The sequence below is a fragment of the Chlorocebus sabaeus genome, chromosome 20 (assembly GCF_047675955.1).
Source record: "Chlorocebus sabaeus isolate Y175 chromosome 20, mChlSab1.0.hap1, whole genome shotgun sequence".
Lineage (NCBI taxonomy): Eukaryota > Metazoa > Chordata > Mammalia > Primates > Cercopithecidae > Chlorocebus > Chlorocebus sabaeus.
Genome location: NC_132923.1, coordinates 17,175,106 through 17,244,284, shown reverse-complemented (window position 1 = coordinate 17,244,284; position 69,179 = coordinate 17,175,106). Strand labels below are relative to the sequence as shown.

Below are 69,179 nucleotides of genomic sequence, written 5' to 3'. Positions count from 1 at the left end.
GTTCAATTAATACATTAGATCTCATATGTAGAGCTTCTTATGTGCAAGGAGATATCCCATATGACCTCTTGGTCTGATATTAACTAATTATTCCTTAAAATAAATGTCTGGAGTGGAGGGAAAATGGCTAATAGGAGGTAGGACTAAATTGCTCCTCCCACTTGGACGGACAGAACAGCATGTGGAAACTTGCATCATGAACTTCTGCTCCAGAACTACTGCAGGAGTATACCAGGAAAGCTGAGAGAACCCACAGACTCTCTGAAGGAAGCAGATTGCTCCTGCGGAACTCAGGAGAGAGCCCAAACACTCTGAATGCCCAAGGTGTGAAAGTGAGAAAAGGGTAATCATACACTCCCAAACACATACCCTCAGTAGGGAACCTGAAGATCTAGATCATGGGAGAAGGGTTTGATCTTACCTGGAGCTGAGTCAATTTAGAGAGTTGAGCAAAATACAGGGGTAGAGAAAGCAGTGGGAAAAGCCCTGTGGACTCTCTGGGTCCCCAGGGAAGCCATTTCTGACTTGTCTCACAAAGGTCCTTGGGAAGGGCTGCCAGAGGAACTGGGAAAAGACCACAGGGAGAAGAAAACCTTCAGCTGACTTTTGTAACAATTCCAAACAAAGAAACTCAGAGGAGGGTGTGAATCTGATATGCAGACTCAACAGGCGGGAAGGTATGAAAGCTCGGCTTACTTTCTCATGGGAGGCTGGTAGCCTGGTGCAGGGTGTCAGCCCTGCTGACACACTGCCTAGAAACAAACTCGGTGATGTTGGGGTGGGGGCATTCTGGGAGTGAGACCAGCATTTTGGGTTGTGTGGGAGCTGGGTAAGGCCTATGACTGCTAGATTTCCTCCATTTCTCTGACAACCTGCATGACACAGCACAGGCAGCCATAATTCTCCTGGGAACGTAACTCTATTGACCTGGGAACCATAGCCCTATAGCCCAGCAGCTGCAACAAGTCTGCCCAAGGAGAGTCCGAGCTCAGACATGCCTAACCCTGCCCCCACCTGATGGTCCTTCCCTACCGACCCTGGTAGTTGAAGACGAAGGGCATATTTTCTTGAGAGTTCTAGGGCCCTGCCCACTGCCTGATTCTCCCTATACTACCACAGCTGGTGCTCTCTTGAAAGTGCTACCTCTTGGCAAGAGGCCAACCAGCACAAAAACAGTGCATTAAATAACTAAAACTAAGAACCCTCACAAAGTCCATTTCACTTCCCTGCCACCTCCACCAGAGCAGGTGCTGGTATCCACAGCTGAGAGATCTGAAGATGGTTCACATCACAGGACTCTGTGCAAACAACCCCCAGTACTAGCCCAGAGCTTAGATCCAGAAGAGAAATAACAGTCACTATAGTTCAGCTTTCAGGAAACCACATCCCTAGGAAAAGGGGGAGAATATACATCAAGGGAACACTCTGTGGGATAGAGAATCTGAACAGCAACCTTGAGCCCCAGATCTTCCTTCTGACATAGCCTACCCAAATGAGAAGGAACCAGAATAACAATCCTGGTAATATGACAAAACAAGGTTTTTAAACAACCTGCCACCACCCCCTCCCCCCAAAAAAATCATACCAGCTCATCAGCAATGGATCCTAACCAAGAAGAAATCCCTGATTTACCTGAAAAAGAATTCAGAAGGTTGATTATTAAGCTAATCAAGGAGGCACTAGAGAAAGATGAAGTCCAATTTAAGGAAATTTTTTAAAAAAGATATAAGATATGAGGGGAAAAGTCTTCAGTGAAATATATAGAATAAATAAAAAACAATCACAACTTCAGGAAATGAAGGGCACACTTAGAGAAATGCAAACTGTACTGGAAAGTCTCAGCAATAGAACTGAACAAGCAGAAGAAAGAATTTCAGAGCTCAAAGACAAGGTTTTAGAATTAACCCCATCCAATAAAGACAAAGAAAAAAGAATTTAGAAAATGAACAAAGCCTCCAAAAAGTTGGTGATTACATTAAATGACCAAACCTAAGAATAATTGGCATTCCTGGAAAAGAAGAGAAATCTAAAAGTTTGGAAAACTTATTTGGGAGAATAATCGAGGAAAACTTTCCTAGTCTTGCTAGAGACCTAGACATTCAAACACAAGAAACTCAAATAACCCCAAGGTATACAGGCAACAAATAGCATGATGAATGGAATAGCACCTCAAATATCAATGCTAATGTTGAATATAAATGGCCTAAATGCTTCACTTAAAAGATACAGAATTGGCCGGGCGCGGTGGCGCAAGCCTGTAATCCCAGCACTTCGGGAGGCCGAGACGGGCGGATCACGAGGTCAGGAGATCAAGACCATCCTGGCTAACACGGTGAAACCCCGTCTCTACTAAAAAATACAAAAAAAGAAAAACTAGCTGGGCGAGGTGGTGGGCGCCTGTAGTCCCAGCTACTTGGGAGGCTGAGGCAGGAGAATGGCGTGAACCCGGGAGGTGGAGCTTGCAGTGAGCTGAGATCCAGCCACTGCACTCCAGCCGGGGCGACAGAGCAAGACTCCGTTTCAAAAAAAAAAAAAAAGATACAGAATTGCAGAATGGATAAGAATTCACCAACCAAGTATCTGCTGTCTTCAAGATACTCACCTAACACATAAGGACTCACATAAACTTAGGATAAAGGGGTGGAAAAAGACATTCCATGTAAATGGACACCAAAAGTGAGCAAAAGTAGCTATTTGTATGTCAGACAAAACAAACTTTAAAGCAACAGCAGTTAAAAAAAGACAAAGAGGGACATTATATAATGATAAAAGGCCTTGTCCAACAGATAAACACCACAATCTAAAATGTACATGCACCTAACACTGGAGCTCCCAAATTTATAAAACAATTACTACTAGACCTAAGAAGTGAGATAGACAGTAACACAATAATAGTAGGGGACTTCAATACTCCACTGACAGAACTAGACAGGTCATCAAAACAAAAGTCAACAAAGAAACAATAGATTTAACTATACCCTGGAACAAATGGACTTAACATATATTTACAGAGCATTCTATCCAACAACTTCAGACTATACATTCTATTCATCAGTGCATGGAACTTTCTCCAAGACAGTTGGCCACAAAACAGATCTCAATAAATTTAAGAAAATTCAGATTATATCAAGTACACTCTCAGACCACAGTGGACTAAAATTGGAAATAAACTTCAAAAGGAACCTTTAAAATCAAGCAACTACATGGAAATTAAATAACCTGCTCCTGAGTGATCATTGGGGCAACAATGAAATCAAGATAAAAATAAAAAATTCTTCAAACTGAATGATAATAGTGGCATAACATATCAAAACTTCTGGGGATACAGCAAAGGTAGTGCTAAAAAAGAAAGTTCACAGCCTTAAATGCCTACATCAAAAATCTGAAAGACCACAAATAGATAATCTAAGGTCATACCTAAGGAACCAGAGAAACAAGAACAAACCAAACCCAAACCCAGCAGAAGAAAGAAAAAAAACAAGATCAGAGTAGAACTAAATGAAATTGAAACAAAAAATAGAAATGATAAATAAAACAAAAAGGTGGATATTTAAAAAGATAAATAAAATTGATAGACCATTAGCAACAATAACCAGGAAAAGAAGAGAGCCAAATAATTTCAATTAGAAACAAAATGGGAGATATTACAACCAACACCACAGAAATACAAAAGATTATTCAAGGCTACTACAAACACTTTCATGTGCATAAACTAAAAAAAGCTAGAGGAGATGGATAAATTCCTGGAAAAATACAACCATTCTAGCTTAAATCAGGAAGAATTCGAAACCCTGAACAGACCAATAATAAGCAGTGAGGATGAAAAGGTAACCGAGAGAGGTGGATCATGAGGTCAGGAGATCGAGACCATCCTGGCTAACATGGTGAAACCCTGTCTCTACTAAAAAATACAAAAATACTAGCCAGGCAAGGTGGCAGGTGCCTTAGTCCTGGCTACACGGGAGGCTGAGGCAGGAGAACGGCGTAAACCCGGGAGACAGAACTTGCAGTGAACTGAGATCAGGCCACTGCACTCCAGCCTGGGTGACAGAGTAAAAAAAATATTATCAACAACAACAAAAAAAAGTCCAGGACCAGACGGATTCACAATGGAATTCTACCAGACATTCAAAGAAGAATTGATACCAATCCTATTGACATTGTTCCGCAAGATCGAGAAAGAGCTAATCCTCCCTAAACCATTCTATGAAGCTAGTATCACGCTAATGCCAAAACCAAAAAAGAATATGACAAAAAAGAGAAAACTACAGAGCAATATCCCTGATGAACATAGAAGCAAAAATCCTTCACAACATATTAGCTAACTGAATCTAAGAGCATATCAAAAAGATAATCTGCCACGGTCAAGTGCATTTCATACCATGGATGCAGGGATGGTTTAACATATGCAAGTCAATAAATGTGATACACCAGATAAACAGAATTAAAAACAAAAAAATCACATGATCATTTCAACAAATGCAAAAAAAGCATTTGACAAACTTCAACATCCCTTTATGACTAAAACCCTCAGCAAAATTGGCATACAAGAAACATACCTCACTGTAATAAAAGCCATCTATGACAGATTCACAGCCAACAAAATACTGAATGGGGAAGAATTGAAAGCATTCCCTCTGAGAGCTGGGACAAGAATGCCCACTCTTACTACTTCTATTCAACATAGTACTGGAAGTCCTAGCAAGAGCAATCAGACAAGAGAAAGAAATAAAGGGCATTCAAATTGGTAATGAGGAAGTCAAACTGTTGCTGTTTGCTGACAATACGATTGTATATCTACAAAACCCTAAAGACTCCTCCAGAAAGCTCCTAGAACTGACAAATCTCAAATAAATTTAAGAAAATTATAAAAGGCCTTGTCCTTTTATCATTTGCTGAATTCAGCAAAATTTCAGGATACAAAATTAATGTACACAAATCAGTAGCTCGGTTATATATTAACAGCTACCAAACTGAGAATCAAATCAAGAACTCAACCCCTTTTACAATAGCTACAAAATAACAATAATAATAATAATAATAATAATAAAATACTTAGGAATATACCTAACCAAGTAGGCGGAAGACCTCTACAAGGAAAACTACAAAACACTGCTGAAAGAAATCATAGACAATACAAACAAATGAAACACATTCCATGCTCATGAATGGGTAGAATCAACATTGTGAAAAAATTGTAAACTGCCAAAAGCAATCTACAAATTCAATGCAATTCTCATTAAGATACCACCATTATTGTTCACAGAACTAGAGAAAACAATCCTAAAATTCATATGAAATCAAATAAGAGCCTGCATAGCCAAAGCAAGACTAAGCAAAAAGAACAAATTAAAGGTATGAATACCAGGAGGTAGAGATCAATGGTGCCACCTTGGAGGCTGGCTATCATACCATTATTGTCAGCCTCGGGAGCAGCTGGTTGAATGCCATCTATGTGACCTCCCCCACCAAGATAATTGGCAGATAGTATAGTAAGTAGCAAATGGAAATGAGATTTTACTAAACCCTTCTCCTTCCTCATTTCGAAGGCCTTCTGGGAAAGACAGCAAAGTTGAGCTCATATAAACCAAAAGCTCTGGCCCCAGCTCTACCTGTATGGTGCGGGGAATGGCCCATTCTTCCTTACTTCTGACAACTGGCTCTTCCAATACACTTCAAATATATGAGAACGTATTCATATCCATCCTCTGAATGGGAAGAAAATTGCTTCTCCTTGGCAAACAGCTTTGGCCTGGGCAATGGTCCCAGTCTGTCATTAGTATGATAAACTTTCCAGTATTTTCATTTTTGTGTTCACTGTTCTCTTCTATTTCCTTTTATGTATTAGTTCATAAGCACTATGTTTCAAAAGCACTAAGACATTCTAGAGTCCTTGATTGTTCACTAATCTTTCCATTCATTTATTAAATAAACATTTATTAAGTTCCTATTACATGTCAGATGTTGTGAAAATTCTCATAGTAATAAGATGTATGAGACATAGACATTTTATTTAGTCAAACACTCAACAATGTTTGAACATCTACTCTGTACACGGTACTAAGGATCAATAAAGGAGTAGTCCAGTTTTAAGACAACACAACAAAAATGAACTCTCAACTCCACTGGCCATAACACCTTTCTATTGAGATCGTCATGGCACAACTTCTTGATGAACAGGTACTTTTTTTAATGGTCACTCTCTTCACTTTTCCCTTCTACTCCTCAACGCGCAGATGAATTGTGTGTTGTACTTTCCAGTTGAACTTTCAACCCAAATATTCGAGGAAATTGCTCTTACCAAATCGCTTAGCAAGTTGCCAAAACCAATGGTCAATTCTCTTCCTATTGTATTTGATGCATTAGCAGTATCCATCATAGTGGACCACGCTCCTCTTGAAACGCTTTCTCCAGTTGACTTTTACAATGCCATCCCCTCCTAATTTTCCTCCTGCCACCCACCTCTACTCAGTGTCTTTTGCTGGCCCCTCCTCCTCTTTTCAACCTCTAAATGTTGATATGTCTATTCCAGGATTCAGTCCAGAAACTTTTCCTTTTATCCATGAATGTTATTACCCTAGCTTATTTCATCTAGTTCTGTGCTTTTAAAAATTATTCTATGCTTCTCACGTACAGATTGACCTCTCTAGGACTAGCACAAGGGGTGTAATTATCCTAAAGTAACACAGAATTTTAATAAGCTGGCCAAGAAGAGGGATTTTCCTTTTCCCAGCATGAGGGACTGTGCCTAATATAGCTCCCTGTAGAATGGGTGGCTTCCTCCCCTAAGAAAAGGGAAACTCTTTGCATGAGTCCCAAGGACTCTAGGTGCTGGGCAGTTGATTTTCCCAGACAATCTTGTGAATAGCTGGCACATAAATCCAGACTGTTTCACGCCAACAGCCTGTGTTCCTCCCTTGATAAAACTGTGTCCTTGTTCTTACATCATAAAAAGTTATAATAAGGGAGACTAGTGTTCCTACACTGAATGAAGACTCACATTGTTAGCCCAGCAATTTCCTAACAATTTATGCATCAGCATAAGATAAGAGGATGGGGAAATCATGCTGCCTCTTCTTTTGCTAATCAGTAATCTCTGTGAGTTTCCCTAATACAGAATATTATTTAACCCATGATTTTCATATTGAGAAATTCTTTACAAATTCTGGTGCCAGTAGGTGGTAACTCAGATGAGCATCACTTTACACAGCATGCTGACCTTCTCTGAGCATGCAGACAATTTCGTTGTCTCAGGATCGCATGTATAAAAGACTGTCTTTTTTTTTCCATTGAATTTACTTTTGTCAAAATCAATTGGTCATACGAATTTAGGCCATTAACTCACACATAAGCAAAAATTCCCTCAACATGGATTATAGGCCTAAATGTAAGGGCTAAACTATACACTTCTTGAAGAAAACAGAAATTAATATATTCATGACATTGGATTAGGCAAAAACCCAAATTTTCCTGGTAGAAGGAAAAAAGTTGAAAAATGAGACATGATCAAAACTAAAAATGTTTGCATGTTAAAAGATATCAATTAGAAAGTGAAAAGATAAGCCACTTTTGACTGGAGGAAAAAAATTTAAATCATATATTTGATAAAGGACTTATATCCAGAATGTAAAATGTACTCGCAGCTAAACGACAAAAAGATAAATAACCCAATTTTAAAATGAGCAAGATATTTGAATAACCATTTCACCAAAAAGGTGTAGGAATGGCCAATAAGGTACATGAAAAGATGGTCAGCATCATCAGTCAGCAGAGAAATGTAAATTAAAACTACAATGTACACCACTTCTTACCCACTAGAATGCTATAATAATAATAACAATAATAAAAGACAATAACAGTTAGAGGAAGTGAAAGCACAACGATGTGGGAAAATTAAAATATTCATGCATTGTTGATGGGACAGGCCACCATGTTCGAAAACATTTTGGCAGTTCCTTAAAACATTAAAGATGCACTTACCATATGACCTAGCAGTTTTACTCCTGAATACCCCAAAGAAATAAAAATGTATTTCTACATAACACATGACTGTGAATATTTATAGCAGCTTTATCCATAATGCACTTTGGGAGGCCGAGGCGGGCGGTTCATGAGGTCAAGAGATTGAGACCATCCTGGTGGACATGGTGAGACCCTGTCTTTCCTAAAAATACAAAAATTAGCTGGGCATGTGGCATGCACCTGTAGTCCCAGCTACTCAGCAGGCTGAGGCAGGAGAATTGCTTGAACCTAGGAGGCAGAGGTTGCAGTGAGCCGAGATTGTGCTACTGCACTCCAGCCTGGTGACAAAGCGACACTCCATCTCAAGAAAAAAAAAAAAAAAAAAAAGGTGGAAACACATAAATATCTATCAGTCAATTAACTGATGGCAGCCATCCATACAATTTAATAGAATTTGCCACCTAAAAGGAATGAAATATTGATATGTGCTACAACATAAAGGAACCACATGAGTATGCTAAGCTAAGTGAAAGAAGGCAGATGCAAAAGACCACATATTGCATGATTCCAGTTATATGGTGTCCAGAAAATCAAATCTGTGGAGTCAGGAAGTCATAGGGGCTACCTAGAGCTGGGGGGTTGGGAATAAGGGGTGGTGACTGATGAGCATGATGGATTTCTTAGGAAAGATAGAAATGTTCCAAAACAGGATCATGGTAATGGTCACACAAGTCTAAAATTTTCCTGAAAAAAATTGAACTGTATACTTAAAACAGCAGAATGTTATAATATGTCAATTATACCAGAGTAAAGCTGTTTATAAACAGAAAGTTGGTAGAGTGGCCCCCATCAGCCTTGCTCTTTGTCTTACTGCTCACTTTCCAAAAGAAAGCAAAATATTTATGGGTTTAAAGAAAGCTTACAGTTATTGCTTTTATTCAGAGACTCCAAGAGACACTGGCTGAAATCTAAGAGCCTCCAGAACTCTCAACAGCTGAAGGAACATTCGTTCCCACCCTGAAGGTGATGGGGGTCTGTAAGGTGCACTTCAGCTTCTGATACAGCAGGCAAGGTGTGTGATGCACCTGGATGGTTTCAGATAGCACTCCACAAGTCTCAGCAAGACCCAGGGCCTGTGTCTATTTCTGAGAGCTTCAGAGGACAAGCTGCTACATCTTGCATCACAGGGCCAACCTTTCCTAAGCAAGTATGTTTGAAGCATTGGGAGCCAGGTTCCAAGAAGAAGGTGAATGTCTACAACACCGGAGAAAGACAAGACACAGAGTGCGGTGTCAAGCTAAATCATTTGTAGAGTATTACTTCCAACAATTTCAGAAAGCATTCTTTTCAAGTGCTTATGGCATTTTCACCAACATAGACCATATGCTGGACCATAAAACAAATATCAGTATATATCCAAGAATCAAAATCATACAGAGTATATGCTCCAGCCACAATAGTAATTAATTAGAAATCCATAACAATAAGATATCTAGAAAATCAATTTTAGAAAACATGCAACATGCTTCTCAGTAACACTTGGGTCAAAGAAGACATCACAAGAAAAAAATCCAAAACAGCAGTGACTGAGTAATCAAAATGTTGGATACAGCTAACATAGTGTATAGAGAGAATTTTACAACTTTAAATGCCTATAGTGGAAATGAGCAAAGGAGTAAAGTCAATTATCTATACTTTTATCATAAGAACCCTGAAAAAGAAGAGTAAAATAAACCCAAAGTTAATAAATATAAGCCAATAATAAAAATAATGAAAACATGAAATAGAAAAATGAACAAACAATAGAGACAATCAGTGGTCAATTTTTCTGTGCTCCATGCACAAAAATTCAGTTCAGAATGATTTTATATTTAAATGTATATCCAGAGCCACAGAGATCTTAGAACAAAAATTAGGAAAATATAGGAATAAAATGGGAACTCTGTGGGAATAAAAATCGGAAAGTAATTGCCCACCAGGTACATTGTGGGGAGGGCAGGGAATTGACTAAGAACAGGCAGAAAAAAACTTCCTGGAGTGAAGGAAATGGCTTATATCTTCTTTTTGGTGGTACTTACATGGACATATATAACTGTCAAGGTTCATTTACACTGAACACTTAAGTGTGTACACTGAATGCTTAAGATCTGGGCCTTGTAATGCATGTAAACTACATGTCTATTTTTTTAAGTAGAGAAAGGTGTCTTGGGGGGTTTGTGGCAGTGGTGTTTGGGCAGACTGGGGCATAGGTTTCAGAAGCATTCACAGCATCTTCAGTTCAACAATTTGCTAAGAATGGTTTTGCAGCCAAAAATATAAGTGCAAATATCTATGATTAGAGTCATTGGGCATGCCATATAATTAATTCGTTATCACTAGATACCTTTCCTTCAATGAGGTTCTTCCATAAGGAACTCAGAGCTCTCCAGAGAAAAATTGCAATTGAGGTTTGGATATATTGGGTGGAAAAGAAAGTCACCTCACATAAAACTTAGTGATTGGAGCTGTCACCATTGTAAATTTCTAAACTTTGCAAGACAGCAGCAACATTTCAAATGACATTCTGAGAGAGGCGATAATGGGCTAACATAGATTTCCCTCCAGGTGGAATTACTGCACAAGGACAATTACATTGCCCTTGGAGACTTCTCCCAGTTTGGTTTAAGTTCACAGATTGCGGATCCCAGACAGCTGGTATCAACTGACCAGTGTTCTGTTAAGGCTAAACCCAAGACTCTTTATCACACTGCGGCCTTAAGATTGGATTTCTCTTCCTGTTCCTGGGAAGAATTAGAGATATAACCTAAAGGTCACTATTATTCTGAGAAAAGGGATCCTGGAGGAGGAGGGAGCAATGAGTATGTGGCAGGAGTTCAAGGTGACAAGGGCTGAGCCAGAAGCCACAGAGCATAAAGCTCCAGTCCTTCCTCCAGGGATGAGGCAACGAGGACTCCGACTCCTCTGTCCAGTTTTTAACAATCTAACTTACGGTTAGAGCTTTTTCCTTTTCTTTCAACTACTCCTGGCAGTAGTGGGGTCATGGAATTTTTGCAAAAAATGGGGTGGAGGAAAATAAGGCATCTGCATGAGTGTATAACCATTTTTACCTCTGTTTTTAGCCCTCTTCTGGGTCACACTAGAATCAGATCTGCTCCCCAGCATCTTCTGTTTCCTGGTGAGTGATTCCTGCTACTTTGGATTGGCCATGACGTGCTGGAGTTGCCTTGTGACAGGAGCAGGAGGGTTTCTGGGTCAGAGGATCGTCCGCCTCTTGGTGGAGGAGAAGGAGCTGAAGGAGATCAGGGTCTTGGACAAGGCCTTCAGACCAGAGCTGAGGGAGGAATTTTCCAGTAAGTAAACTTGAGTCATGGGTCTGTGGCTCCATCTTAAACTCCGCACGGGTGTGGGGAGGTTGACCTTGTCTAACAAGTTAAGGAAAGTTGTAGCCAAATGAAAGCCAATCGCACATCTAAAGTCATCAGAAAGGAAACAGTATAAAATGGTATAGTGTGAAAGATACTGGATGGGGTGTCCAGAGACTGGATTCTGGCCCTGACCTAGAACTTGAGAGGCAGCCATGTCAGGCTCAAGGCCCCTTTTCTTCTCTTCCAGGAAATCACACATGAGTTCTCTTTCTTGTCTACAACTCTTATGTTCTGAAGCTTTTTGTCTTGGCGATTGCTGTGCAACATTCACAAAGGACACCATTTACCTGGAGACCTCACTAGTGGGTCCCTGCCTCTCTAGACTGCCCCAGGCTTTGTTTCATTTTATAACTTCTTTAGCATCTTTAGTGAAGGCAAAATAAAAGGAAGTGAAGGTACAGATGTGTGTGTAAGTGTATGTGTGTGTCAAAGAGAGAAAGAAAATGAAGGGGAAAGCAAGTCAGAGACAGAGAATGAGAAAGAGAATGAATGAGGAAGGTAGTGTGAGAGAGAGAGCATCAGCAAGAGAGAGAGAGCGAGAGTGAGAGAGATCATCAGTGAGAGAGAGAAAGAGAGAAAGAGAGCGTGCACAGGTGCACAACACAGAGCAGAGACAGAGTAAGGCAGTATGAGGCCAGCATGCCTCATTTATATTTCTCATACATAGCCTTTTTTTTTAAACCATTTGTCTCTGTTGCTCAATACCCCAAAGAAATTGACTGCAGATTTTGCTGTAGTAACTCTTTGTGCAAATAAACCTGTGAGGAAGGTAGAAAAGGGGTCACCTCCAACTGGACAATGAACCCATCAAGTTCTGGAAACATAAAGTAACTTGCCAAAAACAGCTGATTAATGTGCAGCAGAGCTCAGACCAGAGCTTCATTCCAGAGGCTTCATCACTTGACCCTGGGGCTAATCCTTGGCAAAGTAGGTTTTCAGTCTCTCCCTTTGCCTCTCTGTGTGCCCCAAACCAATTCCCTGTCCTCCTTCCAGATGTTTGCTCTTTCCCAATAAACTGCTACACATTCTGATTTCTGTGCTTTTGTTTACTTGTTCCTTTTATGGAATGTACACCCTCCACTCTAACACCCCCGCTCTAACCGTCTATCCAGGAGACTGGGTGAACTATGTGTCTTCATGCAGGTTCTGGCTGCCTAGAAGGTCCTTCCCTGTTCACACAGAAGCTGCCCTTGACACTCTATTCTTCTTTCACTCTTCTCTGACCTCTTCAAATGTCCAATTTCCACCACTCTCTGTTCTAATGGTGTCTTTGAAAAACAAATATTAACAAATGACGAATATTAAATGTTTGTATTCCTTATGTCTCAGCAATATTTGCAATCTAACATCTGATACCAGGAAAAAGCAATGCTCAGCCTAGAGGAACAGTTTTCCTATGGTGAAAATGCAGGGGATATAATGGATGGGCAGAGGTCTGTATGAAGATAAAAACAGAGAATCCTTTCAGTGTTCTTTCTGTGCCCAGGCACTGTGCTAAACGTTTTGTATGTGCAGACTCATTACTCCTCATCACAACCCTGTGAGATCGGTAATATTATTATCCTCCTTTTTTATAGGTGAGGAGACAGGCACAGAGAGATTAACCAACTTGTCCAAGGTCCTACAGTTAGATTATGGTGAAGCTGGATTTGAACCCAGGCAGTCTAGTGCAGCGTCGGTGCCCTTAAGCAGTAGTTTGTCTAGCAGCTTCTCTGAGCCTCCCTCCAGCCCAACACACACCACAAAAGCAATTGCATTTAGTCTACATGAAACACTTGCCAAGTCCACAGTGCCTTGGAGAAGGAGGGAGCTACGGCTCCATCAAAAAAGTTCCCTTTTCTGGTCTCTCTAGATCCCTGGGGACTCACTGGGGAAGAGTCATTTTCTATCAGCTTTGGACTTCTTCCGCTTTGAGATGGTAATTCCTTTGAGCCAGTCTGTCTAAAGTCGGCAGTAAAGGAGAAGCAGAGAAAGGGAGTAGAAAAGGTAGAGGTGGAAATACAACCAGAGAAAATTCCACTCTCGGGCTCACATCCACCTCCTTCCCAGCAGCCTCTTCCCTGACTCCACCATTGCAGGGCCTTCTTGGAGTTGCCTGACAGTGGGAAGGGGCTGGCAGTAGACAAAACAAGGCAGAAGCATCAGGAGAGCAAATGGTCCCGCCTGTACCCCAGGAAGTAATTTCTCCAGCCTTGAATTTTTCATTCCGAATTTTGTTCTCACTGTTCTTTGGCCTTTGTTGGCAATTTCAGTTAAACTGGCTTATTCTTACTCTCTCAGAAAAGTTTACTCTAAACAGTTATTCCTGCACCTGGTGTACAGGGTCCAAAAATGGCAGGTGGGATGGGCAGATTTGAGCCTTCACTAGAAAATTGACTTTAGATCTGTCCCTTAACCTCTCTGGGCCTCTTTCCTCACCAATAAAGTAGGACTCAGAATAGCTACCTCACGAGATAGCTGTAAAAGGAAAGAAGCAAGCTGTGGGCTGTATGCAGATTATAAAGCACAAATGAGAGTAGAGTATTTATCTGAGCTCCATGTAGCATGGTGTTCATTTTGGGGTTAATTCCGGGTGACAACTTTACTGGCAGTGTCACTACCTGTGGATTTCAGAGAAGCCTGAAGATATGGGTGTTATATCTGCTGCCCTTGGCTAGACACTAGACAGCTGAGATGTTAGTTCATCAGTGGCTAACTCATTTTCCGCATTGCTATCTGCTTTTTATGATATCTGATAAAAATTTCTCAATGAAATTCATCATTTAACCCATCTGCAATTCCTGAGTCATGGCTCCACTCTCCTCCCAATTGCCCAAGCAGGAAACCATAGGGGTGATTTTGTCTCCTTTTCCTCTCAGCCCAGATCCAGTAGGTACCAGGACCTTCAAGGTAAGGTCTGAAATTCAAACCTGGTGTATCTCTCCCCTCCTCTGTTTCCACTGCTGGACCCTGCTTCCAGCCCTCATCTAAACTTTGGCACAGACATTCTGATTAATCTCTTGATCACCTGGATTTCTCATATACCCTATACCAGTCCGTTTTATATCCTCAAGCCAAGGTAAACTTCCTATGCCACTACTCTGCATCTGTTTCTCTTGTATTATTATTATTATTATTATTAATATTTTGAGACAGGGTCTTTCTGTGCCACCGAGGCTGGTGTGCAGTGGCATGATCTCAATTCAGGGCAACCTCTGCCTCCCGGACTCCATCCATCCTCCCTCTTAAGGTTTGTGATTAGCTGAGACTATAGGCATGTGCCATCATGCCGGGCTAATTTTTGTAATTTTAGTAAAGACAGAGTTTTGCCATGTTTTGCAGCCTGACCTCCACCTCCAGAAATCAAGTGATTCACCACCTCAGAGTCCCAAAGAGCTGGAATTACAGGCATGAGCCACTGCACCCAGCCTGTTTCTCTACCGATTCCAACATAAATAAGGGTTTTTCTTTGACATGGTGCTGGAGACCCAAAATCTTAATTCTATACATGATTCCTCATTACCTACAGAATTAAATTCAAACTTTCCCTCTTATACCCAACTCTCCACAATCACTCTATTCTCCATAAAAATTTGGTGAGTCTCCCATGACTCTAGCAATGCTTATATTCCAGGGACGTGTGACAGTTCACTTCTCACATTATTTTTCTGGAATAAGATGGGGTAGAAACAGATGTTTGCTCTTTTCCAATAAACTGCTACACATGCTGATTTCTGTGCTTTTGTTTGCTTGTTCCTTTTATGGAATGTACACCCTCCACTCTAATACCCCGCTCTAACCATCCTTGAACACCTGTGTAACATCACCTTTATCAGAAAACTTCCCAACCAGATCCAGAAAGCTTTCCAATGACCTGACCTGTGTTCACACAGAGCTCCAGAACAAGACCAAGCTGACCGTACTGGAAGGAGACATTCTGGATGAGCCATTCCTGAAGAGAGCCTGCCAGGACGTCTCGGTTGTCATCCACACCGCCTGTATCATTGATGTCTTTGGTGTCACTCACAGAGAGTCCATCATGAATGTCAATGTGAAAGGTATGGTAGCCTGGGGAGGAGATAAAGCAGGTTGGTTAAATGAGGTTCAGAAAGAAGGACAAGAGAGGGAAGAGAAGTCACTCCATTGAACACCTGCTGAGCTCTGGGCCAAGTGCCTTTGCTGATCACTACTGACTGGGGAGTTCAAGGCTGGTATCCTCAGTTTTTTAGATGAGAAAACTAGGGCTGAGAGACAGCAAGTAACTTTTCCAAGGCCCCACAGTTAAGTAAGTAAGTAGGAGCATTAGACTTTAAACTCACTCTTGTGTGACTCCAAAGGCTGTGGAAGCTCTTTCTACTGTGGCCCCAATCAAAAGTCAACTAAACTCCAACTTCAAACTCATGATATCCAGCTACTCCTTGGCTCCCCGGGCCAGAATCAGACCTTCCAGGTGCCACTGTAGTCACCATTTTGAACCTTGTGTGCAGGCTGATGAGAACATTCAGAGCCCTCCTGCCCACCTCAAAGAAGAAGTCCTCTCAAGAGAACTAGCGAAGTTGGTTCACAGACGTCTGTCAGGACAGAATTATCCAGCACATGCCTTCCCACAATATTTTCTTAACAATAAGAGTTTCCCAGTATCAAGAATACAATCTCTTCAGCTCACCACAGGGCCTACTATTACAGAGTCATTTCCAGCCAGGTGCCCAAAGTGCACCCTCATTTGATCCACATTTTTTTAAGGAATCCTGCCATGCAGTCTCACCCTCTGACTCCCAGAGCTCAATTCTCTTCAAACCACAGCACCCCACCGCTGGCCTGGCCCTCCACATTCAGTCTACTCAAATTCTTATAAAGCAACTAATTGCTTTTGAGTCTCCAGCACTACCTTAAAAAAAAAAAAAAAAAAAAAAAAAAACCCTTACCAGTTTCTACATAGCCATACCCCTAAGTACCACTACAGTTCAAGGAGTGTGCTAAGAGTAAACAGTTTTTTGTTTTAATGTTGACTTTCCACAGCTCCCACAAACAGGGGATAAGAAATGACAGGGGGAGTGTTAGAGGCATCTGTTTCTTAAAACCATTATCACTCCCAGGCTTAGAAAATGCTTCACAATGATGGCCATTTCATGAGGCTGTCTCTCTCCAGAAACTCAAATTGCACAGAGACTTTAAAAATGGCTAAGAATACAAAAATAAGTAAATAAAAAATGATCATTTGCCTAGGAAATCCCTTCCTTCTTCAAGGGAAGGCACTCCAGATACCTCCATGAGCTTTGCTTCCACACAGCTCAGGGCATGCTGACAGGTCCTCCCAGTGCAGGTGTTACCAGCAGAGGGCACACTCCTCTCCCCAGTTCTCCACCAGGCTCCACAGCAAACACCAGGGCAGGGTTTAAAGGAAGGTTTATCACCCCCACTTTACATAACTGGGTAAACAGAGTCGTCACCAGAATTGGAAGCTGCTTTCCCAGGGAACGCACAATCAGGAAAAAGAGTGTGGGTTTCCAGCATCTCCCCACAACCCACTCTTTGCTCAATGACTCCAGAGATGGTCTTTGTAACAAAGTTTTATTAATCCATTGCAAAATGAGAAAAATACCAGCAATTCTATGTATATCTAAGAATGTATATTGCCTATATTCAACTGTGAATTTGTGTGTGTAATGCAAATTCTTTCACTGTCCTTTCTTGCCTAAGGACTGACTGGGACTGTTCATATTCTCAGAGTGTAGTCTCCTGATTTTTAGACTTTAAATGATCTGTCTTTAATTGTATTGATGACAAATCATACTTTTTCAATATTCTTACATGGCAAAATATAAAGTGATTACCCTAGGTCCTTTTCCAAAATTAAAGTATATATATATGTATATATATATATATACACACACACACACACCACACAAACATAGGTCCATGAAACCCAAAAGTTTAGAAATTCTTGCTTTCTAGAACCCAAATGTCAGTTTCTTTTTATTTTTGTGTTTTTCCTATGGCTGTATCATGACCCAATCTCAGTCAGAGCCACAGAAGAATGCACCCTGAGTCTGTTATAACCACTGCACTTGGGAGTGGGGAGTGGGGCACATGGATCTGTGCACGTGGTTGCAGCTTCTTTGGGATATTTCCTGACACTGGCATCATGCTCTTCCTGGGCAGGTACCCAGCTCCTGTTGGAGGCTTGTGTCCAAGCCAGTGTGCCAGTCTTCATCTACACCAGTACCCTAGAGGTAGCCGGGCCCAACTCCTACAAGGAAATCATCCAGAACGGCCACGAAGAAGAGCCTCTGGAAAACACATGGCCCGCTCCATACCCATACAGCAAAAAACTTGCTGAGAAGGCTGTGCTGGCAGCCAATGGGTGGACTCTGAAAAATGGTGGCACCTTGTACACTTGTGCCTTAAGACCCATGTATATCTATGGGGAAGGAGGCCCATTCCTTTCTGCCAGTATAAATGAGGCCCTGAACAACAATGGGATCCTGTCAAGTGTTGGCAAGTTCTCCACTGTCAACCCAGTCTATGTTGGCAACGTGGCCTGGGCTCACATTCTGGCCTTGAGGGCCCTGCGGGACCCCAAGAAGGCCCCAAGTGTCCAAGGACAGTTCTATTACATCTCAGATGACACACCTCACCAAAGCTATGATAACCTTAATTACATCCTGAGCAAAGAGTTTGGCCTCTGCCTTGATTCCAGATGGAGCCTTCCTTTATCCCTGATGTACTGGATTGGCTTCCTGCTGGAAGTAGTGAGCTTCCTACTCAGCCCAGTTTACTCCTATCAACCGCCCTTCAACCGCCACACGGTGACTTTGTCAAATAGCGTGTTCACCTTCTCTTACAAGAAGGCTCAGCAAGATCTGGCATATAAGCCGCTCTACAGCTGGGAGGAAGCCAAGCAGAAAACCGTGGAGTGGGTTGGTTCCCTTGTGGACCGGCACAAGAAGACCCTGAAGTCCAAGACTCACTGATTTAAGGATGACAGAGATGTGCATGTGGGTATTGTTAGGAGATGTCATCGAGCTCCACCCTCCTGGCTTCATACGGAAGGTGACAAGGGCATAAGCCCAGGTCCTGCTGCCTCCCTTTCACACAATGCCCAACTTATTGTCTTCTTCGTGTCATCAAAATCTGCACAGTCACTGGCCCAATCAGAAGCTTTCTATCCTAATCATACGCCAGAGGACAGACAATATGATTTGCTGTTACCCAATCTCAGTGGCTGATTCTGAACGACTGTGGTCACTTTTAACTTGAGGTTCTCTTTTGACTAATAGAGCTCCATTTCCCCCTCTTAAATGAGAAAGCATTTCTTTTCTTTTTCATCTCCTATTACTTCACACAGTTCAATGTAAAGAGCAATAAATGTTTTAATGCTTAACCTGGAGAGAGGCATGGTTTCTGTTAATACATACTTTCATCCTTTTCCTTTCATTTGCAACTATCACCGTCTCCAACTTAGAAGAGCAGCATGAAACCGGGGTTGCGGAGTGGGCAGAGTAGTGGGAGGTACAGAAAGGGCAGATGAATACTGAATAAGCTCTGCTATGTTTTAGGCATGTATGAAATGACCTACATATGACTTACATTATCTCATTTAATACTCATCAGAAACCTGTCAGTTGAGGAAAATGACAAGTCTCAATCATTTTAGGAGATTTATTTGAAGATGTGCCCAGGAGACAGGCCTATTCCTTTCTCCAAAGATGATTTTGAGGGCTCCAATTCAAAGGGGGAAAAGAGAGGGATATTGAGAAGCACACAGTTTTTATGTAAGGGGATAGTAGGAAAAAAATAGGCATTCATGCCTTCGGCTCAGTGAATCTGCATTGTTTACATAAGATGACATAAACAGTAGGGGCAGAGGGAAAATGCAGGGAATCTGCATTGTACATAAAATAACACAGGCAAAATGGGGTAGGGGAACAATCAGATAGGCATTCGTGTCTGGGGTGACTGCACCTGTAATGATAAGCTATCAATTTACATTGCTGTGGTGAAGTTTTAACAGCTCACTAGGAAATTCCTTGTGGGCAAAATATGGGGTAGGCGTGTAGCTTTTTATCTTGTAGCCATCTTATTTAGGCACCAAAAGGGGGAGGCAGGTTTGCATTACCCAGTTCCCAGCTTGATTTTTCCCTTTGGTTAAATGAGTTTGGGGTCCCATAATTTAATTTTTTTTTTTCACATTTTCCCTCTTTTTTTCTCTAAACTCTTTCAAAGTATTGCATTTTGAAAGACACATGCGTTCCTGGCCTCTGGTTACTTTTTTTTTTTTTTCCTGGTTTCTCGTGGCTAGGATGGTTTATTCCTAGAACTTCAGGTCCCACGTCACTAGGAAGGCTTGTTCCTGGGAGGTTATGTCTCATCTTGCTAGGAAGGCTTATTCCTGTGAAGTCTTGTCCCATGAAGATTAAAAAAAAAAAAAAAAGGAGGTGTGGGGTGGAAGAAGGGAACATGAGAGGAAACCAGAAAGAGAGAGAGGAAAAAGAAAATATATAGGAACATAGGCCAGATTTATAGCAGCAAAAGGAAAGCAAATGTGGAAGCTGGGTCGGGGTATATTACTGCCTCCTCAATTAGAGCAATTCTCTAGGCCTTTTAATTGCATGCTGACTTATATGTAAGCACATACCAGAACAACATTGTAAGCAAAAACAGGATGGAACATAAATTATTACTATTATTCCTATTATAAACAATAGTTTCTACCACCATACTCCCCAGGATCCAAGCCAACCGCTCAACCCATCGATTAGTGAGGGTTTTGGATCTGACAGGTTGGTTATCTGGGTTTTCATATCGGTCATATGTTGCATTATGTTCTTTGATTCATTTGGAATATACACACAACATTTAGTTTTTATGATGACACAGGTCCCCTCTTGTGCTGTCGTGAGTATCTAAAGTCATATGATTTTGCAGCACAGCTTTCCTCATAAGCATAACCTCATTGTTTAGCAAGGGGATACACATGTGGCTATCATTCAAGGCCTTTTGGGTGTAATTCATAAAGGCCTCTCTATGCCATATAACATCTTCAATACCTATCTGTGGTATAAAGATTGAAGCTAAATGATCATGCCATTGGAATACTGAACACATCCAATGAGAGTGTAAACGAAAAAGGTTTGCTGGTTTTGGCAGGGTCTGAATTACTTGTCCTTGTGCCCAAGCATAACCTCAGGAACATCATCCCAACCACCTTGGAGGTAACTATGGCCATAAGTTAGTGCCACATAGCCAATATGTCCCATTTGGAGCTAGCCAATAAATACCTGGTTACTGCACCCAATTGTTGGCATGCCAGTCAGTGTCTTATAATATGATAATGTGGTCTCAATGTTCTCCAGGTATCCGCCCCATATCTCTCGTACTGTTTTGCTAAGTTGGCCAAAGAATGGGTGAACCATATAAATCCATCCCAAATTTGTATTATTCCATTCTGAAAATGGGTTATTGTTTGGGGCATGGTTACCACTTTCTCTTTTAGTTGGGGAGATGCTAAAGTGAGAGCAAATGAGCTGGTCTTTTCCACTGAAAAACTTTTCCTATGTTCCTCGCTCTTAAGAGTGTTTTTAATGGGCCAACTATATATATATTGTATTTTGTTATGGCAGCACTAAGAATACCAGACTGTTTCTGTGATGCAATACATTTTTGGTATTGTATCTAGTCCTGACCTTAGAAGGGGGATACTCACCATGGCAGGCCAGAGCCACTGGAGAGAGGCATGAGCCCACATATCCAGCAGGTGTCCTTCTGTAATCTGTCTGCATAATCCTGAGCCTATTGTAGAAATAGGTTTGTTTCATGGGCATCAGTAGCAAGAAGATGTAAGGATATATAATTAATAATAGCAAGGTTGTGAAATTCATTTTAGTTACTAACAGATGTTAGTTAAATTAGACAAAAGCAAGTGCCCTGTTCTGTATAAGACAGTAGTTGCTAGTATATCTAGGACAATCATTGTAATGGTTATTGTACAATGAACATAGACATTTCTTTGTATACAGACCTGGTCCTGTATCTTGGGTTTAAGCAGTCCACAATAGCTGTCATCTGCTTCTAATTTTGGGTTGAAGGTCAATGTTTAGTGAACTGGAGGTGAAGGTCTTTGGTGGAAGTTACAGTCCGCTCAGGAGATTGTGCCTTTTTAAAATGAGTGATGTGAATCCAAGAGTCTATACCCTCTAATTTTGTGGCACATGGATTAGTCAATAGTACCTGGCATGGGCCCTTCCATCAGGGTTGAAGGGAATTCTTTATTAGATGTCTTTTCCAATAGACAAAATTTCTGAGTTGCAGATTGTGACCAGGCATCTTATCTTCAGGGAGCACACAATGAAAGGAATTCCTTACCAAATCTTGGCATTTTTTAAGGTGGATAAAAAAAAAGTCCCTCACAATATTGCAATATATCTCCCTTGAGAAAAGTTGGATTCGTTATGTTTGTTTCCGTACACATGGGCCTTCCCACTATAATATCTTAAGGGGACAATTGATGTTTTCCAAAAGGGGTTGATCAGAGTGTAAGCAGCACTCGGGGGAGTGCTTTGGACCAGGGAAGGAAAAATGCCTCTGTGAACTTAGCCGATTGGGTTTTAATTATTCCATTGGTCCTTTCCACCAGGCCTGAGGATTGGGGATGGTAGGCACAATGGAAATGTTGAGATATGGGCCAAATTTTACAAGTACTTTGAATAACCTGGCCAGTAAAGTGAGTTCCCCTGTCATTGTGAAGTTCACCAGGGACTCCCCACAGTGGTATACTTTTTTCTAGTAGGATTTTTCCAACTGCCATGGCTGCTGCTTGCCTGCAGGGAAAAGATTCAACCCAATGGGAAAACATGCAGACTATTACTAAAACATACCTGTAACCTTGAGATGATGGCAGCTGGATAAAATCAAGGTGCCATACGTCAAGAGGTCCAGTGAGAAAGGAAAATGACCTTGGGCCCCATGGAGGGGCTTTTGTGGGTTATATTTGGGACAAATAACATAAAGAGTAAACTTTTTGTGCCACTGTGAAGGATGGTTTCCAGTAATATTGTTTACATCAGGGTATTATTTTATCTGGATTCCAATGGCTTAGATTATGAACACATTCCATAAGGGGCACCTGACATCCAATTAGAATAGTGGATTTATTATTAGGTCCACATAATATTTCAGTTTTAGGAGACAAGTATTCCCCTGCCTGTTTCCAAGTAGATTTCTCTTTTGTAGGAGCTATGCTCTGGGTTTCTTTCAACAAGTTTCTAAATGTTTTGGGGTTTTATGGCCATTTCTCATACTGGGGCTTGTGGCTTGGATGCTGCTCTTTTAGCTGTAGTGTCAGCCAATTGGTTACCTGACTTTCTGTGGTGTCTAATTTTGAGTGACCTGGGATTTTTATAATTGCCAAACGTTTAGGTTTTAAAATAGCTTCTAACAGCTCTCATAATTGGTGTCCATTATTTTATGGGTTTTCCTGAGTAGATTCAATATCCTCTTTCTTTCCATAGCATCCCAAAGTCATGAGCAACCCCAAAAGTATAGTGGCTGTCACTGTAAATGTTTGCAGCCTTGTCTTTTGCCAGTTGACAAGCTTGGATCAGGGAAATCAATTCGGCCACTTGAGCTGATCTGGCTTGGGGAAGAAGACTGGCTTCAATTACCTCTGCTACGGAAACCACAGCATACCCTCCTCTAAAATTTCCTTCCTCTCTTCTTACATAACACCCATGTGTATATGATTCTATCTCAGTATTATCCAGTGGGGTCTCTTATAGGTATATCCTGGGGGTGAGAAGTTGGTCAATCATCAGAACATAGTCATTAGGGGTTTTTTTGGAAGGGCCTGTCAAGGGAGTGACTGCATTCGGATTATTACAGCAGGAAATACTAATATTGGGAAATGATAAAAGCAAAATTTCATAAGAAGCTAACCAGTTGAGAGATGTTGAGTATGATGAGAGTTGAGAAGGGTCTTAAGAGAATATGGCACAAAAATGCTAATGGGGGAACCCATAATTATTTCTTCAACAGAGTTGTACAGAAGGGCCATGGCTGCTATTGCTCTCACACAGGAGGCAGCCCTTAAGCCACAGGGTCCAGCTGTTGGCTATAATAGCCTATAGGTCTCTGATGATCACCATGTTTCTGGGATCAGTATCCTGCATGCAGTACCTCCAGTTTCGTGTACGAAAAGGGAGAAAGGCAATAGTTTGGGTATCCTAACGCTGGGACATTAGTTAGAATTTCCTTTATTTGTTGTACAGCTGATTGTCCCTCTAAAGTCCACATGACGGGATCAGGTTGTTCATTTTTTAGGTATGCATACAGAGGTTGAGCCATAAGGGATAAATTTGGTATCCAGTTTCTACAACAGGTTGGCAGGCCCCAAAATCCTCTAAGTTGCTTCATAGTGATGGGCATTGGAAAAGCTAAAATTCCTCTCACTCTGTCAGGGTTAATACTCAGTCCTTTGACTGAGATAATATGCCCCAAATACTTAATGTGTGGTAAGCATAGCTGAAATTTGTCTTTGGACACTTTGTGTCCTTTGGTGGCTGTTTGAGTAAATACAGACTATCTTCCTGGGAGGAAGATAGTATGCCTGAACAAAGGAGAAGGTCCTCCATGTACTGGGTGAAGGTTGAGCCCTGGGGAAAAATTAAATCCTCTTAATCAACTTTTAATATTTGGGAAAAGTAAGTGGGACTTTCTGTATACGCTTGGGGCATTGTAGTCCACATATATTGCCATTTTTTCCAAGTAAAGGCAAACAAATGCTGGCTGTCTGGATCTGCAGGAATACTAAAAAAAAAAAAAGGCACCACAGAAATCCACAGCTGAGAAATACTGGCTGGTAGTGGCTACTGCTGATAGAACGGTATGTGGTTTGGGGACTACTGAGTGCCTGGGTATTACGATATTGTTAATTGCCCTCAAGTCATGCACAAATCTTTATCCTCTCCTGCTTGGATGTTTTACAGGAAAACATCCAATGGCTGTTGCAGGGGCTTATGTAGGAAATAATGAGCCTTTTTTTTTTTTTTTTTTTTTCCAGATAATCTTGTATGATAGGGGCAATTCCGTCTATGGCTTCCTGTCATGGAGGATATTGTTTAAAGTTGGGTAGGGGTTTCTTTGGGTTTATCTCTACCTTTATTGAAGTGGTTGAGGGTATTTTTCCCATACCTGTATTTGACTGAGGCCATAAGTGGGAGGGGACATCTTGAACAAGTACTACACTTCTGGTGCTAGCAGGAAGATTGGGGAAGCTAAAAGGAGTTTTATTGCTTCCTGCTCTTTATTCCGATGTTTACTCTTCTCCCTTAATATTTCTTCCCCTGCCTCCATTTTATTTTCCCAGTCACAAGCTGGCATTTTAACATTACTAATGCTAAATTGTGGTACATTGTCAGGACGTTTTTTAATTCGGTATTTTTGCTCACCTGGCTCCAATTCTAAAAAGAGTTCACCTTTTGATTAAAAAAAAAATAAAAAGGGATATGAGCATTATAGATGTTGAGGAGATCATGGCCCAGATGATTGACAGGGGCCCAAGGGCATATAAGAAACATATGGGTCGTACTGAGCGTGTCGTGCTTAGAGCCTGTGGCGGGGGAGCTGAAGACGACGAAACGGTAAGGTGTAGGTCTGAACTTAAAACATGGGATTGTTTTATCAGACACACCCACCATGTTAAATTTTTTATTCCTTTAAGGAATGGGGTTTCTAAATAAGGTGGGATTTATCAAAGGAATAGTCATGCCTTTGTCAAAACAGTTTTAAGCTCATATATTTTTTTTTTTTTAATTTTTTTATTGGGAGGCCGAGACGGGCGGATCACGCGGTCAGGAGATGGAGACCATCCTGGCTAACACGGTGAAACCCCGTCTCTACTAAAAAATACAAAAAACTAGCCGGGCGAGGTGGCGGGCGCCTGTAGTCCCAGCTACTGGGGAGGCTGAGGCAGGAGAACAGGCATAAACCCGGGAGGCGGAGCTTGCAGTGAGCTGAGATCCGGCCACTGCACTCCAGCCTGGGCGACAGAGCGAGACTCCGTCTCAAAAAAAAATAAAATAAAATAAAATAAAATAAAATAAAATAAAATAAAATAAAATGGTTTATTGCTATATTAATCTCTCCCAGTTTGTTTGTCAGGGTAGAGTATTTAAAGAGGTGAAACCCCTGTATTTCCTCAGAGCATCCCTAGTCTTCCTAAGTTGCATTCTCTGGCCTTTTCTTTCGCTTCAGCCTAAGACAATCCCTCTTGAGGCATCCCAGTCTTTTACAGTAGTAACAAACTTGGAGGAAAGAGTTCTCAGACTGAGGGAGCTTAAAGTCTTTCTGGGACTGAGAGGTTTGGGAAGTTAATTGCTTTAGCTGTAAATGCATAACTCAGGCAATCTTCTTTTTCCTTCTTTATCATAATGCGAGATAACTGGTCCGATAAGTTAACTAGTTCATTAGTTCTGGCTGTGGCCCAATTTGTCAAGTGGTGTTTTACAAGGCTGGCTAAATCATCATCCAGTCTGTTTAAGAAATTTTCATTTGGTAATATATCATTTTTAGTGTTTTCAAACAATCAGCTGACATCCCATAATATTGTCTTAAAGTTTTATCAGAACATGTGAAATAATCTAAAACTGATTCATTTGGGTTCTGGCAGCATTGTTGGATTTTATTCCAATCCACAACCCTTTGGAACACTGAAGGACTAATATTTAACAGAGTGGTCGATTGTTCCCATGCATCTTTACACCCGTCTTCTGGATTTGTGGAGCCTGATTATTGTGGCTCTATTGGGCCTTCAGGGGTCAAATCTGCTATAGGGTCTGACCATTGTGCTTTCTCCAGCCACTCCTTAGCTTTAGCTTCTGAGACCGAAATGTGGACTAGCTGATAATGGTCTGAATGACCTTCGTCATAGGTTCTGATAATAAACTCAACTTCTCAGGCAAACCCAGTTGGATCTTTATGGGGTCAGGAAATTCTTTATGCCTTGTAATTCAGCCTTTGACTAGGGTTGGTAGACAATTGCTGGGATTCCTCTACCTGTTACTGGTTGTTTCCAAAATGAGGAATCATGAGAGAAGTCCCTGCGGGGTCCTGCTTTCCCACATCTTCCAGATGAGACTCTGCCACTGGGGATGTCAGGGAATCATCAGCGGGTGGGGTCCACGGAGTCAGATTCCTGACTTTGTCTTCTGTTGAGCAAGCGTTAAACATGCTGGGGAAGGTGAGGACAGATCTGGCCTGGGAAGCTCAGAGAGGTCAGGGTAGAGTGGGAGTATAGGTGGAGGTGGGGAAGGTGCCAAAGGGGAATTAGTGGATCCCGAGGATTTCTTTAAGAGAGATAAAATATTAGAGAGTTCTTTATTAGCATTCCCAAGTTGTTTGTTCACCTCCTGTAGGGAGATGAGGTGGTCTTCCCCGCTTTTGTTACTTTCTAGATACCACTGAAAATAGTTCTCCCATTCTGGTTGTTTGCTAGTTGTGTCTGCATTTCCATAGTGGTTCACAGGTACACTGATTTGGGCATCTCAAAAGATTCCCATTTAGGCCACTGTAACTTAGAATCTGCTTTAGTTACAGTGGTCCACTCGGTTAAATATTTGTGTGATGATTTGCCATAAGTATTTTGCATATACCTAGCTAGAGTTCCTAAAGGGGGAACTTTATGTTTCGCAGCTGCTGGGATCTTAGAGGTCTCGTTCACCATAATTTAGAGTTCATCTTTAAATTTGACCAAGCTGGGACATGTGTCGGGCACAAAATGTGCTGCATGCAGACCTAGCTTTTCAGAGCCATTACCCCCTGACCCAGTTTGGTCCACCTGTGTCATGGCTACCTGGCACAATGTGTCAGGGGCTCAAGGTGCAGGAGGGATCACTTCCTTATATGCACCTGCCGGCTGAGATTAGACCCTAAGTATGTTCTTCTGAGAGGGAAACCTATTTAGAGCCACTGCACATCTTAGGGAGCATTTCTTTCAAGACACCCTCACATGATTCTCAGTCACCTGAGAATGCCTGGAAAGGCTGAGGGGAGCAAGGTGCTCTATTTCTTCATAGTGGAAGATTCCACACTCATGAGCCAGAGGGTTCAGAGTTGGTCAAATCCGACAGGAGAAAGGACTGAAATACACACACACACACACAACAAAACAGTTAAGCAAAACTAACAGTGATCACACTGAGCGCTCAAAGTGTGAGCAGGAAATTAACACCAGCTGGTTGTTAATGTTAATTTTAGTCATTTAAAAGAAATGATAAGACACAATCCCAAACCAGTTTCATACCTAGTGATGGAGTCCAAGCTGGAGACCACGCTCCACTGATGCAGACGCAGATGAGCTCACCTTCCTTGATGGAAGCAAGTAGAAAAACGACCACAAAAAAAGGGGAGTTGTTTTAACAGCAAATAAACCTCTGACCCCCTAACTGAAAAATATTGGAAGGGATCCCAGCAGGAAAGAGTTCCCTGACTTTGGTAAATCATCCTGTCAGTTTGGGATATAAAGTGCCCAAGCAGGTACCAAGCACCGGGAGGCAAATTTCCACAGGTCAGGTCACTTTCACTCAGGATCCCTCCATGGTTACCAGATGTCAATTGAGGAAAATGATGAGACAAGTCTGAATCGTTTTAGCAGGTTCATTTGTCAAAGTTAAGGACAGACCCAGGAGACAGGTCTATGCCTTTCTCTGTAGACGATTTTGAGTGCTCCAAATTCAAAGGGGGAAAGAGTGGGATATTGAGAAGCACACAGTTTTTATGTAAGGGTAGGGTAGGGAAAAATAGCCATCATGCCCTTGTCTGGCTCAGTGAATCTGCATTTTTTATATAAGATGACATAAAAGAGGCAGAGGGAGGCCGAGGCGGGCGGATCACGAGGTCAGGAGATCGAGACCATCCTGGCTAACACAGTGAAACCCCGTCTCTACTAAAAATACAAAAAAAAACCTAGCCGGGCGTGTGGTGGGCACCTGTAATCCCAGCTGCTCGGGAGGCTGAGGCGGGAGAACGGCATGAACCTGGGAGGCGGAGCTTGCAGTGAGCCGAGATCACGCCACTGCACTCCAGCCTGGGCGACAGAGCGAGACTCCGTCTCAGGAAAAAAAAAAAAAAAAAAAAAGAGGCAGAGGGAAAATGCAGGGAATCTGCATTGTACATAAGGTAAGATGGAAAACACTGGGTAGGGGAACAACCAGATATGCATTTGTGTCTGGCAGCCCCGGTGACTGCCCCTGTAAAGATAAGTTACCAATTTGCATTGCCATGATGAAGTTTTAACAGCTAACCAGAAATTTTCTTGTGGGCAAAATATGGGATGGGGAAGGGGGGCGGGGATGTGGGGATGTGGCTTTTCATCTTGTAGCCATCTTATTTAGGCACCAAAAGGGAGAGGCAGGTTTGCATGACCCAGTTCCCAGCTTGACTTTTCCCTTTGGCTAAATGAGTGTGGGATCCCAAAATTTAATTTTCTTTCACAAACCTATGAGGTGAGGGTGACTATTCTCATTTTATCAGTGAGGAAACTTGTTCACAGTCACACTGATTAGTGACTAAGCCTTCTACCAGGGAGTCGGCCTTGAAAGTCCTTATCTTTCCACTGAATCACACAGCCTGAACTGGTCTTGTCAGTGGTACCGCAGAGCACTGGAGCAGGGAGTGCTGATTCTTGGGAGAGCCCCAGCTCACTTGGTTTACCTCTTTTTGCTCAGTCCCATGCGGGGGACTCTCTAGAACCCAGAAGATTCCCTGAGGGGCATCTGGAAGGATTTACATGCCTTACCAAATGGGCCTGAGCAGGGGAGAGAGAAGCAAAAATGCATCCACCCTCCACCAATTTCAGGGCTAATTTCCTTGAAGGTCTCTACAACACACCTGGCTATACGTGTGTTGGCCATTCGGGTCATTTATAACCCTGCATTTTACCCTTTAAAATTACACAATGAAGCCACACCATGGGTTCCTGGGCAAGTAAAGGGAACAAGCATGAACTTCCCCGAAAATGTACCTTCTATTCAGCCCAAGAAGTGGAAGTCTATTACCCCACATCCCCAGATTTAACTGCCTCTCTCTCATTTCTCCTTGTCTTCTGTAAATCACATCCTTTCTTCCTTTATTCTTCCATTTCTTTAGCCTCTTTCCTTACCTCTATCTCCCTTTAATCACTGGCCCTCTCATTCTTCTCAATTTTCATGAGAAGAAGAGACCAATCAAGAGAAATGTGGGGACTTCAATGATGATGTAGTCATTAACCAACCAAAGAAGCAATAGTTTAAAAACACACACACACACACACACACACACAGTCAGGGGCATCAGGGACAGAAGTGAACTGAAGCAGGTGAGGAAGTTGCTGTGGGTCCAGAGTGTGGGGAGGGAAAGCTGTCTCCCTCTGTACCTGGCAATGAAGAGAGTCACACCCAACATCAAAACGGCTTCTTTCTTACACAGAAAATTTACAGATCATTAATCAGCTGAATTTGATTACTGCAAAGGAGATAGTTTCAGTGTTCGTTCTGCAGGGAAAAAGGAAAAACATTCTGGCCCAGATGAACAAGTTTCCACCACTTTCAAAACCCCAAAGAACAGAAGATCAGCACCAGCATCAGGACGGAGTGACCCCAGGCAGTGGGGAAAGGTGAAAAATGGAAGGAACACTCATTTTTCCCCGGCCACTGCACAAAATAGAAGAGCAGCATCTGTCCAGCTCTTGTAAGCTATTCACACCATCCGTATATTAATGACAAACAGCATGAGAAGGATAGGAGGGTGGTGGAATCTGGGGCAAGAGCCCTTTCCCCTTGTATTTTAGCCTAGTGAAACCCTACACCTATAAAACCACCAGAGCAATTTTCACAGGGAAGGGAAGGAAAAGGACATATCTCCAACGGGCAGCAAGGGGTGTTCGAAGAAAGAGACGAGGGAATTGGATGGGTCAGCAGTCTCAACTGAACAAGCAAAAAGGCCTTGGAGTGTTGTAGCCAACAAAATGTGCCATCCCTTCTTATACCTGAGGGTGCCAGGTGGGCAGAGCTCCTGCACCAAGCTCTGCTGCACCTCATGCAATGCACCACACGGGGACATCAAAGGCTCAGAGGGAAGAACAAGGAAATCTGACCTGGTGGGGACTTTTGGGTCTTTTTCTCCACCTAGGTGGCTCTGCAGGGTACCTGGCAAGGGAATGAATGAACCCTCAGGCAAGTACTCAGCCACTGGCCTAAGGACGAGGTGTATATGAGTACAGAGAATGGAGCTAAGCTGAAGTCACTGGGAAAAGCCACAGGAGCCCATGGGGCTTGAATGAGGACTTGGATTTCTGGATCCAGGCAGGGAGCACAGCCTGGGCAGTGGTGCAGAGGATGATGAGGGGCATGAGGAGCTCCCTGCCCCCACCTTCTAGGAAGCGTGTACAGAGGCCAGATGAGGGAGCTCAGGTGCAAGAGTCAGTCACAGACCCAATAGTCAGGGTCCAAGGACTGGGGTGGGGCGTGGAGCCCACGACGGCCTGGTGAGAACTGGCAGGAAAGTGACCAGAGGCCAACTCTTATGTGAAATCTCTTGATTTCTAAATATTAATGACTAACTGTAAATTGGAAAAAGCAGTGTGAAGACCTGCTGCGGGAGGGGGGATGCGTGGGGTAGTGTTCAAACTGTATGTGTAATATTTTATACCTTAAAAAGTGGGTGGACAGGTGTCAGCAGCAAATCTGTTTGTTCTTAGTGATATGTCCCAAATACACATTATTATACCATATTCTCATATTTTCTGTGTGTGTGTCATAGGTTATAATTTTTTTAATAAATTAAACTTTGTGGGGAGAAAAGCATGCAAACTAACAAAACAAGTCTGCAGGCTGGACCCAGGCCTAATACTTCTGATTTTCCATTTCTGCTCCCAGTTTAGTGGTCCAGCGGGGGAGATAAAATATGAGACATGTTAGGTGCTGTGCACAGTAAATGTGCAGAGTACCATAAGAAAGGAAAGTGCTTCCAGAAGATTTATTTCCATAGGGGATTCATAGGATCCTTGCATTTAGGCAAGGATGACCTCACCCACAGCCTTGGCAGCACCAGTAGAGGCAGGGGTGATGTTCTGGAGAGACTGGTGACCGTCATGCCACAGCTTCCCAGAGGGACCATCCAAAGTCTTCTGACTGGCAGTGATGGCGTATTCTGTGGTCACGAGTCCTTCCACGATACCAAAATTGTCATGGATGACCTTGGACAGGGGTGCTCAGCAGTTGGTCGGACAGGAGTCATTGCTGACGATCTTGAACCTGTTGTCATACTTCTCATGGTTCACATCCATCAGAAACCTGGGGACGTTAGCACTGGGGGCAGAGATGATGGCCCTTTTGACTCACCTCTGGAAGTGAGCCCCAACTTCTCCGTGGTAGTGAAGACACTGATGGACTCCACAAGGTACTCAGTGACAGCACTGCCATATTTGATTTTGGTAGGATCTAGCTTTCCATTGATGACAAGCTTCCCATTCTCAGCCCTGACGGTGCCATGGAATTTGCCACGGGTGGAATCACACTGGAACATGTAGGCCATGTAGTTGAGCTAAATTAAGGGGTCATTGATGGCGACAATATCCACTTTACCAGAGTTAAAAGTAGCCCTGGTGACCAGACACCCAATACAGCCAAATCCGTTTATTCAGGCCCTCAGCTTCACCATGTTGTCTCAGGGATGTGGCTGGAGCAAAACAGGACAATGTGGCTGCCTGTGGAACAGGAAGAGAGAACTAGCTACAGCATATTACTTAACACATGGTTATCATATCAAGAAAGTCTTCAAAAACTCTGATGCCAATAGGGTATGGCTCAGATGGGCCTCACTTTACACAGCACGCTGAAATTCCCTGAGCATGTAGACAATTCAGTTGTCTCAGTATCACTTGTTTAAAAGACTATCCTTTTCCTTCATTGAATTTACTTTTGTTAAAATCAAGTGACAATAAGAATTTAGGCCATTAACTTACACATAAGCAAAAATTCCCTCAAAATGGATTATAGGTCTAAATGTAAGGGCTAAATTATGCACATCTTAGAAGAAAGCACAGATTAACATATTCATGATCTTGAATTAGGCAAAACCCCAACTTTTCCTGGTAAAAGGGAAAAAGTTTAAAAATGAGACATGATCAAAACTAAAAATGTTTGCATTTTGAAAGACATCAATAAGAAAAATGAAAAGACAAGCTACGGACTAAGAACAATTTCAAATCACGTATTTGATAAAGACTTGTATCCAGAATATAAAATACACTTACAATTAAACAGCAAAAAGATAAATAACCCAGCTTTAAAATGGGGAAGATATTTGAATAGCATTTCATCGAAAAGGTATAGGAATGGCCAATAAAGCACATGAAAAGATGGCCAGCATCATCAGTCAGCAGGGAAATGCAAATCAAAACCACAATGTGATACCATTTCTTACCCACTAGAAGGCTAAAATAAAAAAGAAAGACAGTGACAATGGGAGGAAGTGAAAAAACAATGATGTGAAAAATTGAAACACTCAGGCATTGTTGATGGGACAGACAGCCACACCGGAAAACAATTTGGCAGTTTCTTAAAACATTAAAGATACATTTACCATATGACTTAGCAGTGTCACTCCTACCTGTCTACCGCAAAGAAATAAAAATGTATGTCAACACGACATGTGAATGTGAATATTTATATCAGTTTTATTCATAATAGTCCAAAAAGTAGAAGCACCTTGAATATCTATCAACTGATAAGTGAATAAACTAATGGGAGCCATCCATACAATTTAATGGGATTTGGCACCTAAAAGGAACAAAATATTGATACGTGCTACAACATAGATGAACCATAAAAGTATATTAAGCTAAGTGAAGGAAGATGGATACAAAGGACCACATATTATATGATTCCATTTATATGGTGTCCAGAAAATCAAATCTGTGGAGTCAGAAAATCAGTTATGGGCTTCCTAGAGCTGGGGGGTTTGGAATAAGGGGTGGCAACTGATGAGCAGGACGGATTCCTTAGGAATGATAGAAATGTTCCAAACAGGACTGTGATGATGGTCACACAATTCTAAAATGTTACTAAAAATAATTGAACTGTGCCTTAAAACAGGTGAATGTTATGATATATCAATTATGCCTCAGTAAAGTTGTTTAAAAATAAAAGAAAGTTGGTAGTTTGGCTCACATCAGTCTTGTCCTTTGTTTTATTTCTCATGTTCCTAAAGAAAGCGAGATATTTATTGGTTTAAAGAAAGCTTATATTTATTGGTTCCACTCAGAGACTCCAAAAGAGACACTGGTTGAAATCTATCAGCCTCCAGAACTCTCAACAGCTGAGGGAATGGGCGATACTGTCCTGAAGGAGATGAGGGCTACCTCAGGTGTACTCCAGCATCTGCTACAGCAGGCAAAGGCATGTGATGCACCTGGTTGGCCTCAGATAGTGCTCCACAAGTCTCAGCAAGACCCAGGGCCTGTAGCTAGTTCTGCCAGCTTCAGAGAACAAGCTGCTACATCTTGCAGCACAGAGTCAACCTTTCTAGGCAAGTGGGTTTGAAGCACTGGTAGTTAGGTTCCAAGTATTAGATGAATGTCTACAATGTGGGAGGAGGGCAAGACCCAGGGTGGAGTTTCAAACCAAATCATTTGTAGAGTATTACTTCCAACAACTTCAGAAAGCATTATTTTCAAGTGCTTATGGCATTTCACCAACATAGACCATATACTGGACCATAAAACAAGTCTCAAAATATATCCAAGGATCAAAATCATACAGAGTATATGCTCTGGCCACAATAGGATTTAATTAGAAATCCATAACAATAAGATATCTAGAAGACTCCCAATCCTAGAAAACAAGCAGCATATGTTGAATAACACTTTGATCATAGACGAATTCACAAGAAAAAGTTCATTAACTGAGTGATGATGACCCAGTGCCTCAAAATGTCGGACGCAGCTGACATAGTGCTTAGAGAGAAATTGACAACTTTCAATGCCTGTAGTGGAAATGAGCGAAGGAGTAAAGTCAACTACCTATGCTTTCATCAAAAGAATACTGAAAAAGAAGAGTAAAGTAAACCCAAAGTTAATAAATGTAAGCCAATTATGAAAATAATGAAAATCATGAAATAAAAAATGAACAAACAATAGAGAAAAAAATCAATAGTTAATTTTTCTTTACACCATGCACAAAACTAAATTTTAAAATTATTTTATATTTAAACATATATCCAGAACCACAGAGATCTTAGAAGAATAAATTATGAAAATATAGGAAGTTGAAATAGAAAATGGGAATTCTGTGGGAATAAAAATCAGAAAGTAGTTGCCTCTGAGATTGATTGTGCAAAGGGCAGGAAAATAACAGGGGACAGTTCGAAAACACCTTTATGGAGGGAAGGAAATGGTCTGTATCTTCGTTGAGTGGTACTTACATGGGCATATATAATTGTCAAAGTTCATTGGCACTGAACACTTAAGATCTGGGCATTTTAATGCATATAAATTACACTTTGATTTTTTAAAATAGAGGAAAGTGTTTTGGGGAGCTTATGGTAGTGATATTGGGCAGTTGTCAGGCATAGACTACAGAAGCATTCACAGCATATTCAGTTAAGGAATTTGCTGAGAATGGTTTTGCAGCCAAAAATACAGGATAAGTTCAAACATCTATGGTAAGAGTCATTGGGTCATACAACCAGAAATCCCCACTCTTGTGGTACAGGCCATATAATTAAGTGGTTATCACTAGATAGCTTCCCTCCAATGATGTTCTTTGTCTAGGAATCCAAAGCTCTCCCGGGGTAAACTGCAATTGAGGTTTTGGATATATTGGGTAGGAGAGTAAGTCACCTCACATAAAACTTAGTGATTGGAGCTGTCAACATTTCTAAACCTTGCAAGACAGGAGCAACATCTCAAATGATAGTCTGAGAGAGGAGATAATGGGCTAATGTGGATTTCCTCCCAAATGTATTTACTGCACAAAGTCAGAGTTCACATTGCACTTGAAGAGTTCTCCAAGTCTACTTTAACTTCACAGTTTGCAGATCCCAGAGAGCTGGTATCAACTGACCAGTGTCCTGTTAAGTCTAAACCCAAGACTCTTCATCACACTGCAGCTTTGAATTTCTCTTTCTGTTCCTGGGAGATTAAACTTCTCATTCTGTTCCTGGGAGATAAAACTTAAAGGTCACTGTTCTTCTGAGTAAAGGGATCCTGAAGGAGCAGAGAGCAATGAGTTTGTGGCAGGAGTTCATGGTGATAATGACTGAGCCAGAAGCCACAGTGCACAAAGCTCCAGGCTTGCCTCAAAGGATGAGGCGACCAGCACCCTGACTACTCTCTTCAGCTATTAATAATCTAACTAATGGTTAGAGCTTTTTCATTTTCTTGCAGCTACTTCTGGCAATGGTGGGATATGGAATTTTTGCAAAAAAAAAATTGGGTGGAAGTAAAAAGGCATCTGTGTGAGTGTATAAATATCTGATCTCCCTTTTTAGCCCTCTCTAGGGTCACCATAGAGTAATATCTTCTCCCCAGCATCTTCTGTTTCCTGGTGAGTGTTTCCTGCTACCTTGGATTGGCCATGACAGGCTGGAGCTGCCTTGTGACAGGAGCAGGAGGGTTTCTGGGTCAGAGGATCATCTGCCTGTTGGTGGAGGAGAAGGAGCTGAAGGAGATCAGGGCCTTGGACAAGGCCTTCAGACCAGGACTGAGGGAGGAATTTTCTAGTAAGTAAACTTGAGTCATAGTTGTGTGGCTCCAGCTTAAACCCTGTTGTGTGGGGAGGTGGACCTTGTCTAGCAAGTTATGGAAAGTTGTAGGCAAATCTAAGCCAATCCCACATCCAAAGTCATTAAAAAGGAAACATTAAAGAGTATAAAATGTCATAGTGTGAAATATACTGAATGGGGTGTCCAGAGACTGGATTCTGGCCCTGACCCAGAACTTGAGAGGCAGCCACCTCAGCCTCCAGGCCTCTTTTCTTCTATTAAGAAAATCCCACATCTGTTCTCTTTCTTGTCTATAACTCTTTTATGTCTGAAGCTTTTTGTCTTGGCGATTGCTTTGCAACATTCACAAAGGACACCATTACCTAAAGACCTCACCAGTGGGTCCTGCCTCTCTAGACTGCGCTGGACTTTGTTTAGTTTGGAAGCCTCCTTAGGATTTTTAGTGAGGGGAAAATAAAAGGGAACGAAGGTAAAGATGAGTGTGTAAGTGTTTGTGTGTGGGGTGTGTGTGTGTGTCAGAAAGAGAGAGAAAAAAATGAGGAGGAGAGAGAATGAGAAAGTCAGTGAATGAATGAGAAAGAGAGAGAATAGGAGAGAGAGAGGGCATCAGTGAGAGAGAGAGAGTGTGCTCAAGTGCACAGTACAAAGCAGAGACAGAGTAAGAGGCAGTATGAGGTCGGACATGCCTCATTTAGATTTCTTAAAAATGGCTTTAAAAACAACAACAACAACAACAACAACAAAAAACATTTCTCTCTGTTGCTCAATACCCCAAAGAAATTGATGGCAGAATTTGCTGTAGCAACTCCTTGTGCAAAAAAACCCCATGAGGAAGGTACAAAATGGATCACATCTAACTGGACAATGAACCCATCAAGGTCTAGAAACATAAAGTTACTCACCAATGCCATCTGATCAATGTATAGCAGCGCTCAGGCCAGAGCTTCCTTCCATAGGCTCCATCACTTGGCCATTGGGTTGATGCTTGGCAAAGTGGGTCTTCAGTCTCTCTCTTTGCCTCTCTGTGTGCCCCAAACCAATTCCTTGTCCACCTCCCCAACCCAAGGGATTGGGGGGACTGTGTGTCTACATGTGGGCTTTGGCTGCCCAGAGGGTCCTCCCCTGCCCACAGAAAAGCTCCCACTTGACAGCACTCAGAGACCACACCCAACAATCTCTTCTTTCACTCTCCCAGAGAAGAGTGGCCTCTTCAAAAGTCCCATTTCCTCCACCTTCTGTTTTAATGGTGTCTTTGATAAACAAATATTAACATACGACCAATATTAAATGTTTGTAATCTTTATATCTCACCAGTATTCGCGCTCTAACACCTGATACCGGAAAAAAAAATAATGCTCAGCCTAAGGGAATCGTTCACCTATGGTGAAAATTCAGAAGGTATAATGAATGAGTGGGGGCCTGCATGAAGATAAAAACAGAGAATCTATTCAGTGTTCTTTCTGTGTCAGGCACTGTGCTAAACAATTTTGCATGTGTCGACTCATTTGCTCCTCATAACCACCCTATGAGATCGGTTTTTTATCATCTTCCTTTCTTACAGATGAGGAGACAGTCAGAGAGAGGTTAATTAACTTGTTCAAGGTTCCACAGTTAGAATATGGTAAATCTGGATTTGAACACACGCAGTCTAGTGCAGCATTTGTGTGCTTAAGCAGTAGTTAGTCTAGCATCTTCTAGAAGGAGGAAGCTGTAGCTCCATCAACAAAGTCCCCTTTCCTGGTGCCTCTTTATCCCTGCAAACTTGTTTTTCTCAGTGCTTTTCTCGCCACTTTGGACTTCTTCCGCTTTGAAATAGCAATTTCTTTGAGCCAGTCTGTCTAAAGTCGGCAACAAAGGAGAAGCAGAGAAGGGAGAAGAGGGGGAAATACAAACAGAAAATTCCACTCTCAGGCTGTTACCACGTCTTCCCAGCAGCCTCTTCCCTGGCTCCTCCCACTGCAGGCCCTTCTTGGAGGTGCCTGACTATGGGAAGGGGCTGGGAGTAGACAAAACATGGCACAGGCATTAGGAGAGTAAATGGTCCCGCCTGTACCCCAGGAAGGAATTTCTCCAGCCCTGAGTTTTTCACCTGAATTTCACTCTTACAATTATTTGGCCTTTGTTGCCAATTTCAGTTAAACTGGCTTATTCTTACTCTTTCTCAGAAAAGTTGATTCTAAACAGCTGGTCCTGCACCTGGGGTACAGAGTACAAGGCTTGAGGTGAGGTGGGCAGGTTTGAGCCTTACTAGAAGCCTGACCTTAGATCTGTCCTTTAACTTATCCGAGTCTCAGTTTCCTCACCAATAAAGTGGGACTCAAAATACCTACCTTACAAGATAGCTGTAAAAGGAAAGAAGCAAGCTGTGGGCTGTATGCAGATTATAAAGCACAAATGAGTGTAGAGTATTTATCTGAGCTCCATGTAGCATGGTGTTCATTTTGGGGCTAATTCCAGCTGACAACTTTACTGGCAGCGTCACTTCCTGTGGATTTCAGAGAAGCCTGAAGATATGGATGTTATATCCACTGCCCTTGGCTAGACGTCTACTAGACATCTGGGATGTTAGTTCATCGGTGGCTAACTCATTTTCAGCGTTGCTATCTGCTTTTGATGATATCTGATAAGAGTTTTTCAATGAAATTCATCATTTATGCCCATCCTCAATTTCCTAGTAATGGCTCCACTCTCCTCCCAGTTGGCCAAGCAGGAAACCACAGGGGTGATTTTATCTTCTTTTCCTCTCAGCCCAGATCCAATAGGTACCAGGACCTTCAAGGTAAGGTCTGAAATTCATACCTGGTGTATCTCTCCCCTCCTCTGCTTCCACTGCTGGACTCTGGTTCCAGCCCTCATCTAAACATTGGCACAGACATTCTGATTAATCATTTGATCACCTGGCTTTCTCATATCACCTGTATCTGTCCATTTTATATCCTCAAGCCAAGGTTAACTTCCTACACCACAACTCTACCTCTGTTTCTCTCTCTCTCTTTTTCTTTCTTTCTTTCTTTTTGTTTTTTGTTTTTTTTTTTTTTTTTTTTTTTTTTTTTTGAGAAAGGGTCTTGCTCTACCCCCCAGGCTGGAGTGCAGAGGTGCAATCTCAGCTCACTGCCACCTTCACCTCTTGGGCTCCATCCATCCTTCATCCATCTTTCTGCCTCAGCCTCCTGAGTAGCAAAGAGTGTAGACAGATGCCACTACACAGGGCTAATTTTTGTATTTTTAGTAGAGACGGGGTTTCACCAGGTTGTCCAGGCTGGTCTCCATCCTCCAGGCTCAAGGCATCCACCCACCTTGGCCTCCTAAAGTTCCAAAAATTGCTTATTTATATTTGCAATGCAAAAAGAAATAGGCGTGAGTTGCCACACCTGGCCTGTTTCTCTTTTTATTCCAAATATCAATAAGCATTTTTCTTTGACATGATGCTGGAGACCCAAAATCATGATTCCATACATGATTCCTCATTACCTACAAAATTGAATTCACTTTTTCCCTTTTATACCCAACTCTCCACAATCACCCTAGGCTCCTTAAGAAATTTGGTGAGTCTCTCATGACTCTGGCAATGCTTATATTCTAGGCACACCTGACAGGTCACTGCTCAGATTACTTTTCTGAAATGAGACATGGTAGAAACAGATGCTTGCTTTCCTAGTAAACTGCTACAATGCTGATTTCTGTGTCTTTGTTTGCTTCTTCTTTCCGTGGAATGTACACCCTCCACACTAACACCCCACTCTAACCATCCTCGAACACCTGTGTAACATCACCTTTATCAGAAAACTTCCCAACCAGATCCAGAAATCATTCCTATGACCTGACCTGTGTTCACACAGAGCTCCAGAACAAGACCAAGCTGACAGTGCTGGAAGGAGACATTCTGGATGAGCCATTTCTGAAGAGAGCCTGCCAGGACGTGTTGGTCGTCATCCATACTTCCTGTATCATTGATGTCTTCGGTGTCCCTCACAGAGAGTCCATCATGAACGTCAATGTGAACGGTACGGTGGCCTGGGGAGGAGATGGACCAAGGTGGGGAAATGAGGATCAGAAAGAAGGGCAGGAAGGAAAGAGAAGTCTCTCCACTGAACACCTGCTGTGCTCTGGGCCAAGTGCCTTTGCTGATCACTACCAACTGGGGGAACTCAAGGCTGCTATTTCCAGTTTCATAGATGAGAATACTAGGACTGAGCAAAGACAAGCAACTTGTCCAAAGTCCCACAGGTAAGTAAGTAAGTAAGTAGGAGAGTTCGACTTTAAACTCACTCCTGTGTGACTCCAAAGGCTGTGAAAGCTCTTTCTAATGTGGCCCCAGTCAAAAGTCAATTAATCTCTGACTTCAGACTCTTGAAATCCAGTTACCCCTTGGCTCCCCAGCCCAGAATCAGACCTTCCAGGTGTTACCATAGTCATCATTTTGAACCTTGTGTGCAGGCTGATGAGAACATTCAGAGCCCTCCTGCTCACCTCCAAGAAGAAGTCCTCTCCAGAGAACTAGCAAAGCTGGTTCACAGAGGTCTGTCAGGACAGAATTATCTAGCACACACCTTCCCACAATATTTTTTTAACAATAAGAGTTTCCCAGTGTACCAGAATGCAATCTGTTCAGCTCACCACAGGGTCTGCTATTACATAGCTGTTTCCAGCCATGTGCCCAAAGTGCACCCTCATTCAATCCTCATCCCTTAAATGCTTGGTGGTCTTTCTGAATTGTCACTTTCCAACCTACTTTAAATTCAGACACATTTCCTTAAGGAATCTTCTAATGCACTCTCACTCTCTGATCTCCAGAGCCTCTTCAGCACCACAGCACCCCAACCCCCGGCCTGGCCCTCCACATTCAGGCTACTCAAACGCCTTTTCTTTTTTTTCTTTTTCTTTTTTTTTTTTTTTTTTTTTTTTGACAGAGTTTCACTCTTGTCACCCAGGCTGGAGTGCAGTGGCATGATCTCGGCTCACTGCAACCTCCACCTCCCAGGTTCAAGCGATTCTCCTGCCTCAGCTTCCCAATGTAGCTGAGATTACATGTGCCCACCACCACACCAAGCTATTTTTTTTTTTTTTTTTTTTTTTTGTATTTTTAGTAGAGATGGGGTTTCACCGTGTTGGCCAGGCTGGTCTTGAATTCCTGACCTCAGGTGATCCACCCACCTCCGCCTCCCAAAGTGCTGGGATTACAGGCATGAGCCACCGCACCCAGCCTCAAACTCCTTTTCTAAAGCAACTGATTACTTTTGAGTCGCCAGTGTCATCTCAAAAAACAAAAACAAACAAACAAACAAAAATCCTTTCCAGTTGCTGCTTACCTATACCTCTAAGTACCTCTACAGTGAAAGGAGGATGCTAAGAGTAACCAGTTTTTAATTTTAATTCCTGCTCTCCACAGCTCCGTACAACAGGGGATATGAAATGACAGGGGAAGACATCTCTTAGATGTCTTCTAGATGGAAAGACAGTTAGAGACATCTGTTTCCGAAAACCATTATCACTCCCAGGCTTAGAAAATACTTCACAATGTTGATCAATTCCCCCTTGAAGGCCAACTAACTCCAAATTTTCTCCCTCATTGGATTAATTTGTAAAAACCTGAGACTGTCTCTCCAGAAATTCAAATTGCACAGAGACTTTAAATTGGGAGCCCCTTTCCCAGGGAACACACAGTCAGGAAAAGAGTGTGGGTCTCCAGCATGTTCCCACAACCCACGGTTTGCTCAATGTCCAGAGATGGTCCTTGTGACAAAGTTTTATTAGTACTCAACAAAATGAGAAAAACATGAACAATTTCATGTATATTGAAGAGTGTATATTGCCTGCATACTATGTATTTGTGTGTGTGTCATGTGAATTCTTCCACTACCCTTTTGTGCCTAAGAACTGGGACTATCCATACACTCAGAGTATTTTTAGATTTTAAATGATCTGTCTTTAATGGTATTGATGAAAAATCCTAATGTTTCAATGTCTACGTGACAAAACAAAAAGTGATAACCTGAGGTCATTTTCCAAAATTAAGGTACACACACACACAAACACACACTCACAGACACATACGTGAAACCCAAAAGTCTAAAAGTTCTTGCTCTCCAGAACCCACATGTCAGTTTCTTTTCATCTTTGTGTTTTTCCTGTGGTTGTAGCATGGCCCAGTGTTAGTCAGAGCCACAGAAGAATGTATCCCGAGTCTGTTACAACCACTGCACTTGGGAGTGAGGAGTGGGGCACATGGATCTGTGTACGTGGTTGGCCCCCCTTAGGGATATTTCCTGACACTGAAAGCATGCTCTTTGTGGGCAGGTACTCAGCTCCTGTTGGAGGCCTGTGTCCAAGCTAGTGTGCCAGTCTTCATCTACCCCAGTGCCCTAGAGGTAGCCGGGCCCAACTCCTACATGGAAATCATCAAGAATGCCAGGAGGGTGGAGCTTGATGACATCTCCTAACAACACCCACATGCACATCTCTGTCATCCTTAAATCACTGAGTCTTGGACTTCAGGGTCTCCTTGTGCCGGTCCATAAGGGAACCAACCCACTCCACGGTTTTCTGCTTGGCTTCCTCCCAGCTGTAGAGCGGCTCATACGCCAGATCTCGCTGAGCCTTCTTGTAAGAGAGAAACACAAGACTCTCTGGAAAACACATGGTCCGCTCCATATCCATACAGCAAAAAGCTCGCTGAGAAGGCTGTGCTGGCAGCTAATGGGTGGACTCTGAAAAATGGTGATACCTTTTACACTTGTGCCTTAAAACCCATGTGTATCAATGGAGAAGGAAACCCATTTCTTACTGCCAATGTAAATGAGGCCCTGAACAACAATGGGACCCTGTCAAGTGTTGGCAAGTTCTCCACTGTCAACCTAGTCTATGTAGGCGATGTGGCCTGGGCCCACATTCTGGCCTTGAGGGCCCTGCAGGACCCCAAGAAGGCCCTAAGTGTCCGAGGGCAGTTCTACTACATCTCAGATGACACACCTCACCAAAGCTATGATAACCTTAATTACATCCTGAGCAAAGAGTTTGGCCTCTGCCTTGATTCCAGATGGAGCCTTCCTTTATCCCTGATGTACTGGATTGGCTTCCTGCTGGAGTCTCCTGCTCAGGCCAGTTTGCACCTATCGACCGCCCTTCAACCATCACACAGTGACATTGTCAAATAGTGTGTTCACCTTCTCTTACAAGAAGGCTCAGCGAGATCTGGCATATAAGCCACTCTACAGCTGGGAGGAAGCCAAGCAGAAAACCATGGAGTGGGTTGGTTCCCTTGTGGACCGGCACGAGGAGACCCTGAAGTCCAAGACTCAGTGATTTAAGGATGACAGAGATGTGCATGTGGGTGTTGTTAGGAGATGTCATCAAGCTCCACCCTCCTGGCTTCATACAGAAGGTGACAAGGGCACAAGCCCAGGTCCTGCTGCCTCCCTTTCACATAATAGGCAGCTTATTGTCTTCCTCATGTCATTAAAACCTGCCTATTCCCTGGCCCGACCAGAAGCTTTCTGTCCTAATCGTATACCAGAGGACAGACAATGTGATTTGCTTTTTCCAAATCTCAGTGGCTGATTTTGAACAACTGTGGTCTCTTTTATCTTGAGGGTCTCTTTTAACTACTAGAACTCCATTTCTCCTCCTAAATGAGAAAGGATTTGTTTTCTTTTAAATCTCCTATTTCTTCACACAGTTCAATGAAACAAGCAATAAATATTTTAATGCTTAACCTGGAGGGAGGTATGGTTTCTGTTAATACATACTTTCCTCCTTTCTCTTTCATTTCCAGGTATCACTATCTCCAACTTAGAAGAGTAGCATGAAACCGGGGTTGGGGGGTGGGCAGAGTAGTGGGAGGGTCAGGAAGGGTGGTTGAAGGCTGAATAAGCTCTACCTTATTTCAGGCATGTACAACATGAGCTACATATGACATATATTACCTCATTGAATACTCATCAGAAACCCGAGGCGGTGCGACTATTTCCATTTTATTGCTGAGGAAATTTGTTCACAGTCAACTGATTAGCGGCTAGGCCTGCTATCAGGAAATTGGCCAAGAAAGTCCCTATGTTTCCACCAAATCAAACAGCCTGAACTGGCCTTGTCAGTGGTACAGCAGAGCACTGGAGCATGGGGTGCCAATCCTTGGGAGAGCCCTAGCTCACTTGGGTTACCTCCTTCTTGCACAATCCCATGCAGGAGATTCTCTAGAACTCAGGAAATTCCCTGAGGGGCATCTGGAAGGGCTTGCATGCCTTACCAAATGGCCTTGAGCAGGGGAGAGCAAGCAAAAATGCATCCAGCCTCCACCAGCTTTAGTGCCAATTTCCTTGAAGGTCTCTAGGACACACCTGGCTATAAGTGTGTTGGCCATTCTGGTCATTAATAACCTTGCATTTCACCCTTTCAAATTACACAATGAAGCCACACCATGGGTTCCTGGGCAAGTAAAGGGAACAAGTGTGAACTTCTTCAAAATATACCTCCTCTTCAGGTCAAAAAGTAGAAGTGTACTATCCCACATCCCCAGATTTAACTGCCTCTTCCTCTTTCTTTATCCTTCTCTCCTTTGAATCACATCCTTTCTTCCTTTATTCTTCCACCTCCTTAGCCACTTTCCTTCCCTCCATCTCCCTTTTAGTCACTGGCCCTCTTATTCTTCTCAACATGCCTGAGAAGTGGAGACAAATCAGGACAAGTTTGGGGACTTCAACGATGACATAGTCAATAACCAACCAAAGAAGCAACAGTAAAAAACAAACAAACAAACAAACAACAAACACAATCCGGTCTCAGGGACATCAGGGACAGAGTAGAACTGAAGCAGGTGAGGAGGTTGCTGTGGGGTCAGAGTGTGTGGAGGGGAAGCTGTCTCCCTCTGCACCTGGGTGTGACAGCAATGATGACAGTCACACCCAGGATCAAGATGGCTTCTTTCCTACACAGGAAATTTGCGCATCATTAATCAGTTGAATTTGATTATCACAAAGGATATAGCAGTGTTCGTTCTGACGGGAAAAGAGAAAAACAATCTGGCCCAGATGAACAGGTTTCCACCACTTTCAAAACCCCGAGGAACCGATGATCAGTACTAGCATCAGGGCGGTGTGGCCCCAGGCAATGGGGTAAGGTGAAAAATGCAGCACCCCTCCCTCCCCATCCTCTGCACAAAATACCAAGAGCCAGCATCTGTCCAGCTCTTGAAAGGCATGAACACCATCCATATATTAATGCAAAATTGTACGGGAGGGAAAGGAGGGTGGTGGAATCTGGGACAAGAGCCCTTCCTCCTTGTTTTTCAGCCTAGTGAAACCCCACACCTATGAACCACCGGGGCAATTTTCACAGGGAAGGAAAGGGAAAGGACATATCTCCATCGGGCAGCGAGGAGTGATCGAAAAGAGACGAGGGAATCGGATGGCTAGCATTCTCAACTGAACAAGCATAGAGGCTCTGTTGTGTTGTAGCCAACAATACGTACCATCCCTTCTTACAGCTGCAGGTGCCAGGCGGGCAGAGATCCTGCACCAAGCCCCACCGCACCTCACGTGATGCATCACACAGGGGCAGCAAAATCTCAGAGGGAAGAACAAGGAAACCAGACCCAGCGGGGACTTTTGGGTCTGTTTTCTTCACCTGGGTGGCTCTGCAAGGTACCTGGCAAAGGAATAAATGAAAGCACGGGCAAGTGCTCAGCCACCGGCTTAAGAGCTAGGTGTATATGAGTACAGAGAATGGATCTGAGCTGAAGTCACTGGGAGAAGCCGCAGGAGCCCATGGGGCTTAAATGAGGCCTTGGATTCTTGAGTGCAGGCAGGGGGCACAGCCTGGGCAGTGGTTTGGAGGAGGACAAAGGGCATGAAGAGCCCCCTCAACTGCTGGGAAGCATGTACAGAGGGCAGATGAGGAGCTCAGGTGCAACACTCAGCCACCGACCAGACAGGCAGGCTCTGAGGGCCTGGGTGGGGTGTGGAACCCACAGTGGTCTGCTGAGGACTGGCAGGAAAGTGGTGGGAGGCCAATTCTTATGTGAAATCTTTTGATTTCTAAATATTAGTTACTAACTCTAAATTTGAAATAGCAGTGTGAAGACCAGTTTTAAGAGGGATGCGTGGGCTAGTGTTCAAACTGTATGTGTAATATTTTATATCTTAAAAAGTGGGTGGCAAGGTGTCAGCAGCAAATCTGTTCATTCTTGGTGATGTTCCTAATATATATTACTGTATCATATTTTCAAATTTTCTGTACGTTTAACACAGGTTATTTTTTAATAAATTAAATTTGGTTGGGGAATAATATGCAAATTAACAAAACACATTCAAAGGCTGGACCCAGGCTTAAGGCCTCCAATTTTCCACTTCTGCTCCCAGTCTAGCAGTCCAGTGGGGGAGATAAAATACAAGACATGTTGGGTGCTGTGCACAGTAAATGTGCAGAGTGTCGTAACAGAGGATAGTGCTTCTGGATGATCCATTCCCCTGGGGATTCATGGGGTCCTTGTATTTGGGCTGATTATCAAAAGATGGGTAGGATATCAAAAGATATCAACAGACAGGAATTGAGTGAAAGTATTCCAGGCAGAAGCAATGCAGTCTGCAAAGACCCAGGTGGAAAATGGTCACTTTTCGGCAACAATGAGGCCAGACTAGAGAGTTCAAGGCCAGGGGAGAACTGGAAGATGCACCTGGAAAAAAATGATGGGCACAGACCTTGATCACCCATGATCACCCCTGGAGACACCCCGCCTCCTTCCTTCATCACCCTCAGAGTAGGAGTTCTGGGACCCCCTTAAAGATGACTTGACATTCAATTACTTCACATATAACATGCCTCATGTTCTCTCAAAAACTGGACTCTGTGGGAAAAGAAAGTCTCCTCTAGCTATGAATATTGATGGTGATGCTAAAAGCTGGGACATCGTTCACTATGCAATGGGAATTGTTCAGCCGTCCCTGGATTACGATGGCAATATTTTGTAGGATGGACTGAAAGAGATGAAAAGGATACTTCAAGAATCTAGGTAAGAAATGAAGGCCTGATTTATGCGTTGGTAACAAAACTGAATACAGGGGCAACTGAGGCAGGCCCAAGGCAGATTGACCTAGTTTAGACAGGACTGGGTGTGGGCACAGAACTCTCATGCATGCACTTTCTCAAGCCAGAAACCTGGATGGCAGCCCCAGACTCCTTCCACCTATCATTCTGGGCTACCAACTTTACCTCCACAACGCTTCTTGCATGTGTCCTCTTCCTCCCTGGTAACATCATTCCTACGTGTACCCACCACAGGCTTCCCCACCTTGGAGAGTCACCCATGAAATCTATTTGCAGGAGTCCAGAGTTGTCTCTCCAAACTAGTCTCACCATGTCACTCCCTTCCTTAAAACCAACCACTGGGTGGAGCCCCAGGACTGTCAGGGTGAGCCTGAGAGCCTTAGCATAACATATAGGACCTCTGAAGACCTGAGCCCTGCCTAACACTCCAGATTAATTCTTACCACCAATCCCTGTCCTATCCCCAGATTCTCCTAATTTGTGCCTCAACAATTTTCCAAAACTCAGGGCTTCCTGCGTGCAGTATGCTTTTACATCTACCCATGCCAGTGCACGGCATTCTTTCTGCTTAGAGGGTGCCCAGCTCTCCTGCCAGTGCATCCTTCCCAAGTTCTTCTTTTACATCCTCCATGCTTTGTGCATATCTAGTTGCACTGCCATTAATTTTTTATTTATATATCCTGTTCCCCACCCCTATACTGCCATGTCCTGAGGACAGTAACTCACCGTATCATCTCTCTGTCCCCAGTGTCTGACACAAAATAGACACTTGGGCTGATGGAGGAATGCACGGATGCATGGATGGATGAATGGGTGGGTGGGTGGGTGGATGGATGGATGGATGGATGGATGGATGGATGGATGGGTGGATAGATGGATAAAACACAAGTAAACAGAACTGTTAGAATGGAGAGAGGAAGAGATGGGGAGTCAGGGAGCAGAATGCTTTGAATGATAAAGCAAGAAAGAATTCAAAGATGACTTTTCAAGGTGTTGATGAACCTGAAGAACCTGGATTATCATGATGAGAATGGAAAAAAAGGGAAGTCACATGGCAGGTATGGGGTTGAGAATGAATTTGTTTGTGTGATGTGAAGAGTGAATGTAGGAGTGAGAGGCCCATGAGCAGGGAAAAGGAAATGTTGATGAAGGTGAAGTCCAGCTGTCATAGTTATAAAAGGATCGGGAATTAGATCCAAAACCTGAAATCTGCAATGCCTGGAGCATTTTTATACTACAAAAAAAGAAAGAAAGAAAGAGAAAGAAAGAGAAAGGAAGGAAGGAAGGAAGGAAGGAAGGAAGGAAGGAAGGAAGGAAGGAAGGAAGGAAGGAAGGAAGGAGGGGAAAAATTGCTTTTAAAAACTGAATTCAAATGAGAGTTTCCCACTCTTAGGAGACTCAGGTGAGGACCACTCAACCTCTCTGGGTACATGTGCTTCTTAAGACATCAAGGGACTCCGGGGGGAATTTGGGTGGGAGTTCTTTTCCTTTATCACAGCCCAAGATCTCATCCAAGGGTAATGAACAGGGAATTGAGACGGTGTTCTGAGGCATGAAAGAGGTTCATTATAAGGAAGTGGAGGGGGAAGTCTGGATGAACAGAAGGTGCCTCGGCCATTCTCTCTCCAAAGGCAAGGGTCACTGGGGTCAGTTACAGACTCCAAAACAGTCAGTAAGCTGTTCTGGAAATCTGAAGCTCCCTATTGCATAGTGCAATCTTTTCTCAAGAAATGGAAGAACCAGCACTATCGAAGTCAGCCCTTCTTCCTAATCAGGTACTGGTGACAGAGGAGTGGGTGTGAGATGGGCTGCAGGCCTATGGTCATCCTAACATGAACCCTGGCCACTGAGGTAGGAATACCCTTCTCATGAGCCCGGCCCTAACTCCCTCTCTCACCATCTGGAGTCTATCAAATCCCTGGTGTAGCTGAGCAGGGGAGCTGTAAGGGCACATGGCTCATGAGGTCACACAGGGCCTGTGCTTGGCTTAAGGGACTGACATGAGACCCCGCATTTTATTTTGCACTGATCCTATCCCTGTAAAATATGCAGCGAGTCCTAATTATGAGAACTTCTTTTAGCAGCAGGCAAAACAACTATTGTTCATTGATCAATCATGGGTAAATGGAAAAGGCTCTCTGGCTCCCCCAGGGCAGTTTGATGTCTTTGTAGAATTCAGATTATAGAACTAAAGAGGGCTTCATCAGGCATGGTGGTGCAGGTTTCAGCAACATTGAACATTGGCTCTGTCAATCCAGTGAATCTCAGGCTGTGAGGTTGTGTCTGTGATTTCTCCCAAATCTATTAACTTCAACACAGAAATCAGCAGAACTACTTCAGCAGAAACCTTGAGGTGACCCTCGTTTCAGACATTCACTAGTGCTACACTTGACAAGAGAAATGTCTAGTCAGATCCTTTTCCAGCCCCTTGACAAAGTGAGCTAGCTTTTCCAAGGTCACACACTGTCCTTTCCCTCACCCAACAAAGCCAGGTACAGTGGACATTGCCTGATTTGCAGCAATGGTGGGGACCCTGACTTACAGTAGCAAAGTCCTTGGCAGAGAATCTACTTAACTTCAAGCTTTTGCTGAATGTACCATCTTGCCCTAGCATAACATGTGAAGTCTTGACATGAAATTCCCCCCTGTCCACCTCTCACCCCCTGCAGTTCCTGGTGCCCCTGAAAATCATACTTACAGTTGGCAAAATAATTCACCACAAGCATGTTGGGCAGGCAGGGAACAAAATCAGCCTTCACCTTCACCCTTAAATGGTGCTGGAATGTGCAAGCATCTCTACCTCTCTCATATTTTTCTCCCTAGCACTGAGCACTAGGCCCAGCACTTGCCCACTCAGCTGAGGGGTGAACTTCTCAGGAGCTCTGCTCTTTATGAGTCACAGCTTCGGGGCTGGGGAAGGCCAGCTATACACAGATGGTATCAGAACACCCCGGCAGAATCACTCCCTACTTCAGCCCTAGTAGGTCCAGAAAAGCATCTCAGTGGAGTGTCTTTAGTGAATAAAAAGAATGCATGGAACTACTTTCAATGAATCCCTGGTCTCCAGGAAATGGAGTCTGCCAATACTTTTACTTAGGTTGAACATCTTTCAAATATATGAGTGGGAAAGTCAGCTTGAACACCGCATGTACACTGATACCTTTTTCAACCTTCCTGAACACAGGGCAATGTGGTATATGGAACAAAGTGCCGCCCACCACATTGGCTTCCAAAGTTGACATTCCCAGCTGCTGGAATGAGGCAGGGCACCAGCTGGATGCAGACAGCATTGTGAACAGTGGTTTGGATCCCAGGGGAGCAGCTGAAAATTGAAACCCATTGGAATGTGCTTTGGGTTAGCAGAGATGAACTTAAAACCACAGTCTGGCAGCAGAAAACTGCAATCTGCAGGGCACTTGTGGCTGTCACAATGAGACAGAGGAGCAAGTACTAGGCAATTCATGCTGGAGACTGGCCAGGTGTGCTCCTCCCCTCCCACACGGGCAGAGAGGACGGAAATTATGTTAATGCCAGGGGCAGCTGAGGAAAGGAGTCATGCCTGGGGTTTTGATTTGATAAGTGAGCTGAGTTGGGAAAATAAAGATTCATGAGAATAGGGGAAGAAGAGAGACTATGAGTGGTGAGGATGGTGAAGGCCAGCAGCAGCCTCCCACTGCTAGATTGATGGAAGCAGTGGAAGTTATCTGATGGACAGCCAAGACAGGCACTTTTCCTGGCTTTTATTATATTGTCTTCACTATTTGGAGCAGTTGTGTGAAAGGTGGCCTACCAGGAGCAGACAAAGCCTGTTGCACCTTGCACTGCCCTTTGCCTCTGTAATTCTGGTGGAGGAGAGGATTTGAGCCTTATATGTTATACTTACTGTAGTCCCCAAGAAAGAATGGGGGTCCCTAATTGGTCCTACAGAGTTCTTAACCCTGTTTCCTCATTAAAATCACCTGGGGAGTTTCTACAAAATTACAGGTACTTAGGCCTCACTCTAACTAATCACTCTTTACATTTAAAAGAAAAAAAAAAAAACAGCACTCCAAGGTTAAGAAAATCTGCAGCTTAAACGAATCAAACCTCAAGAATTCCAAGGTGACCAGGTGCAGTTTCTCTAATCGGAATGTGGGCAGAGGCCCACTCACAGAAAAGTTAGAGATAGCTGGGCATAGAGACTCACGTCTATAATCACAGCACTCTGGGAGGCCAAGGTGGGAGGATCACTTGAACCAGGATTTTGAGACCACCCTGGGCAACATAGGGAGACCCCATCTCTACAAAATTAAAAGTGTGTAAAAGTCTAGCCAGGCATGGTGGTGCACACCTGTGGTCCCAGCCACTCCTTAGACTGAGGTAGGAGAATCTCTTGGCCTGGGAAGTTGAGGACTGTGCCACTGAACATCAGTATTCTGGGTGACAGAGCAAGACCCTGTCTCAAAAAAACAAAAACAAGAAAGAAAGAACATTAGAGAAAAAAATATATCTGTCTAAATGAATAGTGTCAGCACTGACTTTTCCCATGATCTGTCTTGCTGCTTGCCAAACTCTGTTCTCCATACAACAGCCTGAGATTTTTTTTAAGTAAAATCAAATCCTATGTCTCACTTATTTAAAACCTTTCTGTGGCTTTCCATCATTTACTATATACTCTAAACTGATCTCCAGCTCTCCCGGACACTGAATGATCTGCTGAACTTTCCAGCTCCTCACCACTTCCCTTTTACTCATGATGCCCCAGAGAGATCAACCTTCCTTCTAGTCCATAAACAAGCAAAACTTTCTTGCCTCTGAATCTTCACATTTCTCATTCCCTTTACATAAAATAGTGTTCCTCATTTTCTCATGGTTGGCTCTCTGTTGCCGTGTAGATCTCAGCTGAACTGTCACCTCCCTAAAGAGGCGAGACTCACTGACCATCCTCTTCCGAATACACTCTGCTTCACACATCACATCACCCTGATTCTCCCCTCCTGTTACCAAAACCTGCATTTAACTTCTAGTTGTAGATTTTATTGTTTATCTGTACCCTCATAGGGACCCCAGACAGTCTTGCTCCCTGCTACGTTCCCAAGAGCTTAGAATCATGCCCAATGTCATAGAGGGCCTCATAAATATTTATTAAATAAATTAATCCAGGAAGGCAAAGCCAGATCAAAGTACATCAGCACATCTGGAAAATTATAGCCATCCAAGGAGGAAAACAGTGAGTTAGGATGGAACCCAGCAGAATGGGTCACTACCTAAGCCAACAGACCTGAAAAGTCTTCTATCATTCCTGGACTGGACACTTTTCTGCATGAATCCATGCCATAGTGCGGGTTCACTTTTGCCCAGATTAACCCACAGAGCCGGAAGCTGGGTCAAAAGAACATTAGCATGGGAAACACCAAAAGAGAAAGCAGTCCCACAGCAGACCTGGTAATAACTTTTAAGGCCTATTTGCTTACCCAAATATATGTATAGGGTGTCTACCACCCACATATTTAGAAAGGAAAAATGAAGTATGGCCGTACAGCTCTGCTTGCCTATAACTGCAATTCAGAACCCAGAATTAAAAAGAACACCCAAACTTTCAAAACAGCACTCCCTTAAAAAATTAGTTCATAAAATGTGTGACTCAAAGCACTCCCTTTGGTTCTTCTCAGAATAAAAGATCTTAAAAGGGCAGATCAGTAATGACTGAAATCGTGAGTGGATTACAATTTTTTGCACATCCTATATATCTCTAGGAAATAAGTATGGAACTTTGAACTCTGGACAGAAGATCTATACCTATAAAATGTTTTGCAACAGAACTCATACTCTCTATCTGTTAAACAGAGCAGCACAGTCAAACCAGATGAAAGGAAAATATAAAGCAGGTGTTGTTAGAATGTTTGGAAGAGTAGTGGACAATTTGGAGAATGATGGTCATTGAAAAGAAGCTCAGAAGTCTAAAGTAGATGTCATTGTTAATGGGTTAATAAAAAGAAAAATGAAATTCACCATGCTACTAGTGTTAGGCCTTAACTTTTTATGTAGGTGTCAGATTGTCTGCTGCATTGGTGGCTGATAATTTGAGGCCAAGGAGGGGGTCTTTACTCTGGCAGACAGGATGGAGTGCTTGTGCTGAAAGTTTAGAGACATACTAAGAAAGCACATATCTAGGGATGACTGGCTGGCTGACACAGCAGCCACAGTTGCATTATGGGACAGGATGCCTAGATGACCATGGGCCTTGAAGATGACCTTTGACACCCTTATTTGCATGGCAACATGTGACTTGAAACAAAATGGAAACTTCATGGTTTAAGCCGTTTTGTGCTAGTATAACAAAATATACCAGATTGGATAATTTACAAATAACAGAAACTTATTTCTAAAGTTCCAGAGTCTGGGAAGTCCATGATCAAGGTGTCAGTAGGTTCCATGTATGATGAGAACCCTGTATCTCTTTCCAAGACAGCATCTTGTTGCCACATCCTCTGCAAAAGGTGGACACTGTGTCCTCATGTGGCAGAAGAATGGAAGGGGTCAGCTAGTTTTCTGAAGCCCTTTTATAAGGACACTTACTCCATTCGTGAAAACCCTGTCCTCATATGTTAATCACTTTCTAAAGGCCCCAGCTCTAAACATTATCACATTGGCAATTGAGTTTCAAAATGTGAATCTGATTCAGACCATACAAGTTCACAAGATTAAAAAGAATATGAGACAAGAGTGATCTTGATACAGCTTAACTCATGCACTGCTGCAAGGGACTTCGGGAATATTTTTTACTTTGAGTCACAGAGCCAAGGCCAGAAAGAGCAGAACAAGAAAGAACAGAGGAGCAAAGAAAAGCCTAAAATATTCTTTGTCCTGCCCTACGATGTGACAGGATTTTATGGCCCATTGGCTAATGTCTATTTTGTGCAATGCACTGACTTCCAAGAAAAGTAGCAGAGTTTTCAAATAAGAAATTCAGGGACCCTGAAAGCAAATTAATATTGGCTAGCCCAGTTCTTCACCAGTAAATGAGAAAGGAGATATGTTTATTTTGGTAATATTGGATAGTTTTAGTAAATAGATGGAGGCTTTCTCAATAAAGTACTACAGAGCTAAATGAATAGGAGAGATTAAAGTCTAAGAAATCTTCTCTTACCCAGCGGTCCCCAAGAACACGGCCTCAGACAATGGGCAGACTCATCAAGAGCTGTCCCACCAGCCACATCCCACAGCAAATGACCAAACCTAGGCAGACTTTGCTCTCCTCTGGCCTGTTCCCCAGCCCTCATACCCCTGTCATCCATCAGGAATCACCCTCACAGACAGTGGGACTTGGTGCCCTTTCTAGAACTTTACTCTTTGGAATTTCCCTTCTAAATCATAGAACTCTTTGTCAAATATCATCCTTCTTAGCCTCGTTCCATTTGTGTTAAGTTCATAACTGTGGTCTCATGATTCTCCTCATAGCTGAAAAAGATAAGAACATTTCGGTATTAAATTGTTCTTTGTGGTTAAGTAAATAAATTTTAAAAGCCTTGAAGATAAGACTTGAAATCAGAGAAAACATAAGTACGATAATGTCTACTCCTCCAAACACCCAATCAGAATCTCGCAAATCAATTTTTTCATGCTTTCCTGCTTGTTAGTGATCATGTTGCAACATTTCCCCAAGTTTCCTTTATTACAAAGACTTCAGTGCAGGTGTAGTGGCCCACTTAAGGTCATCTCTTCAACCATGAAATCACCAGCTGAGGACTTAGGGGAGTCATTAGAGACTGGTTTGTGGTAAGAGTGAAACAAATCACATGAGCATATAGTATTAAAATAATGTGGCATACAGACAATGACATTAGCTTGCTTTACAAGAAAATGTACTAGAAGCTCTCTTTGCATACACCTACCTGGTCATAACTGTGCTCCTGGACATACATGTGTGTAATTTTTTAAGTTGCAACTGGGCTCAGAGGGCTAGATCAAAAATTCCAAGGGAAATGAGCAAGAATATTATCAAGATAATACCAAAAAGCTGTTCTCCATTGCTCAGAACGTGGGAAAAGGAATGCCCACAGTAAACTGAAGAGATGCCTATAAAAATCTCAGAAGGAATCTCTTCAATTCTGAAAATGTCTTACATTTGGAATGCAATCTGATAGAAAGACAGGCGTAAGACCTGAACAGACACCCACCAAAGAAGATACATGGATTACAAAAAAGCATATGAAAAGATACTAAACATCATATGTCATTACAGAATTGCAAACTAAAAAATACCACTGCACACCCATTAGTATGGTGATAATCCATAACACTGACAACACCAAAAGCCAGCAAGAATGTGGAGCATTAGGAATGCTCATCCATTGCTGGTGGGGATGCAAAATGGTACAGTTTGTAAGGCAGTTTGGCAGTTTCTTATAAAGCTGTACATATTCTTAACACATTGTCCAGCAATCATGCTCTATTGCATTTACACAAATAAATAAGAGACTTATATCCACATAAAAAAGTACTTTTAGGTTAGATCGTTATAGCAGTTTTATTGATGATTATTGAAACTTGGAAGCAGTCAAATCATCCTTCAATAGTTGAATGGATAGTGGAATATTATTCAGTACTAAAAAAGTAAGAGCTATCAAGCCATAAAAGGACATGGGGGAAACATAAATGTATATTACTAGATGCAAGAAACCAAAATGAACAGGCTACGTGCAGTGTGATTCCAAATACATGACATTCTGGAAAAGGCAAAACCTTGGAGACAGTAAAAAGTCAATGGCTGTAGGAGTCAAGATGTACATAGGGATGAATAGGCAGAGCACAGAGGATTTTTAGGACAGATGATACTAAAACGGTGTTTACATGTCAGTATACATTTGTCAAAATTCAGAGAATGTGAAAGACCAAGAGTAAACTGTGGACTTTGAGTGATAAAGATGTGTCAATGCAAATCAATTGATTGTACAAAATGTACCATTCTGGTGCAGGATGTTGATAGTGGGGGAGTCTGTGTATGTGTGGGAGTGGGAGTATATGAGAACTCTCTGCACTTTCCCTCAATTTTGTTGTGAAGCTAAAACTGTTATATAAAATAAAGTCTATTTTAAAGATTAAATGAGAACATATAAGTAAAGCACCTTATATATAGTGAAGGACTCAATTAATATATTAGAGCTCATATGTAGAGCTTTCTATATGCAAGGAGATGTCCCATATGACCTCTTGGTCTGATCTCAACTGATTTTTCCTTAAAATAAACATCTGGAATGAACTTGCTGGGTCAAGTGTGTGAAAGTTTAAAATATTTTGTCAAATACTCACCAAAAATTTGCATAAACTTACACTTCCACAAAGAACACGCCTGTCTCCCCACATCTTCCCCAACACATAGAAACTTCAGTGAATCTAACATTTGCTAAACCACTTGTAGTTTTCAAACTGAGTTTAACTAAGGGTGAATATTCTTTGTAATGCAAGAGAAATCCCCAAGGAAAGAAGGTAGCTTGTTGAAAGTATGAGACTCTACCTTTTTCTTTTCTTTCTTTCTTTATTTTATTTTATTTTTTTTTTTGAGATGGAGTCTCCCTCTGTCACCCAAGCTGGAGTGCAGTGGCACAATCTCGGCCCACCGCAACATCTGCCTCCTGGGTTCTAGCAATTCTCCTGCCTCAATAAGCTGGGATTACAGGCACGTGCCACCACGCCTACCTAATATTTTTGCATTTTTAGTAGAGATGGGGTTTCACCATGTTGGCCACACTGGTTTCACACTCCTGACCTCAGGTGATCCACCTACCATGGCCTCCCAAAATGCTGGAATTACAGGTGTGAGCCACTGCACCTGGCATTTTTTTTTTTCTTAAGCATCGGAGTTCCAAGAACTCTGGGATTGGCACAAAGTTCTGATTTCCTCAGAAGACTCAACTAGCGAAATATCTCCTTTCAAGCTCACTTACATAGTTGTTGGAAGATTCACTTCCTCGAAACTTATTGGACCAAGAACCTCAGTTCCCCTTTGACTGTTGGCTGCCCTCAGTTCATTGCCATATTGTCCTCTCCAGCATGGCAACTTGCTTCATCCAGCCCAATGAGAAACAGGAAATGTAAAATCAAGATAGAAGTAACAATCTTTTCTAACCTAATCATGGAAATAACATTCCATCATTTTTGTCTTATCATACTGATTAAAAGCAAGTTACTAGGGTCAGCCCCCACACAAGGGAATGAATACGAAGAAGTAGAAATCACTGGAGTCACCTTAGAGGCTGGCTACCATACCATCATTGTCATCCTCTGGAGCACCTGGTTGAATGGTATCTATGTGACCTTCCCAAAATAACTGACACACAGAGAATTAAGTAGGACATGGAAAAGAGATTTTGCTAAAGCCTTCTCCTTCCTCACTCCAAAGGCCTTGCTGGGAAAGACAGCCAAGTTGAGCTCGTATAAACCAAAAGCTCTGCCCCCAGCTCTCCCTGTATGGTGGAGGGAATGGCCCATTTTTCCTTACTTCTAAAAACTGACTCTTCAAGTACCCTTCAAATACCTGGGATCCTACTTATATCCATGTTTTAGATGGGAGGAAAATTGCTTCTCCTTGGCAAACAGCTTTGGCCTGGGCAGTGGTCTCAGAAGCACTAAGACATTCAAGAGTCCTTGATTGTTCACTCATCCTTCCTTTCATTATTCAATAAACATTTATGAAGTTTATATTATGTGTCAGATGTTGTGCAAATTCTTATGGTGATAAAAAGATGCATGAGACACAGGTGCTTTATCGAGTCAAACACTCAAAAGTGTTTGAACATTTGCTCTGTACAAGGTGCTGAGGATTTATAAAGGCAGCAGTCCAGTTTTAAGACAACACAACAAAAACAAACTCTTGACTCCACTGGCTGTAACACCTTTTTACTGAGATCTTCATGGCACAACTTCTTGAACAGGTGTTTATTAATAGTCACTCTCTTCACTTTTTTTTCTATTCCTCAACACACAGATGAATTGTGGTTTGGACTTTCCAATTGAACTTTCAACCCAACAGTTCCTGGAAATTTCTCGTACCAAATTACTTAAGATGTTGTCAAAATCAATAATCAATTATTTTCCTATTGCATTTGATACATCAGCAGCATCCAACATAGTGGCCCACACTCTTCTTGAAACACTTTATTTGCTTGACTTTTACAAGGCCATCTCCTCCTAATTTTCCTCCTACCTGCTACCAACTCCTACTCAGTATATTTAGCTGGTCCCTTCTTCTCTGTTCAACTTCTAAATGTTGATGTATCTATTCCAGGATTCAGTCCAGGAACTTTCCCCTTTATCCATGAATATTCTTACCATAGCTTATTTCATCTATTCCTGTGCCTTTAAAAATTATTCTATGTTACTGATGTCCAAATTGGCCTCTCTAGGACTATAACACAAGGGGTGTAATTATCCTAAAGTAACCCAGGAATTTAATAAGCTGGCCTAGAAGAGGGATTTCCTTTTCCCAACATGAGGGGCTGTGCCTAATATAGCTCCCTGTACAATGGGTGGCTTCCTCCCCTAAGAAAATGGAAACTCTTTGCATGAGGCCCAAGGACTCTAGATGCTGGGCAGTTGAGTTTCCCAGACAATCTTGTGAACAGTTGGCACCTAAATCCAGACTGTTTCACACAAACAGCCTGTGTGTTCCTCCATTGTTAAAGCTGTGTCCTTGTGCTTACATGACCAAAAAAAAAAAAGTTATAATAAGGGAGACCAGTGTTCCTATACTGGAATGCAGACTTCCATGGTGAGCCCATCATTTCCTGACCATTTATGCCTTAGCATAAAATAGGATAGAGAAATCATGCTGTCTGATCTTTTTCTGATCAGTAGTATTTGTGAGTTTTCTAATATAGCATTTTCTTGGCCTAGTACATACAGGGGACTTTATGGATGGTACAGGGCAAGGTAGGGTTCCCTAGGCCCCTCCCTCTTCAGGGATTCTGCATGGAAACTGTGAGAAGGGGAGATTCTCAGTGTGGTGGGGGACTGAGTGTGGCAGAGACTCCCCAGCACCTGAGGACCTCTCTTTTCCTCTCATGCTTTCACTGGGGCTGGTGGTCCAGAGGTCTTACTCCTTGGAGGCCGTCTGGGCCATGAGGCTCACCACTCTGTTGCTGTAGACAAATTCATTGTCATACCAGGAAATGAGCTTGAGAAAGTGTCATTGAGGGCACTGCCAGTCCCAGGATCAAAGGTGGAAGAGTGGGTGTCAATGGCTACGTTGGAGGAGACAACCTAGTACTCAGTGTAGCACATGATGCCCTTGAGGGGACCCTCTGATGCTGCTTCATTACCTTCTTGATGTTATATTTGGCAGGTTTTTCCAGATGGCAGGTTACGTCCATAACCAGCATGTTGGTGGTGGGTACATGGAAGGTCATGCCAGTGAGCTTCCTGTTCAGCCCATGGATCTCATTGCCCACAGTCTTGACAGTGCCAGTAGATGCAAGAATGATGTTCTGGAGAGCTCTGTGGTGATGATACCACAGTTTCACGAAGGGGCATCCACAGTCTTCTCTGTAGCAGTGATAGTGTTGACTGTGGTCACAAATCCTTCCAATATACCAAAATTGTCATGAATGATCTTGGCTAGAGGTGCTATACAGTTGGTGGAACAGGAGGCATTGCTGATGTTCTTGAGGCTGTTTTCATACTTCTCGTGGTTCTCACCCATTACAAACATGGTGGTATTAGCAGATGGGGCAGAGATGTTGACCCTTTTAGCTCAACCCTGCAAGTGATCCCCAGCCTTCTCCGTGGCAGTGAAGACACTAGTGGACTCTATGACGTACTCAGTTCCAGAACCACCCTATTTGATTTTGGTGGGATCTAGCTTTTGGATGATGGTGGTGGGATTTCCATTGATGACAAGCTTCCTGTTCTCAGCCTTGATGGTCCTGTGGAATTTGTCATAGGTGGACTCATACTGGAACATGTAGACCATGTAGTTGAGCTCTATGAAGGGGTCACTGATGGTAACAATATTTACTTTATCAGAGTTATAAGTAGCCCTGGTGACCCAGCACCCGAATAAAGCCAAATCCGTTGACTTATGCCTTCATTTTCACCATGGTGCCTCAGGGATGTGGCTGGCTCTGCACAAAAAGATGACACTGTCTGTCAAATGGGAGAAGCAGAAAGCTACAGCATATTATTTAACCCATAATTATCATACTGAGAAATTCTTCACACGCTCAGATGCCAATAGGTGGTGACTCAGATGAGCATCACTTGACATAGCATGCTGACTTTCCCTGAGCATGTGGACAATTCAGTTGTCTCATTATCGCTTGGTTAAAAGACTATGCTTTTCCCCATTGAATTTAGTATTGTTAAGATCAATTGCCCATATGAATCCAGGCCATTAACACAGACATACACAAAAATTCCCTCATAATAAATTATAGGCTTAAATGTAAAGGCTAAATTATACACCTCTTAGAAGAAAACATAGAGTAGCATATTCATGATCTTGAATTAGGCAAAAACCCAACTTTTCCTGGTTAAAAAAAGAGTTTAAAAATGAGACACGATCAAAACTAAAAATGTTGCACTTAAAGACATCAAAAGAAAATGAAAGGATGAGCCACAGACTGAGAAAAAAAAATCGAATCATATGTTTGATAAAGGACTTATATCCAGGGTAAAAAATATATTTACGGGGGGCGGAGCAAGATGGCCGAATAGGAACAGCTCCAGTCTCCAACTCCCAGCGCGAGCGACACAGAAGACCGGCGATTTCTGCATTTTCAACTGAGGTACTGGGTTCATCTCACTGGGGAGTGCCAGACGATTGGTGCTGGTCAGCTGCTGCAGCCCGACCAGCGAGAGCTGAAGCAGGGCGAGGCATTGCCTCACCTGGAAAGCGCAAGGGGGAAGGGAATCCCTTTTCCTAGCCAGGGGAACTGAGACACACAACACCTGGAAAATCGGGTAACTCCCACCCCAATACTGCGCTTTAAGCAGACAGGCACACCAGGAGATCATATCCCACACCTGGCCGGGAGTGTCCCACACCCACGGAGCCTCCCTCATTGCTAGCACAGCAGTCTGTGATCTACCGGCAAGGCAGCAGCGAGGCTGGGGGAGGGGCGCCCGCCATTGCTGAGGCTTAAGTAGGTAAACAAAGCTGCTGGGAAGCTCGAACTGGGTGGAGCTCACAGCAGCTCAAGGAAACCTGCCTGTCTCTGTAGACTCCACCTCTGGGGACAGGGCACAGTAAATAATAACAAACGCAGCAGCTCTGCAGACGCAAACGACTCTGTCTGACAGCTTTGAAGAGAGCAGTGGATCTCCCAACACAGAGGTTGAGATCTGAGAAGGGACAGACTCCCTGCTCAAGTGGGTCCCTGACCCCTGAGTAGCCTAACTGGGAGACATCTCCCACTAGGGGCAGTCTGACACCCCACACCTCACAGGGTGGAGTACACCCCTGAGAGGAAGATTCCAAAGCAAGAATCAGACAGGTACACTCGCTGTTCAGAAATATTCTATCTTCTGCAGCCTCTGCTGCTGATACCCAGGCAAACAGGGTCTGGAGTGGACCTCAAGCAATCTCCTACAGCTACAACCTACAGCTGAGGATCCTGACTGTTAGAAGGAAAGCTATCAAACAGGAAGGACACCTACACCAAAACCCCATCAGTACATCACCATCATCAAAGACCAGAGGCAGATAAAACCACAAAGATGGGGAAAAAGCAGGGCAGAAAAGCTGGAAATTCAAAAAATAAGAGCGCATCTCCCCCGGCAAAGGAGCGCAGCTCATCGCCAGCAACGGATCAAAGCTGGACGGAGAATGACTTCGACGAGATGAGAGAAGAAGGCTTCAGTCCATCAAATTTCTCAGAGCTAAAGGAGGAATTACGTACCCAGCGCAAAGAAACTAAAAATCTTGAAAAAAAAGTGGAAGAATTGATGGCTAGAGTAATTAATGCAGAGAAGCTCACAAACGAAATGAAAGAGACGAAAACCATGGCACGAGAAATACGTGACAAATGCACAAGCTTCAGTAACCGTCTCGATCAACTGGAAGAAAGAATGTCAGCGATGGAGGATCAAATGAATGAAATGAAGCGAGAAGAGAAACCAAAAGAAAAAAGAAGAAAAAGAAATGAACAAAGCCTGCAAGAAGTATGGGATTATGTAAAAAGACCAAATCTACGTCTGATTGGGGTGCCTGAAAGTGACGGGGAAAATGGAATCAAGTTGGAAAACACTCCTCAGGATATCATCCAGGAGAACTTCCCCAACCTAGTAGGGCAGGCCAACATTCAAATCCAGGAAATACAGAGAACGCCACAAAGATACTCCTCGAGAAGAGCAACTCCAAGACACATAATTGCCAGATTCACCAAAGTTGAAATGAAGGAAAAAATCTTAAGGGCAGCCAGAGAGAAAGGTCGGGTTACCCACAAAGGGAAGCCCATCAGACTAACAGCAGATCTCTCGGCAGAAACTCTTCAAGCCAGAAGAGAGTGGGGGCCAATATTCAACATTCTTCAAGAAAAGAATTTTAAACCCAGAATTTTATATCCAGCCAAACTAAGTTTCATCAGTGAAGGAGAAATAAAATCCTTTACAGATAAGCAAATGCTTAGAGATTTTGTCACCACTAGGCCTGCCTTACAAGAGACCCTGAAGGAAGCACTAAACATGGAAAGGAACAACCGGTACCAGCCATTGCAAAAACATGCCAAAATGTAAAGACCATCAAGGCTAGAAAGAAACTGCATCAACTAACGAGCAAAATAACCAGTTAATATCATAATGGCAGGATCAAGTTCACACATAACAATCTTAACCTTAAATGTAAATGGACTAAATGCTCCATTAAAAGACACAGACTGGCAAACTGGATAAAGAGTCAAGACCCATCAGTCTGCTGTATTCAGGAGACCCATCTCACACGCAGAGACATACATAGGCTCAAAATAAAGGGATGGAGGAAGATTTACCAAGCAAATGGAGAACACAAAAAAGCGGGGGTTGCAATACTAGTCTCTGATAAAACAGACTTTAAACCATCAAAGATCAAAAGAGACAAAGAAGGCCATTACATAATGGTAAAGGGATCAATTCAACAGGAAGAGCTAACTATCCTAAATATATATGCACCCAATACAGGAGCACCCAGATTCATAAAGCAAGTCCTTAGAGACTTACAAAGAGACTTAGACTCCCATACAATAATAATGGGAGACTTCAACACTCCACTGTCAACATTAGACAGATCAACGAGACAGAAAGTTAACAAGGATATCCAGGAATTGAACTCATCTCTGCAGCAAGCAGACCTAATAGACATCTATAGAACTCTCCACCCCAAATCAACAGAATATACATTCTTCTCAGCACCACATCGTACTTACTCCAAAATTGACCACGTAATCGGAAGTAAAGCACTCCTCAGCAAATGTACAAGAACAGAAATTATAACAAACTGTCTCTCAGACCACAGTGCAATCAAATTAGAACTCAGGACTAAGAAACTCAATCAAAACCACTCAACTACATGGAAACTGAACAACCTGCTCCTGAATGACTACTGGGTACATAACGAAATGAAGGCAGAAATAAAGATGTTCTTTGAAACCAATGAGAACAAAGATACAACATACCAGAATCTCTGGGACACATTTAAAGCAGTGTGTAGAGGGAAATTTATAGCACTAAATGCCCACAAGAGAAAGCAGGAAAGATCTAAAATTGACACTCTAACATCGCAATTAAAAGAACTAGAGAAGCAAGAGCAAACACATTCGAAAGCTAGCAGAAGGCAAGAAATAACTAAGATCAGAACAGAACTGAAGGAGATAGAGACACAAAAAACCCTCCAAAAAATCAATGAATCCAGGAGTTGGTTTTTTGAAAAGATCAACAAAATTGACAGACCACTAGCAAGACTAATAAAGAAGAAAAGAGAGAAGAATCAAATTGACGCAATTAAAAATGATAAAGGGGATATCACCACCGACCCCACAGAAATACAAACTACCATCAGAGAATACTATAAACACCTCTACGCAAATAAACTGGAAAATCTAGAAGAAATGGATAATTTCCTGGACACTTACACTCTTCCAAGACTAAACCAGGAAGAAGTTGAATCCCTGAATAGACCAATAGTAGGCTCTGAAATTGAGGCAATAATTAATAGCCTACCAACCAAAAAAAGTCCAGGACCAGATGGATTCACAGCTGAATTCTACCAGAGGTACAAGGAGGAGCTGGTACCATTCCTTCTGAAACTATTCCAATCAATAGAAAAAGAGGGAATCCTCCCTAACTCATTTTATGAGGCCAACATCATCCTGATACCAAAGCCTGGCAGAGACACAACAAAAAAAGAGAATTTTAGACCAATATCCCTGATGAACATCGATGCAAAAATCCTCAATAAAATACTGGCAAACCGGATTCAGCAGCACATCAAAAAGCTTATCCACCATGATCAAGTGGGCTTCATCCCTGGGATGCAAGGCTGGTTCAACATTCGCAAATCAATAAACATAATCCAGCATATAAACAGAACCAAAGACAAGAACCACATCATTATCTCAATAGATGCAGAAAAGGCTTTTGACAAAATTCAACAGCCCTTCATGCTAAAAACGCTCAATAAATTCGGTATTGATGGAACGTACCTCAAAATAATAAGAGCTATTTATGACAAACCCACAGCCAATATCATACTGAATGGGCAAAAACTGGAAAAATTCCCTTTGAAAACTGGCACAAGACAGGGATGCCCTCTCTCACCACTCCTATTCAACATAGTGTTGGAAGTTCTGGCTAGGGCAATCAGGCAAGAGAAAGAAATCAAGGGGATTCAGTTAGGAAAAGAAGAAGTCAAATTGTCCCTGTTTGCAGACGACATGATTGTATATTTAGAAAACCCCATTGTCTCAGCCCAAAATCTCCTTAAGCTGATCAGCAACTTCAGCAAAGTCTCAGGATACAAAATTAATGTGCAAAAATCACAAGCATTCTTATACACCAGTGACAGTCAAACAGAGAGCCAAATCAGGAATGAACTTCCATTCACAATTGCTTCAAAGATAACAAAACACCTAGGAATCCAACTTACAAGGGATGTAAAGGACCTCTTCAAGGAGAACTACAAACCACTGCTCAGTGAAATAAAAGAGGACACAAACAAATGGAAGAACATACCATGCTCATGGATAGGAAGAATCAATATCGTGAAAATGGCCATACTGCCCAAGGTAATTTATAGATTCAATGCCATCTCCATCAAGCTACCAATGAGCTTCTTCACAGAATTGGAAAAAACTGCTTTAAAGTTCATATGGAACCAAAAAAGAGCCCGCATCTCCAAGACAATCCTAAGTCAAAAGAACAAAGCTGGAGGCATCACGCTACCTGACTTCAAACTATACTACAAGGCTACAGTAACCAAAACAGCATGGTACTGGTACCAAAACAGAGATATAGACCAATGGAACAGAACAGAGTCCTCAGAAATAATACCACACATCTACAGCCATCTGATCTTTGACAAACCTGAGAGAAACAAGAAATGGGGAAAGGATTCCCTATTTAATAAATGGTGCTGGGAAAACTGGCTAGCCATAAGTAGAAAGCTGAAACTGGATCCTTTCCTTACTCCTTATACGAAAATTAATTCAAGATGGATTAGAGACTTAAATGTTAGACCTAATACCATAAAAATCCTAGAGGAAAACCTAGGTAGTACCATTCAGGACATAGGCATGGGCAAAGACTTCATGTCTAAAACACCAAAAGCAACGGCAGCAAAAGCCAAAATTGACAAATGGGATCTCATCAAACTAAAGAGCTTCTGCACAGCAAAAGAAACTACCATCAGAGTGAGCAGGCAACCTACAGAATGGGAGAAAATTTTTGCAATCTACTCATCTGACAAAGGGCTAATATCCAGAACCTACAAAGAACTCAAACAAATTTACAAGAAAAAAACAAACAACCCCATCCAAAAGTGGGCAAAGGATATGAACAGACATTTCTCAAAAGAAGACATTCATACAGCCAACAGACACATGAAAAAATGCTCATCATCACTGGCCATCAGAGAAATGCAAATCAAAACCACAATGAGATACCATCTCACACCAGTTAGAATGGCGATCATTAAAAAGTCAGGAAACAACAGGTGCTGGAGAGGATGTGGAGAGATAGGAACACTTTTACACTGTTGGTGGGAGTGTAAACTAGTTCAACCATTATGGAAAACAGTATGGCGATTCCTCAAGGATCTAGAACTGGATGTACCATATGACCCAGCCATCCCATTACTGGGTATATACCCAAAGGATTATAAATTATGCTGCTATAAGGACACATGCACACGTATGTTTATTGCAGCACTATTCACAATAGCAAAGACTTGGAATCAACCCAAATGTCCATCAGTGACAGATTGGATTAAGAAAATGTGGCACATATACACCATGGAATACTATGCAGCCATAAAAAAGGATGAGTTTGTGTCCTTTGTAGGGACATGGATGCAGCTGGAAACCATCATTCTTAGCAAACTATCACAAGAACAGAAAACCAAACACCGCATGTTCTCACTCGTAGGTGGGAACTGAACAATGAGATCACTTGGACTCGGGAAGGGGAACATCACACACCGGGGCCTATCATGGGGAGGGGGGAGGGGGGAGGGATTGCATTGGGAGTTATACCTGATGTAAATGACGAGTTGATGGGTGCAGCACACCAACATGGCACAAGTGTACATATGTAGCAAACCTGCACGTTGTGCACATGTACCCTACAACTTGAAGTTTAATAATAATAAATAAATTAAAATATATATATATATTTACATCTGAACAATGAAAAGATAAATAGCCTAATTTTATAAATGGGCAAAATATATAAATTGCCATTTCACCAAAAAGGTGTAGGAATGGCCAATAAAGTATAAGAAAAGATAGCATCATCAGTGAGCAGGGAAACGCAAATCGAAACTACAATGAGACACCACTTCTTACGCGCTAGAATACTATAATATAAAAGAAGGACAGAAACAACTGGAGGAAGTGAAAAAACAATGATGTGGAAAAATGAAACTACTCATGCCTTGTTGATGGGACATGCAGTCATGTTGAAAACCAGTTTGGCAGTTTCTTAAAAACTTTGAAGATACATTTACCATATGACCTAGCACTTTCACTCCTAGTTCTTCACCCAAAAAAATAAAAACCTACGTCCACGCAACACATGAATGTGAATATTCATAGCAGCTTTATCCATAATAGTCCATAAAGTGGAAACATATCAAATATTGATCAACAGGTGAATGAACAAACAAATGGGAATTATCAATACAATTTAATACGATTTGACACCTAAAAGGAATGAAATATTGATATGTGCTACAACATAGATAAACCACAAAAGTGTATTAAGTTAGGTGAAAGAAGACAGATACAAAAAAGCACATATTGCATGATTCCATTTATATGGTGTCCAGAAAAGGCAAATCTCTAGAGTCAGAAAGTCAATTACGGGTTGCCTTGAGTTGGGGAGTGGGAATAAAAGGTGGCAACTGATAAGCATGAGGGATGCTTTAGGAATGATAGAAATGTTGCAACACAGGATCATGGTGATGGTCACACGTGTCTAAAATTTTACTAAAAATAATTGAACTCTACACTTAAAAAAGGTGAATGTTACGATATGTCAATTATACCTTATTAAAGCTGTTTAAAAACAAAAATGTTCAGTAGTGTGAGTCCCATCAGTCTTGCCTTTTGTTTAATTTCTCACTTTCTTTAGGGCTTATATTTATTGCTTCCACTCAGAGACTCCAAGAGACACTGGCTGAAATCTATCAGCCTCCAGAACTCTCAACAGCTGAGGGAATGACCGGCCCCACCCTGAAGGCGATGGGGGATACATAAGGTGCACTCCAGCATCTGATACAGCAGACAAAGGCACGCGATGCACCTGGGTGATTTCAGATAGCGCTCCACAAGTCTCAGCAAGACCCAGGGCCTGTAGCTAGTTCCGATAACTTCAGAGAACTAGCTACTACATCTTGCAGCACAGGGCCAACCTTTCCTAGGCAAGTGGGTTTGAAGCATTGGTAGTCAGGTCCCAAGTAGCAGATGAATGTCTACAACACGGGAGGAGGGCAAGACCCAAAGTGGGGTTTCAAACCAAACCATTTGTCGAGTATTATTTCCAGCAATTGCAAAAAGCATTCTTTTCACGTGCTTATGGCACTTTCACCAACATAGACTATTTGCTGCACCATAAAATAAGTCTCAATATATATCCAAGAATCAAAATCATATGGAGTATATGCTATGGCCACAATAGTATGTAATTAGAAATCTGTAACAATAAGATATCTAGAGCGCCGGGCACAGTGGCTCAAGCCTGTAATCCCAGCACTTTGGGAGACGGAGACGGGCAGATCACAAGATCTGGAGATCCAGACCATCCTGGCTAACACAGTGAAACCCTGTCTCTACTAAAAATAGAAAGATTAGCTGGGCGCGGTGGCGGGCGCCTGTGGTCCCAGCTACTCGGGAGGCTGAGGCAGGAGAATGGCGTGAACTCGGGAGGCGGAGCTTGCAGTGAGCCGAGATGGCGCCACTGCACTCCAGCCCGGGAGACAGAGCGAGACTCCGCCTCAATAAATAAATAAATAAAAGATATCTAGAAAGCCCCTAATCTTAGAAAACAAGCAACATACTCTAAATAACACTTTGGTCATAGATGAACTCACAAGAAAAAGTTTAAAACATCATTAACTGAGTGATGATGACCCAGTGCCTCAAAATGTGGGACGCAGCCGACGTAGTGCTTAGAGAGAGACTGACAACTTTCAATGCCTGTAGTGGAAATGAGCAAAGGAGTAAAGTCAATTATCTATGCTTTCATCATAAGAACCCTGAAAAAGAAGAGTAAAATAAACCCAAAGTTAATAACTATAAGCCAATAATAAAGAAAATCATGAAATAAAAAATGAGCAAACAATAGACAATCAGTGGT

At 42.5% G+C, this 69,179-nt stretch overlaps 1 protein-coding gene and 4 pseudogenes across 1 annotated transcript; 3 read left to right on the top strand and 2 right to left on the bottom strand.

Moving 5' to 3' along the window:
- Window positions 1-10,824: 10,824 nt before the first annotated feature.
- HSD3B2 (hydroxy-delta-5-steroid dehydrogenase, 3 beta- and steroid delta-isomerase 2) lies at window positions 10,825-18,750 on the top strand. Its single transcript, XM_007977373.3, has 4 exons — window positions 10,825-10,952; window positions 11,082-11,312; window positions 15,260-15,424; window positions 17,529-18,750. The coding sequence occupies exons 1-4, from the start codon at window positions 10,898-10,900 to the stop codon at window positions 18,338-18,340; spliced, it is 1,263 nt and encodes a 420-aa protein (XP_007975564.3). The 5' UTR covers window positions 10,825-10,897; the 3' UTR covers window positions 18,341-18,750.
- Window positions 18,751-31,011: 12,261 nt separating this feature from the next.
- Window positions 31,012-32,875, bottom strand: LOC119624303 (glyceraldehyde-3-phosphate dehydrogenase pseudogene; annotated as a pseudogene).
- Window positions 32,876-35,863: 2,988 nt separating this feature from the next.
- On the top strand, window positions 35,864-41,019 carry LOC103224100 (3 beta-hydroxysteroid dehydrogenase/Delta 5-->4-isomerase type 1 pseudogene; annotated as a pseudogene).
- A 1,383-nt stretch (window positions 41,020-42,402) lies between these two features.
- LOC119624152 (3 beta-hydroxysteroid dehydrogenase/Delta 5-->4-isomerase type 1-like) lies at window positions 42,403-43,753 on the top strand (annotated as a pseudogene).
- A 15,444-nt stretch (window positions 43,754-59,197) lies between these two features.
- Window positions 59,198-60,235, bottom strand: LOC103224101 (glyceraldehyde-3-phosphate dehydrogenase pseudogene; annotated as a pseudogene).
- Between the last annotated feature and the right edge of the window lie 8,944 nt (window positions 60,236-69,179).

What these genes read in the sequence shown, in the direction of transcription:
- HSD3B2 (XM_007977373.3), top strand. Translation starts at nt 10,898, where the DNA reads ATGAGGCAACGAGGACTCCGACTCCTCTGTCCAGTTTTTAACAATCTA. An exon ending in TTTTAACAATCTAACTTACG is followed by an intron (nt 10,953 to 11,081) that starts GTTAGAGCTTTT and finishes CTCTGTTTTTAG; the next exon opens with CCCTCTTCTGGGTCACACTA. An exon ending in CATGAATGTCAATGTGAAAG is followed by an intron (nt 15,425 to 17,528) that starts GTATGGTAGCCT and finishes CTTCCTGGGCAG; the next exon opens with GTACCCAGCTCCTGTTGGAG.